The sequence below is a fragment of the Mustela lutreola genome, chromosome 12 (genome assembly GCF_030435805.1).
Source record: "Mustela lutreola isolate mMusLut2 chromosome 12, mMusLut2.pri, whole genome shotgun sequence".
Taxonomy (NCBI): Eukaryota; Metazoa; Chordata; class Mammalia; order Carnivora; family Mustelidae; genus Mustela; species Mustela lutreola.
Window position 1 is genome coordinate 22481177 of NC_081301.1, and position 60243 is coordinate 22541419.

The following is a 60243-nucleotide window of genomic DNA, read 5'->3' on the forward strand; positions in this document are numbered from 1 at the left end:
GGAATCCAGCCCTACTCAAGCGGCCCCTTCTCGAACGTGGGAGCGTTCCGTGAAGGCCGCTGGCCCCTTCCCAGGTGGCCCTGTGGCTCCGGGGATGGCCGTCTGCGTCCCCGCTTCCCCCTACCGCGCACAGTGCCCGCGTCCCATAGGCCGCGGGGCGGCCGACACACATCCCGACTCACAGGCGGGCGCGGGAGGGCGGGGCAGCGGGCTGGGAGCCTGGGACGCTCCCTAGAGCCCCGCCCAGCGTCCGCGCCAACCCCGCCCCCGGGGGCGACTCCGCCCCCAGCCGGCGCCTCGGTGGTTCCGGAAGGCGGGGCGGGGCCCGGGCGCCGGGGCGGGAGCGAAAGGCCCGAGCGGGCGCGCCCCCGGAACACGCACGCCGCGCGCGCCCGCCCGCCCGCCCCAGTGCTATAAAGGGAAGGCGGGCTGAGCGCTCCGCAAGCTCCGTCCGGCGTTTTGCATCCACTTTCATCGACTCGTACGGTCGCTTGTCAGACCCTCAGCCGCCAAAATGGTGAAGCAGATCGAGAGCAAGGTACACGCTCCCCGGAGAAGGCCCGGGCGCGACGCGCAGCCTCAGTGGCTGGGGAGGGCGAGGACGGGAGGTGGGCAGGCGCCCCTCCGCAGCCCGGGGGGAAGGGGGACGCGACACCTTGGCCGGGGACTGCGGGAAGCCGGGGCCTGGGCGCGCTGAGGCAGCGGAGCATGCACCGGAGCACTGGAGGAGACGGACGAGGGCGCCCTGGAGGGCGGGCTCTGGGTCCCCGGTGCTGCCCGTGTCCGGCGCGCCGGGCGTCCCCCCCACCCCCGCCAACGGCGCCTCCTGCACCCCGGTGCTCGGGAAACCCGCGTTGGCTGAGGGGATGGAGGCTGGAGTCTGCTTTTCTGGATACAGGCTGGGGAAGGAGATGGAGGGCCCCTCGATAGAGGCACGGGGTCGCGGGCCGCCACTCCCTCCCGGTGGGCGGTGTGATCGCCCACGCTGGGCGGCGTGAGTTTCCTTGGGAGCGTATCCGGGCCTGAGACCCCAGCTGCCTCCATCGGTGCCCGGCCCCAGAAATGGCGCGTGCTGGCCTCTGTGCAAGGGGGCGGCTCCGGGCTGCAGAACCCCTGGTCTGTCCGAGGCGGGCCCCGAGGCCCGAGCGGCCCAGGTGGCAGCGAGGGAAGTGAGGCCGGGGCCGCGCCCTCGGGATTCCTCCTCTAGCGGCGCAGGGCGTGTTTCCGGCAGCGCTGGCTTTGGAATGACTCAGTCCCCAAGACTGGGCCCAGGGGCCTCCTCTGCCCTGCCGGTCCGTGATTCACCCACGCTGGGTGGGTTTCGCTGCAGCCAGGAGTGCCCCCGAGGCGGCCGCGCCCGGCTGTGTGCTCGGCGGCCCTGGGGTACCAGGTGGTGGTTCTGCCCTGTTAGGAATGTCCAAGACCGTGTTCCATCTTCGAGAGTATATTGCAAGCCTCATACCCTCCTGCTCGGGGTAACTCCGAGCCCGACTTCGTGTCTGCTCTACTGCAGCCATTCAAGAGATGTTTGTTAGCTGCAGAGTCAGAAAAGCGAGGGGCAGAAATTGATGTTGCTGGAACAGTAGAAGACCCTTGGAAAGCGTTTACCGTGCGGTTACTTCCCATCCCAAGCCCTCGCCCGTCTTGAATGTCTGGACCTGAGAGATGCTGGGTGGCTTTGGGAATGAAAGTTTCTCTATAATGCTGCCTTATCTTTTGGTTCCTTTAAAAATCAGAAAGCATATATGGTCATTGTAGAAAATTGAGCAAGAGAGCGATCTTCTATTTCCTAGAAGCCACTGCAAAGTAGTTGGATTATTTTATGTATCCTGTTTTGTTCCTGAGCCCCCCCCTTTTGTAGTTTAGCCTGAACCCTTTTTGTGTAGTTAGAAGCTTTGTAATCATTTCGATATCTGAACACATTCCTGAACATTGACGCAGTTTTCAGTGCCTCAGTGCATCTATTTGTTCAGAACCCTTTGTACAGAGTTCAAGCTGTTTCCTCAGGTTAGGGCCCAGTGATTGGGTCAAGGGGTGCGAACCTTTTATTTAAGGTTTGTAAATCCCCAAGAAGCATGTGAGAGTGGTCTTTCACAGCACCCTCCTCCACACGGACATTCTCCCCCTAACTTTGGCCAAATCATTATTAGTAAGAAAAATTGTATCTCCTTTGATTATTAGGGACTCTGAACTCCCCCCACCATATGTTGATTGACTCATTGTAGCTATATGCTTGTCCTTAATCAATTTTTTACAAATGGCATGTCTTATTATTGTGTGAGCTTTTATTTTAAAATTAGCAACCCTGTCATTGGTTGGAGAGGTCATTAATACAGAATTTTGTTCCCCCTACTTTTTATTCAGTACCTATTCAGTGACAGGTGTCAGTCTGGGTGGGAGGTGTTGTCCGGAGTCTGACTCCATCATCAATATAACCTAACAGGTGAGAACCCATAAAGGAGGGAGAAGACTTTGAGTGGTTTATAGTTGTCCATAAAAAGATTCTTATAGTTGTCTCAGAATCCATACACTACAAACAGAATCTGTTGACTCCCGGAACACATCTTTCAGCTTTTCCCTATTTTAGTTGTCATAGTTTTGGCACCCTCCTCCCCTCATCAATGAGAAGATATAAAAGGGTGACCAGAAATTGGTTAGGATATAGGGCGCGAAGACCCTGATAATAGGTGATCTTCAAGATTATGACCCAGGGATATTAATCCAAAATTAAGCTCAGTTCAGTGTTACTTGTAGATGTTGAGTACATTTTAGATTTTCATTCTGCTGAACTAAACTTGTTGGCTAAGTCAGCTCTTTCTGAGGTGTCATGGGTCAGAGCCACTGGTATCTATTTTAGATAAAGTGGGATAATGGACTGTCAAGGTGATGAGGAAGAAACCAACACACGGTTGTATGTTATTTCTTAAGAATGGTAGCTGCCCTTATTAAACTCCGACCTTCTATACATGGGCACTCTTGTGCTTGTTAATTACTTTTGGAATGGGTGTGTTTAGGAAAAGAGATACTAGACTCTTGTTCTTATCTACCCCACATACATTGTTTTGTTTTCAGAATATTTAGGTCCATAATGGGGACCTTTATTGATCTTCCTTGTTAGTCTCTTAGTGTTAGACATTATGGATTGCTTCTTAGATAATCTTGAGTCCTTTTCAAAAGATACCTCTTTCAGACAAACTTAAGTGTCAGGAGAAGAGAATTTGTTGTGAAATTTACACATACCTGACTCTAATTCTTCAGTTAAGCCAAAAGTTACTGTTGAATGCTTCTCCCCCCCACCCCAAGATTTTTAGGTAGCTCTGCTTGAATTTGATTCAGAATTGTTTGGGAAACCGTTGAGCGTGTTTGTATAATACTTGATTTTGTAAGTAATCTCACCAGGTGTTTATGGAGGGCCAACCATGTTCACAAAACAGTGCATGCATCTGACATTATCATTCCTTGATTTTTTTTTTTTTTCTTGTCTAACCTGGTTCTTGAAGTAAAGTATGGCTGGTTTGACTTTTTTTTTTTTTTTTTTTTAAGATTTTATTTATTTATTTGTCAGAGAGAGGGCACACAAGCAAGGGTAACAGCAGGGAGACGGAGAAAAAGGTTCCCTGCTGAACAGGGAGCCTGATAAGGGGGACTGGATCCCAGGACTCTGGGATCGTGACCTGAGCTGAAGGCAGATGCTTAAACGAGTGAGCCACCCAGGCATCCCTAGTTTGACATTTTTTTAAAAATCACAGTAGAGAAAGACCTGAATTAAATTCATCTGGAGAAACTTGATGGTTTGGAAAAATAATTTCTATAATTCTGACTTGTTCTCGCTCTCCCTCCCCGTAGCGCCCTCACACACAAACATTTCCCCACACCCCAAGGTGGGATGGGAGCTTGCATCTGAGTAACTAGAAGGTTCCAGAAGTCAGGTCATGGGAATGCCACTTTTGAATTTTTTCTGCAAAACGCCTGAGGTAGAAATTAGAAGTCTAAAAAAGTAACTGTATTGCAGAAGAATTCACTACGCTTGTTTTGTTTTTAAATGATGTTTACTGAATAGGATCTGATATGATTCTTAGCTTTCCAAAATTAAACCATTGTGTGACCAGCATTTTCCCCTTGAGGGAAAACCCAGACTTCAGCTACAGATACTTGTGTTTTGGTTGCTCTCTGTTGCCCCCGTTTTGGTAGGTACTAACTGACTAAACTGTGGTTGAAAAGGAGTCCCTTTTAACTAGAAGGTTAGGTTCCTGGGGTTACGGTATCCAAACCATTGGTAAATTATTCAGGGAGATTGGTGGTAAGGGATTTCTTGAGCATGTCTCACTGGGGGAATTTTATTTGACATATTTGTAATGCAAAATAACACCTAAGGAGAATTCCCTGCTTGGGGAACTAAAGCTAACCTTTGTCTCCAGCAGGGGCAGAGTTTTGAGATAAAGGGCAAACAGCTCTCATCTCTGGAAACCCATTAAGGAGAGTGTGGGAATGCTTAATGTCCCGAGTGACCCTCTGAGTTTGAGGGTCTGGAGGAGGTTTATTTTCCTTGATATTTTCAAAGCTTTTGACTTGTTCCATTATAGACCATTTTAATCAAAGAAATGTGTTCACTTTTAAACTTGTTTTCAGTGCAAAACTCCCTGCCTTTGTGACTTATTTGATTGAAGTGACCCTCTTCATCATTGATAAGCGTTTAGGTGCTTGTTTGCCATAGACCTAAATTTGATGTGGAAACCTAATAGAAATGTCTTATCATTTGCTCGGTTTGAATACAAATTGGTGAAGACATGACTAATGATACACTATACACATCATGGTTGTTTCATCTTATTAAGTAACACTACACACTCTAGGACTTTTTTCAAATAGTTTATTTGGTTCATTTTAGTTTATTAAACTTCTAAAAAGCAGTAACTTTGAATCCTTCTTTGTGTCACATTGTCTCGCATTTGATCAGGACTTTGAGGTATTTAACCAGCTTTTCTTTTTTTCTTCTTAGATTGCTTTTCAGGAAGCCTTGGTTGGTGCAGGGGATAAACTTGTAGTAGTTGACTTCTCAGCCACGTGGTGTGGGCCTTGCAAAATGATCAAGCCTTTCTTTCATGTGAGTATGAAGCCAGTTGTGTTTTGTTGTTGTTGTTTTGTTAAGATTTTATTTATTTATTTGACAGAGATCACAAGTAGACAGAGACACAGGTGGGGCGGGGGGAGGCTCCCTGCTGAGCAGAGAGCCTGATGCGGGGCTCCATCCCAGGACCCTGAGATCATGACCTGAGCCGAAGGCAGAGGCCTAACCCACTGAGCCACTCAGGCGCCCAGCCAGTTGTGTTTTTATAAGAGTTTCTCTATTTCTTGGGTTGGTGGTAGCAAAGCTATGAAGGGACAGTGTGTGTGTGGTGGTGGTGGTGGTTATTTGGTCTGAAAGTAACAGTGTAACAACTTAAGGGACACCTGGCTGGCTCAGACTGTGTAGAACATGGGACTCTGGATATCTTGGGGTCTTGAGTTCAAGAGTGCTGGGTGTAGAGATTACTTAAAATCTTTTAATGTAAATGTAATATTGTAACAACCTAATTTAGTTTTGGCACGTGTGTAGTCCACTAAAGACAACTGTCAAAACTTAATTTGGTTGTCTTAAGTGGTTTTTCTTTTTCTTCATGTTGGAACGCGGGCCTTTTTTGAAATTCAGGCCTCAAAAGTGGATGTGCCGAATTCTTTTATGCCAGGAGGAATTTGTGTCGGAGAGACCATATGTCCTTTGTGGTTACCTGGTTCCTAGTCTGAATTTTTGGATCTTTAAGTAGTAGTTTCTACTTTTATTATTTCCTATTAAAGAAGCTTGAGTATCGTGACTTGCCATTACCCAGTTCTGAATTTTTCTGGATTTTTCATTTTAAATTTTGCAGTCCCTCTCTGAGAAGTATTCCAATGTGGTGTTCCTTGAAGTAGACGTGGATGACTGTCAGGTATGTGACTGGAAATCTGGAATACTACTAACCTTTTCACCTTGGCCTTTTTCTCTGAATTGCAAGTGCTTGTTTACATACATGTCAAGTAATATGACAACTACAGTCCCAGCCACAAAAGGTAATTGTGCTAATTAAGAGCTTATCTAACTACCAGGAGCTATGTATATCACATCCTAAAATAAGCATAAAAACAGATGGTTAAAGCTTCTGTACCTTAGCAGTCACCTTTCTAAAAACTAATACATTCATTTTGACACTGAGATGCTCAATAAATCGAAATTGAATTTGAATATGATAACTAAATCCATAGACTTAAAATTTGGGAGACCACTCTTAGGATTCTTTGTGAACTACTGACATGAGAGGGTGTAAACACAAGCTCACACATCTTGCTTGTTTTTAGTCAGTTAGAAAACCCAGTGTTTTAAAGAACAAATACCGAGGTGCCTGACAGCAGAGAGTAATTTGGAGGGAAATTTGAGGGTTGATTTAATTTTACAAGTGCTTCTTTACAACTCTGTGTACCCGGTACTCTTCCACATGCTTTATAAGTATTGATTCATTTAATCCTTGGGGCCATGCATCCCCCTTTTACAGATAAGATAGGTTGTCCATGGAGTCACAGTAAGTGGCAGAGTCAGGATTTAAAATGAGGGCCTCTGGCCTGGCCCTTGCTCTTCAGAGGAAGCTCTGGCACAGGGTGGGCGCAGATCCTGCTCCTGGCCCAAGACCTTCCCCTCCAGCCCACTGAACTAGGATAGCTTGTTCACATTCAAGAATAGCACCTAGAAGTTCTTTACAGGTATGTGGACATTTTTCCCTTATCCCTGGGAGGCAGGAGGGGTAAGGGTAAGAGGTGGCCCAAAGGGTGCCCACCCAGGTTCCAGGCCAGGCTCAGGGACTTCTACTTTAGGCTAACCTTAATACTTGCCTCATTAGCCTCCTAGGGTGGCCTTTTCATTAAGCAAAACTTAGAGTGTTTAATAAAGGTACAGAGTTTATAAAAACAGGTATATGGCAGTACTTTTAAACCTGTGAGGACCTACGATCACCAAATTATTTTGTCTTAGCACATTTTCTGATTCCATACTCATGCCTTTCCTGGTGGGGTCTTCTCGTCCTGGCACGTTTTCCTTTCATACCTTAGACACTAGCTGTAAGCTTCACATCTTCTCCAGAAACCTTTCTCTACCTAGACTAGGCTTTTCGTTCATCTGTGTCTCCGTGTTGTCCTCTGCCCCTGCCCCCTGCCCCCCACCCCCTGGCATATATGGTCGTAGAAAGGGAGGATCCCATACCTAGACTGCCTGCTTTACGTTCCATCTCAGCTGAGCCTCCGTAAAACAACAGTGTTGACCCGGCATCCCGAAGGAGTTGTCAGGATGACGTGAGAGGATCCTTACGAAGTGTCTAGAGTAGTGCCTGCCTGTGTTCAGAGAATCTTAACTAGCAGTAGTCTTTTTGTCTATCCTTTATCGTTAGTCTCTTTGAGTTTCTTGAGACCAGAAAGTCTGTCTTACTTACCTGGCTGGCATGCAGTAGGTATAGAGTGAGTTTATTTTATAAGGTAAAGTGAATGTCCCAGAGTTTTAAGAAAAGGAGGGTATAGAGCAGGTGCCTGTGAACATACTCTTGCTCCCCACCTAAACCTAACTTACAGGCATTTTTTCTCTGCGGTCACTTTAGCCAGGTAGATAGGGTACCTGGAAGGTACTAGAGAGATTTGGTGACTGGTCCTGGGACCCTGTCAGACAGTAAGTGAATCTCTTCAGTTTTTATTGGAAAGGAATAATAACCTGTTCTCAATGCTGGTTCTGTCCTTTGATCCTCAGGCGGCTGTGATAACCGCCTTGATTAACACACCCACAGAACAGCCGAGGGGCCTGCCGCACAGGAGGAGGGAGGGGTAGGTCAGGCTGAGCATGGGGACCGTGCACCTTGCCAAACCCTGGACAGGTGTTTTCAGGGCTGGAATCTGAAACCTTGAGGAAGAAGATATGCAGAGCAAGCAAGGCCTTTTGTGGGGCCAAACTCTTCCTTCATATCTGATTAGCGTATATACCCTCAAACTTTCTAGACCTCGGAGTGACCCTCTCACAAGTTGAGGACCTTTCACTTTGCCTCTGTATTCTAAAGACTGAGCAACACACAGTGTTTTACTTTGAATACCTTTAATGATACTATTACAACACCATCTGAATAGCCTCATCAACCTGTTGTAGAGTTAAAAATTGAACTAATTGCAGAATCCTTTGGTCACATACATGTAACAGTGTCTACCAGCTCCGACTCCCCAGGCCATTCGGAATTATTCTCTTAGCAAATTCTGTCAAAGCAGCTGATTGACAGGCAGTAGTTTTTCCTCATGGAATTTGCAGGTCTTGGTAAAGTCATCCCCTTATTTCGACTCTAAAATAGAGACAAAGGATAAAAAGTACTTCAGTCACATTTCTGAGAATTAGGTCATATCATTAATGGATGGAATTTTTAACAAATGGACTAGTCTTTAAACTTTTGTGCAGATAATTCCCTGCTGATGAATTTCAGACTTCCGTTACTTTGTAGTATCTTTGGCATAAGCAGTGTATCATTTTAATAGCAGGCTCTGTAAGCACTTGAGCATGAGGAAGTTACCTTTTAGGTTACCTTTTAGGTTACCTAACTTTTTAGGTTACCTTCCAGGCCCTGGAAAAATTAGGAGGTATGGGCATAATGTGATACACCAAGAAAATTTTGTATTTATAGAAAAGTAGGAGTACCAGTCCTTTTGAAAATGATAGACTTGACTCTAGTACCAATTCTGTAGAGGGTGGGAGACTTAACTTTGTAAATTAAAACAAGAAACAAAATAATTTAGACCTGATAATTGTGCAACCTTTTAGAACATTGTGTGTTTCTGTTTTGATTAGATGAGTTAATAGAAGTGACAAAAGCAAGTTTAAAGTTACTTTGGCCATATGGAGTTTTAAGCTAGAAATCAATGAAACTAAACTTAGTAAGGTAAAAAGTAGTCTTATTACACTTACTAATAAGTCAGATTGCACAAAACTATAGGGATGGGAAACAGGTGGGGGCAGAGGGCTGGGGAGGATTGGAGTCCGGAGGAGCTGCTGAGGAAATTTTAGGGGAGCGAGGGAACGGTCTGTCTTGATTTTAGTGTTATGTGACTGTGCACTTGTCAGAATTCACTGAACTTAAACACTCCCTAAAAAGTGAATTTCATTATATTCTTAAAATTCCAGATTGTTTATAAAACCAAGTTGGTGGCATCAGTAGGAGGGGGCTAGTTTTATTTTTAGGTGAAGAACGTGATAAAAATATCTTTACAGTTGTAGTTTAAGGACAAATGCCTTTAGAGTCACTATTAAGAATAGGCAAATTAAAAGTAGTAGTAGTAGAAAAGAAGAGGTTGAAAAGTCCATAAAAGATCTTAGGTAGGTGTACTGTGTTCCTGGATAGTGACTCGGCATTATTAAAACGTCAGTATTCCCCAAGTTTGTCTGATGCAATGTCAACCTGATATTTTGGGGCCATTGATTAACATTCTGAAATAAGACAGTCAGGAAAGTCCTGGAAAGTGTTTGTAAAAACCTTAACTGGGAGAGAAGTCGTGGGGGATAAGAAAGGTCAGGCCCCATAAAAATAGTGTATTAGCTGCATTTACTAACACAGGATGGTCTTATAACAGAGTACGCAGGTATACCCATGGAATAGACTGGAAAGTTTAGAAAAAAAAAAAAAATTTAAATGTGTATTAATCATTAACCATTTGGGGTTAATGGGCTGCTGCTCTGCCTCATTCTTTAGATGTCTTCTAGGTTTTACTTGGATATAAACAAAAATCCTAGAAAATATTGAACATACTTAGAGAAGTGATGGACATTGTTAAGCACGTTAACTACTCTGGTTCTTGTAGTCTCAGGTCCTTAACTGTTTTCCTCTCTTGCCACTGAGGAAATGGGCCTGGAAGAATCCTGTCACAGAAGGGAAGTCTGATGCGTAGGCTAAGCTTGTGTTTTTAAGAAATGGCGTAGAGAAGGGCTGGTGGCAAAAATCATGATCAATACTGACTAGTCGATACACTTTCAGATTCAGAGGTCATTTCAGTATGTATCTAGAGCTTTTAAAAGGAACATGTTTGGGGCGCCTGGGTGGCTCAGTGGGTTAAAGCCTCTGCCTTCGGCTCAGGTCGTGGTCCCAGGGTCCTGGGATTGAGCCCCGCATCGGGCTCTCTGCTCAGCAGGGAGCCTGCTTTCCTCCTCTCTCTCTGCCTGCCCCTTCGCCTACTTGTGATCTCTGCCTGTCAAATAAATAAATAAATTCATAAAAAGATTTAATTAATTAATTAATTGATTAATGAAAATAAAAGGAACATGTTCTTTTTCTTAGCAATTCTGCTTCTAGCGGGGGTGACCAGAGTGGATGCAGAGATGTTTGTATAGGCAGGTGCAAGTGTTCGCTTGAAGCAAAAATCAAAGCCTTTTACATATTGACCATGGATTAGTTCCTCTGAGGCCATGTTGATAGGACCATAAAAACTGTGTACTTTTTTGTGGGGAAAAGTCCACTGTAGGTATGTTATACTGTATGTGTAGCCTGCACACAGCATAGGTTTTATAAAGAAAAGCATTTAGATACAATAGTAACATGTTTATAGTAGCTAGTTGAGGAGGAATGGTTTCCCGCTTCCAGTTTTTCTGCAGTAAAGGTGGATTATACTTATGCAAGTAAAAATGATCTTCCTTAATAAGCTTAGCAGTATCACATTAAGGTTTTGTCCTAGGATATGTCAGAGAATTTATTCATAAGGATGATCATAAATTGCAAGTAACAAAGCCTCACTTTGGGGAATTAAGGTTTAGAATCCTAGATCCCTTTAAAAGAAACAAAACAGCAAACCCCTTTTATACCCAATGTAAGAAAACTCTTTAAAAATTTACCACGTAAAGATTTGACTGTAATTTTTAGAAGTATTTTAAAAGTCTTGTTCAGACTCTCTTCTCTCAAAGCATGGGCACCACTTCTGAGCATTCATCTTTTTTCCAGTTTTAGGATTTTGTTGTACATTAAGCAGTTGTGCCGATGTAGGAATGCTGGGCTTCTGGGTAGGTGAGGGGTAAGGCGTCTGGAATCTGAGAACATCGATTAGACTATCCCTTTCATTGACTGGGAGGAAACCTGTATCTTCTGCTGATAAAGCTTTTTCATCAGAAAGTTGTGATGACTGTCGAGGTTCTGTTTTACCTGGCTTTGTGTGTGACAGCAGCTCAGTCACGCCCCCGGGGGTTTCTGTTTGGAAGGGGGCAGAAGACGGCTCATCCTTCCAGGTGGCTGCCCTTGTTCTGTAAATGTAAAATGAAGGCCCAGCTCCTGTGAGGCTCTGCCAACGGCCTGCGTGAAAGGTGATTTCCAGCCAGTGGCTTCCGTGTGCACCAGAGAGGGAAGGGGCCGAGGCAAACAGCTGTTCTCCCCAGCGCTGTGAGGGGTGAGCCCGGTGTTCCCAAATATTCAAGTTCAAGAGGTAGCTTCTGTTGCAACCCGTGCAGAGATTTGCTTTAACCTCTTATGTGAGCCAGGCAGTGTATCTGGACCTGATTCAGCCCCCTTGACTACCAATTTTCAATCTTTGACCTAAGCCAGTCCCCCTCCCCCCTTCTAACTTGTCATCTCTGATTTCCTGAATCGATCTCATCCATAGTCCTTCCGGAACCTGGTCATGGGCAGTTCATAGTCTCCCTGTCAAGTGTTCACCCTGTTTTCAATCGTGGATGTTCTTGCCCAAGGGAATTACTAGAATTGTAGAATCTTCGTTGTGGTGGTAACTTCCCTAGGCATCCAGAACCCATTAGCCATTTTTATTCCAGTCATTACTGTCCTTGTGCCTCTCTGTCAGCCAGCGTTTAGAGGAAAAGTCAAGGTTATCTGGAAGGAATTCCTCTAACAGTGGTGCTCACTCTCCTTCTTGCCCAAGCTACCAGCAAAGCAAATTTATAAAGCTATAAAACTCCCTTTGTTTTTCCTCCCCAGTCTCGGTGGAGGAGATGAACTCAGGTTGGCATGCTGCCATTGCTTTTTACTCAGACGCCTGCCCCCGTCCCCTTTTTTTAAGTCCTGTGCCCTGCCGAATACTAAGCTAGAAATCACCACGACACCTTCCGTTCCTCAGTAGGTTCTTTGGTTCTTGCGATCTGGTTCTCAGAATTCAGCCTCCTTGGTTGCTGTCCTTCACTGCTTTGGGGTCTGCCGTTCTTTCACAAGCCTCTTGAGGACCAGGCAGACATCCCGAATGGATCTCTTGATCCAAACTCTTGTGCAAACCAAACCACTTTATGGGGTATTTCCCCCAGCCCTTGTATAAACAAAGTATTGAGGGGGCAAGGGGTGTTAGAAGTTCTCCTTTGGTATTCCAGTTACAGAATTAGGATATGCTTGATACTTCGGGGACCTTTGTTCATGATGTGCAGCCAGATATAAGAACCTACAAGTAAAGGTTTAGTTAAAAGCAGAAAGAAATGATGTAGAGCTTTGTCTTTGGGTTACTAGGCCTTTGTTCTAGAACAGTTCTTTGGTGAGTAAATTATTGGTCCTCTTGCTAAGGCTGTGTTTTAGTCTTCATGACCATCAGCTGTGGACTCCACTACCAGAAGAAGATTGGAAAAAACAAGGAGCAAAGAAGAACAGTACTAATTCCGAGGAATAGTTAAGATTCTAATCCTGAGTATCGTTACAGAAGGATCTGTTATTGCTCCTTTAAACTTGAAATAGCCAAGATATAATTGGGTTAAACAACTCACTGGGTCATTGTATCTGATGCAGTCTGCTTGGTGGTGGCCCCTCCAGAGGGGGGTGCCTATTAATCTGCATTGAGAATATGACCAGTTTGCCTCTTCTGCCGCCATTTCATTCAGTCCATCAGTTTTCATATGCTTAAAAAATACTCTAGTGCTGACTTTTGAGGTATATAACGGGGGAGAAATAGTCTGGTTAGAGATTACTTCTGTCAAAGCTCAACACTCAGTCTTAATTCTTGCCTCTCCCTCCACAGGACGTCGCTTCAGAGTGTGAAGTCAAATGCATGCCGACCTTCCAGTTTTTTAAAAAGGGACAGAAGGTAGGTACACGGACCTTCTACCCAGCTGGCCAATAGGAAAACATAGAATAAATTAAAAGCCTGTCCCCATTTTCTACTTTTAATAATATTTAAATAGGTCATAGTGCATGCTGTGACATCAATTGAAAATTGATCTTTGTTAGAACTAGTCACTAATCCCATGATTGATGCTTCGTATTTTTTTAAGTACATTGATTTTTGAGAGATAAATTTTATCTGTCTTAAACACAAACTGGGGGATAGTGGAGGAGAGCTTGTTTTTAACCTAAAATGTGTAGCTCTAGCTTATAACCAGTTCTTTCAAGGAAGATTACACTTCTCTCCCTCTCCCTTCCCTCTTATTTCCCTGTTCTATGATATCTCAGTCACAAAACTACAACTAACGACAATTCAATATTTTCTTAACAGGTGGGTGAATTTTCTGGAGCTAATAAGGAAAAACTTGAAGCCACCATAAATGAATTAATCTAATTATGTTTTATGAAAAACATAACCAGCCCTTGGCTGTTGAAAACTTGTAATTTTTTTTTTATTTACAAAAGTAAAGATCAAGTATGAAGACTCTATACCCAACTGCCGCCTGATTATAAGTGACAATAAAATATTAATTCTGCCCTTTTTAAAACTGTCTGGTGTCTTTGAATAGCTTTCAGAATAAATGAAATGTGGCCATTAAATGACATTTAATGTCTTAATTTCATATACTCTTAATTTCAATAACTCTTTAGTGACCTTATAGGCCACTGATTAAAAATCTTTTGGGGGGGGGGGGGCGCCTGGGTGGCTCAGTGGGTTGAGCCGCTGCCTTCGGCTCAGGTCATGATCTCAGAGTCCTGGGATCGAGTCCCGCATGGGGCTCTCTGCTCAGCGGGGAGCCTGCTTCTCTCTCTCTCTCTCTCTGCCTGCCTCTCCATCTACTTGTGATTTCTCTCTGTCAAATAAATAAATAAAATCTTTAAAAAAAAAAAAATCTTTTAGGGGGCAATGCAGACAGATAACAAGGTAGTATGTTATAATTGTTTGACTCCTCTGAGCAGAGAGAATCACGTTCTCTATTCTAGCAGGTAGATCTGCTGTCTGAATGATCCTCAGACCAAAGTTGAGGTCCGTCTGTGAAGGAATTTTCTCTGGTTTGAGATTCTAGTCTCAAAACGTCACAGCGAGCTGCTGTTTAGTCAGTGGAAACGGAGTCCAGTTCTGTCCATTAGCAGTTCTTCATGTTAGCTCACAAGGGAGTTCTGCAAACATTGCTATGGGAACTATCTGAAACTGATTCTGGAGGCCAGATAGACATACTAACTTAAGTGGTAAACGGTGTAGAAGTTGCTGGTCATTTCATTAAAGAAATCTGTCTTTAGGATTTCATAGATCAGTGTTACAGACTAGAGAGCCTAAAAATAAACCCACACGTGTGTTTGGTCTGTGATATCAGGGTCCTGAGTTCAATCCCCACATTGGGCAGAGTCCACTTAGAAAACAACAACAACAGGGGCACCTGGGTGGCTCAGTGGGTTAAAGCCTCTGCCTTCTGCTCAGGTCATGATCTCAGGGTCCTGGGATCAAGCCCCGCATCGGGCTCTCTGCTCAGCAGGGAGCCTGCTTCCCCCTCTCTCTGCCTGCCTCTCTGCCTACTTGTGATTGCTCTCTCTGTGTCAAATAAATAAATCTTTTAAAAAAACGAGGTCTTGCCATTTGCAACATGGATAGATGAGAGACTATTATGCAAAATGTAATAAAACAAAGACCATACCAGAGGACTTCCCTTATGTGTGGAATCGAAACAAAAATGAGCAAACAAGCAGGATCAGACCTGTAAATACAGAGAACTGGTGATTGCCGGGGGTCGGGGGGGGGTGGAGAGGTTGGGAGGTAGATGGGCAAAATGGGTGAAGGGGAGTGAGCCACAAGTCTCTGGAATGAGTAAGTCACAAGGATAAAAGGAACAGCACAGGGAATATCATCGGTGATCCCGTGATAGTGCCATATGATGACAGATGGTAACTACACTTGTGAGCATAGAATAATATAGATTGGTCACCATTGTACATTTGAAATTATTGGAACGTTGTGTGTCAACTATATTTGTTTTTAATTTTTTTTTCAATGGAAAATCAAACCCAGAGTGTAAAAAACAAAAAGGTGTTTTTTGTTCTAGACACAGCAAAGGGCTAGAGGCATAAGAAACACTTCTTAAATTTGTATAATGAAAATCCTAGAATTAATCATATGCCATGCACCATCCTTATGCTAATTTCTACAGCAATCCTAGGAGATAGGTACCATGATCCTTATTTTCCCAGTGAAGAAACAGGCAAAGAGACATTCTTTGGAGACATTCTCCAGTGTCATACCCATCAACACACAATTGGAGATTTGAACCAAGGGAGTCTGGAGCCCACATACATACTCTCCACCACTATACTGCCTCTCAGTTGAAAATCTTAACAACTTGTGAAACAATGAGCCCTTACCTAGGTTTCTTTCCTCATCTAAAATTGGGATGCTGAACTTAGAAGATCTCTCAAAGTAAGTGTCTATGCTGTGCTAGATAGGACAACAGCTGTGAATAAGACTCCCTTCCCATAAGAGGTTATATTCTAGAAAGGAAGGAAAACTAGTGAATAGTAGCCTAGTATATCCTAGGAGGCGAAAACAAATGGGCACAGTAATGAGAAGAGGGGAACTTGCTTTGGATGGAGTGGTTGAGGCGACTAAGCTGTGAGACCTGATGAGTGAAAAGGACTCCAACATACAAAGAGCCAAGGAACCCACCACAGCAGAGAGAGTGGCACAAAGGCCCTGAGTCAAGAAAAAGCTTGGTGTAGCAGAGCCATCAATAACTAAAGCTGGTTAGGGTGGCAGGACCTAGTAATCTAAGGCTTTCCTTATAGGTACAAAAGGAAGCCATTGTAGGGTAAGTCAGAGATAATGTGCTCTGATAAGAGTCTATTTTGGCACTGTATACAAAAGTGGGTTGAGGAAGGAGACTGAAGAACTGGAAAACCAGTTAGTTTTCGCATTTACGTGCGCCAGAAATAATGATGGTGGTGATTAGGGGATGATGGGAAAGTGTAAGGATGGGACCGATGTGTATGGGCTCAGTAACATTTGGGGAGAGAATCCAAGGACTCGTGGAAGTAGGATTTTAGAGCAATTCCCCAAATTTTTGGCTTGATCAACTGAGGGGCTGGGGTACCATGTAAAGAGAGAAGGATAGGCAGAAGTAGGTCAGGTTCTTCATAGACATGTTAAGAGAGGCTTCAGTGGTGTGAATTCAAATATAGATGCCCTACAGCCTGTGGGATATTAGTGTAGAACTCAAAGGACAGGTCTGGCCTGGCATAGGAATTTGAAAGACATGGCCATGCCTCACTGACCTGTGTGTCTGGCTGGCTCTTCAGAACAGGAATCTAGGAGATCACCCAGGAAGGTAATGAAGAGGGCTCAAGACAGCCTGAAAAACTCCCAATATTTAGAGACCAAGTAGAACAGGAACCAAGAAGACATACTTAATGGTTTTTCTCCTTCTTGCCTGGCCACCCACAAGAGGGTTTTATCCCAAAAGCAAAGAGTAGAACATAAAAAAAAAAAAAATTAAAAAAAAAAAAAAAAAAGCTGACAAGCTAAGAAATAGCAGAGGAAAACAAAATGGAGGTGGTAATTGTGACAAAATAAATAAATCCTATGGAAAGTTAGGGATGGAAGCCAGACTGGTGAGAAATGAAGCATTATCAGAAATAACACTATTCAGTGTAAAGAATGTCCAAGGATGATTGTTATAGGATTGTTTATAGCAACGCAAAACAGGATCTGTCAATAGCAGAATGGTTAAAATCAATTAGATAAATCCTCTCAAAGTAACAAAATAAGGAGCTATGGATACTGAAACAGGAAAAAATACAAAGTCACAGAGGAAAAAAAAAAAGTTGGAGAACAATATTAATACAGAACAGGATTCCATCTGTATAAAACAGGAGACACGCTGCCCATCTCTGCCTATTTCTACAGGTAAACCTGCATGTAAATTAACAGGCATAGATCTTCGAGTAAATATTTTTTTCTCTTAAGATTTTATTTATTTGATAGAGAGAGAGGGAGAGGACAAGCAGGGCGAGCAGCAGAGGGAGACGGAGAAGCAGGCTCTCCACCTAGCAGGGAGCCCAACGTGGGGCTTTATCCAAGAACTCTTGGATCATGACCTGAGCCAAAGGCAGATTTAATTGACTGAGCCACCCTCAGGTGCCCCTGAGGAAATATTTCCAACTGATTACTGCAGTGACTTCTGGAGAAGGAGAACAGGTAGAGGTTGATGGTTTTTTTAGTTTTATCTACAAATGTTTGGATGGGTCATAACAAGAATGTGTTATGCATTACTTTAAAAAAAAATTAAGTGAATGGGGCTTCTGGGTGGTGCTATTGAGCTTCCAACCTTTGATTTCATCTCAAGTTATAATCTCAGGGTCATGATATTGAGCCCCAGGTCGGCTCCAGGTTTATGTAGAGGCTGCTGAGGACTCCTCTCTTCCTTTTCCTCTGCTCCTACCCTCTGCACTCTCCTGCTCTCTCAAATACATCAATCTAAAAAAAAAAAAAAAAAAAAAAAATTAAGTGAATAGGATATAAGGAAAAGGAAGCAGAATTTGTAGAACTTCTGAGAAATCTTGTCCTAAAGTAGAGCTGAGAGGTGGGATTAATAAAGACTTTGTGTTTTTAAGAGAGCAGGTTTGCTAGCATGCAAATGGAAATTGCAGAGGTAGAGACTGATTTTGTAGGAAAAAGGGATATATGAAAAAAGGAATTCCTTATGCAGTCAAGAAAGAAGGGAATTTGGAGTATGACGGAAGAGACCAGTCTTGGATTGGAGGAAAGTCATTTCCTCCACCAGAATCAGCAGAATAAAGATGGGTACATGAGCACTAGATATGTAAATCAAATTTTAACAGACCTAAAGAGGAATAGAGAGCCATAAAATAGTAGGGGACCTCAATTACCTACTTATATCAGTGCATAAAACATCCAGACTAAAAAAAAGAAAAAATACCGAAGGAAACATTGGCCTCAAACACCACATTAGACCAGATGGCTGTAACAGATGATATAGCCCATTTCACCCAAAAGCAACAAAATAAACATTCTTCTCAAGCACACATGGAACATTCTCCAGAATAGAACAGGTTAGGTCACAAAACAAGTCTTAAATTTGAGAAGATTGAAATCCTATCAAGCACTGTCTTCCAAATACATTTGTATGAAGCTAGAATCAACTATGAGAAGAAAACTCTAAAATTCACAAATATGTAGCTATTAAACACCATGCTATTGAACTGATGGAAGTCAGTCAATGAAGCCAGAATACATTGAGACAAATTAAAATGGATTACAAACCAAAACTCATGGGACACAGCAAAAGCAATTCTAAGAGGAAAGTTCATAGTGCTAAATGTTACTTCAAGAAACAAAATCTCCATTTAAATTTACAACCTCAAGGAACTAGAAGAATGAAGCCCAATACCTAGGACTAAATTTAATCAAGGAGGTAAAAGACCTGTACTCTGAAAACTATAAAAAATTATGAAAAAAATTGAAGATTATACAAACAAAATGGAAAGATATTCCATGCTCATAGGTTGGAAGCACTAATATTGTTAAAATGTCCATACTACCCCAAAGCTATCTAGATCCAATGCAATCCATATCAAAAAACCAGTTGCAATTTTTTACAGAACCAGAAAAAAATACTAAAATTTGAATGGAACCATAAAAGATGCTGATTAGCCAAAACACTCTGAAGAAAAACAAAGCGGTTAGTAGTACAATTACAGATCTCAACATATCCTACAAAACTCTAATAAAACAGTATGGAGCCCACACGAAAATCAACTCATAGATCAATGCAACAGAATAGAGAGCCTAGAAATAAACCCACACTTACATGGTCAATTAACCCACAACAAAGGGGGGCAAGAATATACAAGGAGGAAGAGACAGTCTCTTCATAAATGGTGCTAGGAAAACTGGACAGCTACACACAAAAGAAACTAACCCACCTTTTACACCATGCACAAAAATCAAAATGAGACCTGAAAACATGAAACTAGACCATTGGTGGTAATTTGATATTGGCCATCACAACATTTTTCTAGATAGTCATTCTCAGTCAAAGGAAACAAAAGCAAAAATGAACTTTTAGGATTATACCAAACCATTGGGATTACACAGCAAAGAAAACCAACAAAATGGAAGGGCAACCTACTACATAGAAGATACTTTCAAATGATCTGATAAGGGGTTAATATCCAAAATATAAAGTATTTATACAACACTGAAAAAATCTGATTTAAACAATGGGCAGAGAAGGACACCTGGGTGGCTCAGTTGAGCATCCAACTCTTGATTTCAGCTCAGGTCAGGATCTCAGCGTTCTGAGATCAAGCCCCATGTTGGACTCTGTGCTCAGTATGGAGTCTGTTGGAGATTCTCCCTCTGCCTCTGCCCATCACCCTGCTCTCTAAAATAAAATCTTTTTTCCCCCAGCATTGTTCCAGCTGGGGGAATGTTCCAGCATTCATTGTATTTAAAAAAAAGGGGGGGGGCAGGGTATCTGAATAGACATTTTGCCAAAGAAGATATATAGATAGCCAAGAGACACATGAAAAGATACTCATTATTCATCATCAGGGAAATGCAAATCAAAACAACAATGAGATATATCATGTTAAACCTGTCACAATGGCTATAATACCAAAGACAAGAGATAGCAAGTATTGGTGAGGCGATGGAGAAGAGGGAACCTTTATGCACTGTTGGTGAAAGTGTAAATTGGTATTGTCACTGTGGAAAACAGTATGGAATCTCCTCAAAAAGATAAAAAATATAAATAGCATACAACCCAATAATTTCACTACTGGATATTTACCCCAAAAAACTAATTTGAAAAGATAGAAGCTCCTCATGTTTTTTGAATAATTACAACAGCCAAGATGGGGAGACAACCCAAGTGTCCATCAATAGATGAATGGATAAAGAAAACAAGATCGTGTGTGTGTGTGTGTGTGTGTGTGTGTGTGTGTGTGTGTAATGGTTATACAACATGTGGCTCACCATGAATACATGTGATATATATACATATACATACATGTATACATACACAAAATAGCTTACTCAGCCATAAAAAAAAAAAAAAAAGGAGCAGTCTTGCCATTTGCAACATGGACCAACCTAGAGGGTATTATGCTAAGTGAAATAGGTGAGAGAAAGACAAATACTGTATCATTTCACTTTTATGTAGAATCTGGAAAAATGAGAAGCCAAAAAGCAGAAACAGAGCCATAAATACTAAACAAATCAGTGATTGCCAGAGGTGAGGGAGTTGGGGGTGGGGGAAGGATGCACAAAAGTGGGTGAAGAGGGAGATACAGGCCTCCAGTTATAAACATGAATAAATCCTGGGAATAAAAGATACAGCATGGGGATAGAGTCGATGGTACTGTAATAATGCTGTACGGTGACACACGGTAGCTCTACTTGTGGTGAGCTCAACATAACGTATAGGTGTCGAGCTATATATGATGCTGTACATTTGAAATTAATGTAACTGTGTGTCATCTACACTTCAACAAACAAATGATTCAATGAAGTGGGGGAAAGGAAAAAAAAAAAAAAAAGAAGAAGAAGCCTAAAACTTAGAAGGAGTAACAAATATCAGAGCCCAAACAAATGAAACAGGGACTACAAAGACAATAGAACAGATCAATGAAACCAAGAACTGGTTCTTTGAAAAGGTAAACAAGATAGACAAACCTTTAGATGAACTCAAGGACAAAAAAAGAGAGGAGACTTGAAAAAGAAATGAAAGATGTTACAAGTGATAACACAGAAATACAAAAGATCTTAAGCAGCTATTGTTAACATATGCCAACAAGTTGGACAATGTAGAAGAAATGGGTAAGTTCGTAGAAACATACAACCTTCCAAAACTAAGTCATGAAGAAATAGAAAATCTGAACAGACTGATTGCTAGTAAGGAGTAATTGCAAATCTCTCAACAACAAATAAAATGCTACATGCCCCGAGAGCTTCACCAATGAATTCTGTCAAATATTTGAATACTTATCCTTCTAAAACTCTTCAGGAAAAAAAAAAAGAAAGAAAAAGAAAATACTTCCAAACTTCTTTTTTAAGGGTAGCATTACCCTGATGCTAAAACCAAGACAAGGACATTGCCAAAAAAAAAAAAAAAAAGAGAGAGAGAGAGAGAGAGAGAGTAAATAATAGGCCAATATCCCTCATGAACACAGATGCAAAAACCTTAAGTATTAGTAAACTGATTTCAAAAATACAATTAAAGGATCATATACCACAAATCAAAGGATCACAGGGCACCTGGGTGACTCAATCATTAAGTGTCTGCCTTCAGCTCAGGTCACGATCCCAGGGTCCTGGGATCAAGCCCCACCTCAGGCTCCCTGCTCAGCAGGAAGCCTTTTTCTCCCTCTCCCACTTCCTCTGCTGTGTGCCTTCTCTTGCTGTGTCTCTCACTGTCAAATAAATAAAATATTAAAACAAAAAAAAATTAAAGGATCATATACCATGATCAAGTGGGATTTATTCCAGGGATAAATCCCAGGTTCAGAGTCCAGAAAGATCAATTAACGTTGTACACTACATTAATAAAATGAAGGAGAAACATTACATGATTATACCAATAGATGTCAGAAAGCATGACAAAATTTAACATCCACTTATAAAAACTCTCAGAGTAGGTATAAAAGGAACATACCTCAACATAATAAAGGCCATATATGATAAGCTTGTGCCTGACATTATACTCAATGAGGAAAAGTTGAAAGCTTTTAGTCCAAGATCAGAAACAAGACAGGATTGCCCACTCTCGCCGTTTTTATTCAACATAGTATTGACTGTCCTAGTCAAAGAAATTAGGCAAGAAATAGAAATAAGAAGCATACAAATTTGAAAGGAACTAAAACTGCCACTATGTGTGTGTGTATACTCTAAAGATTTCACACAAAAAAACCCAAAACATTAGAATAAATGAATTAAGCTATAAGACACAAAAATTGGTATATAGAAATCTTTGTTTCTATGCAAGTGAACTGTCAGGTTATAGAAAGCAAAATTAAAAACAAAAAAGTCTCATTTACAATTGCATTGAAAAGAACAAACTACTTAGCAATAATTTAACCAAGGAAGTGAAAGATACATATGCTGAAGACTCTAAGACCTTTATGAAAAAAAAAAAAAAAAAAAAAAAGGAAGATGACACAAATAAGTGAAAAGATATTCTGTGCTCATGGATTGGAAGAAGATTCTTAAAATGTTGAAACATCCAAGCAATCTACAGACTCATTGCAATCCTCATCAAAATTCCAATGTCCTTTTTCACAGAAATAGAAAAATCCTAAAACTTTTATGGACCCACAGAAGAGCCAAAACAATTTTGAGAAAGAAAACCAAACATGGAGGCATCACACTTCCTGATTTCAAACTATTTCTATTCTATAGTGAATAAAACAGTAGGATATTGGCATAAAAAACAGATACATAGATCAATGGAATGGAATAGAGAGCCCAGAGGTAAATCCATGAGTAAAAATGCGTGCAAATATAAACAGAATTGTGGGTTTGGGATAAAAAGATAGGAAAAAAAAAAAAAAAACATCAGATGACCATTCCAAGATGAAAGTAGGAGGAAAGCAAGCAGGCAACTTTAAAGGAGAAAGTATGAAACAGTAATCGTCAAAATGGGGAAGTAAACCATGGTTTCTAGGCAGGGTTGAGTGTCCATGAGAAGTTTGTTAGGATTTCAAAACCCTGTTCTGTGTTTCTCCAGCCATTCAGCTGCTTCTGAGCAGTTGGAGGAGAGGTGGAGCAGCAGGTGGAGAGTCAAAATGCAAGCGGCACAGGGTTGTAGGAGGTGAGTCCAATAGAGGGAGGACGCAAATGAGTAGACTATATTTTCAGAGTATTGACTACACTGACGCAGTGTTTTTATAAAAGGAAATAATCATGATTGGATAAATGGAAAAGCAAAGCTAGGAGAAGCCTGGTGGAGACGAACAAAGTGAGGGAGTCTGGAGATCAGAGGTCTTAACAAGGTAAAAAAAAAAAAAAAAAAAAAAAAAAAAAGTGGCAGTAGGAGTGATTGAGCACATAAAGGAACAGATGGGAGATGGGGAGCAGGGCAGGATTTTAGAGGTAATACAGATTCCAGAGAAGATAAGGAGTAAGTGACCATGAATGCGTAGAGAGGTGGCATAGAGGAAAACGGTTGGAACTCAGCAGGTCAATGATCAGAGACCAGGTGATTTCATAGCTGCTGAGAAAGAAAATGAGAACAGGGATAAGAAACGTAGGAGGTGAACTATCTTCACTGAATGAGGGGGTTGGTAGACAGCAGAAGGCAGAAATAAAAAGGGTAAGAAGTTGGTCTCATGAAGTGAATGAGTTCCCGAAGTGTGGGAAATTTTGCAGAAAGTGGTTTATGAAGGGCACTGGAGGGCAAGCACAAAATCCAATCACCCCCTGACTCAGGGTATGTGGAATATAAAAGATTAGGGAAGAAGAACCCTTACAAAATTTTAGTTAAAGAAGGAGAAATGTTCTAAGAATACGTTGAGGATACAGGGAGGGCTCTTGATCGAGATTCCAGCAGATCCTTTGAAAGGGATTGGGAGGAAACGAGGGTAGGGCAGATTTGACCAGATTAAGGGCAATGCTCCTAATCCTGCCAGTTCATTGGAAGGTTCTGGAGGAGCTTTAAGCAGCCAGTTATATACAAGGGAATCCCTATATGGATAACAGGTAATTTTTCAGCAGAAACTTTGTAGACCTGAAGAAAGTGGAAGAAAAACATTCTGGAAGAAAAACCTATGGCCAAGAATACTCTATCCAACAAGGTTATCATTAACTTGATAATTAGGAGGAGGAGAGATTAACTTGTTTGGGAACTCTTTAAGGAATTCATGACCACCACGAAACCAGCCTTACAAGAAGTGTTAAAAGGGATTCTTTAATGGGAAAAGCAAGACCATAAGTTGGAGGAAGAAAAGTAAGAAGCAGAGAAGCATTAAAAATAAATATACCGGGGTGCCTGGGTGGCTCAGTGGTTAAGCCGCTGCCTTCGGCTCAGGTCATGATCTCGGGGTCCTGGGATCGAGTCCCACATCGGGCTCTCTGCTCAGCAGAGAGCCTGCTTCCTCCTCTCTCTCTCTCTCTCTGCCTGCCTCTCTGCCTACTTGTGATTTCTCTCTGTCAAATAAATAAATAAAATCTTAAGAAAAAAATAAATAAAAAATAAATATACCAAAAAAAAAAAATTAGTCAAGGGATTGGCAAAAGCAAAGGATATAAATTATTACATCATATACCTAAAAATGTGGGAAGGAGGAAAGGAGTCAAGCATGATTTCAAACGTCAGCAAATATCAACTTAATAAAGACTTCTATACACATAAGATGTTATATACAAACCTAATGGTTATTACAAATCAAAAGCCAGTAGATAAATACCCAAAAAAATAAACAGAAAGGAATCAAGTATATCACTAAAGAAAGCCAGTAAATCATGAAAAGAGAGAAAGGAACAAAAAAGAATTACAAGAACAACTATAAAGCAAAAAGCAAAATAGTAATAATTACATACTATGAATAATTACTTTGAACATAAATGGAGTAAATGCTCCAATCAAAAGAGCCATCTACTTGCTGCTTGCAAGAGTTCTAAAGACACGTGCAGACAAAGTAAAGGGATGGAAAATCATTTATCATGCAAATGGAGGTGAAAAGAGAAACAGGATAGCAAGACTTACATTGGACAAAATAAACTTTAAAATAAAAAAGAACACTATAAAATCATAAAGGGAATGATCCAACAAGAAAATATAAATATTTATAAAAATGTAAACATTTATGCATCTAACATGGGAACACTCAGATGTGTAAAAGCAGCCTAATAACATAAAGGAAGTAAATTAATAGTTATACAGTAATGATAGGGGACTTTAATACCTCACTTACATCAATGGATAGGTCACATCCAAACAGAAAGTCAACAAGAGGCAGTGGCTCTGAATGATACATTGGACCAGAGGGAGCAAACCAATTCAGAACATTCCTTCCCAAAATGTCAGAATATACATGCTTGTCAAGTGCACATGGAATATTCACCAGAGTAGAACACATATTAGGCAACAAAGAAAGTCTCAACAAATTTTCAAAGATCAACTTCTAACCACAATGCTATGAAACCAGAAATTAATAAGAAAAAATCTGAGAAATACACAAATACATGAAAACTAAATAACATGCTACTAAACAATGAATGGACCAAGAAATCAAAGGGGGAAATAAATATATGGAGACAAAGGAAAATGAGAACACAATGGTCTAAAATCTTTGGGATGCCACAAAAGCAGTTCTAAGAGGGATGTTTATAACAATACAGGCCTACATCAAGAAGAAAAATCTCAAATAACCTAACCCTATGTCTAAAAGGACCTAGAAAAAGAAGAACAAACAAAACCCAAAACTAGTAGAAGGAAGGAAATAAGAAAGATTAGAACAGAAATAAAGGAGATTCATATATATGAATCAATGAAGTCAGGAACTGTTTCTTTGAAACAGTTAAATTGAATGAAAAAAAAATTGATGAACCTTTAGACACATACATTAAAAAAAAAAAAAAAGGAAGAAAACAGACTCAAAAATCAACCATGAAAGAGAAGAACCACCAATACCACACAAATACAAAGGATTATGAAAGGGTATTATGAAAAACTATATGCCAAGAAATTGGACAGCCTAGGAGAAATGGATAAATTCCTAGATGCATGTAACCTCCCAAAACTTAATCAGGAAGAAATAGAATACCAGGAGAAACCAATTACCAGCAATGAATCAGTAATCAAAAAATTACCAAAAAACAAAAAAAGTCTAGGACCAGATGGCTCACAGGTAAATTCTACCTAAAATTTATTTATTTATGAAGATTTTGTTTATGTATTTGACAGACAGAGATCACAACTAGCCACAGAGGCAGGCAGAGAGGGAGAGTGGGGAAGCAGGCTCCCTGTGGAGCAGAGAGCCCGATGTGGGGCTCAATCCCAAAACCTTGAGATCATGACCTGAGCCAAAGGCAAAGGCTTAACCACTGAGCCACCCAGGTGCCCCTCTACCTAACATTTAAAGGAGAGGTAATACCTATTCTTCTCAAACAATTCCAAAAAACAGGAAAGGAAGGAAAACTTCCAAATCCATTCAATGAGGCCAGTATTACCCTGATAAAGATATACACACTCCAAAACCAGATATACACAAACTCCAAAACCAGAGTTTTAGGCCAATATCTCTGATGAACATAGATACAAATATTCTTAATAAAATATTAACCAAAAAGTCCAAAACATTAAAAAAAATCACTCAATATGGTCAGGTGAGATTTACTTCTGGAATGCAAGTGTAGTTCAATATTAGCAAATTAGCCACCATGGTATATCACATCAATAAGGATAAAACTCATGAGTTCAATAGATGCAGAAAAGGCATTTGACAATTTCAATATCTACTCATGATATAAACTTTCAATAAAATACATTTAGATGGAACATATTTCAATATAATGAAGGCCTTATATGAAAAACCCACAGTGAACATCATTGTGAACCCACAGTGAACATCCATGGTGAAAACTTGAGCTTTCCCTTAAAGTCAGGAACAGGACAAGGATGTATATTTCACCACTTTTATTCAACAGAGTACTGGAAATCTTAACCACAGCCATTAGACAAGAAATACAAAATAAAATAGTAAGGAAAAAGTTAAACTTTACTATTTGCAGATGACATGATACTATATATCAAAAACCCTAGAGACTCCACCAAAAGAGGATTGGAACCAATAAACTAATTCAGTAAGGTCGTAGGATAGCCCCCCACAAAAAATCAATATACAGAAATCAGTTTCATTTCTGTACATTAGTAATGAGTTAGAAGAAAACAATCCCATTTATAATTGCACCCAAAGAATTAAATACCTAGGAACAGGCCCCCAAAAGGAGGTAAAAGATCTGTACTCTGAAAACTATAAAACACTGAACGGAAGATGATACAAACAAATGGAAAGATATTCCACGCTCAGGAATGGACAGTATTGTCAAAATATCCACACTCTTCAAAAAATACATTCCTTATCAAAATACCAATAGTATTTTTCACAGAACTGGAAAAAATAATCCTGGAATTTGTAGGGAACCACAAAAAGACCCCAAATAATCAAAGCAATCTTAAAGAACTGGAGGTATCATATTCCCAGATTTCATGATATACTATGAAGCTATAATAATCACAACAGTACTGGCACAAAAATCAATGTGACACATAAATCAATGTGACAGAAAAGAGAGCCCAGTAGTGAACCCATGATTATATGGTCAGTCTTTGACTGAAAAGGCAAGAATATGCAATGAGGAAAAGGCCGTTTTTTAAAACAAATTATATTAGGAAAACTGAACAGTTACACACAAAAGAATGGGATTGGACCACTTATACTGTATGCATAAATAAACTCTAAATGGATTAAAGACCTAAATGTGAGTCCTGAAACCATAAAACTCCTAAAAGAGAGCACAGATGGTAATATCTCCGGCATCAGCCATAACCTTTTTTTTTTGGAGATAGGTCTTCTGAGGCAAGGAGAGCAGAAGCAAAACTAAACTATTGGGACTACATCAAAATAAAAATACACATATATTTTTTCTACACAGTAAAACAAAACAACAAGAAGACAACATAGTGAATGGGAGAAGATATTTGCAAATGACCTATCTGATAAAGGGTTAGTATCCAAAGTATATAAAGAACTGAGACAACTAAACACCAAAAAAAAAAAAAAAGAAAGAAAGAAAAAATCCATTTAAGGAGTGGGCAGCAGACATGGGCATTTTTTCCAAAGACATACAGATGGCCAACAGACACATGAAAAGATGCTCAACATCACTCATCATCAGGGATATGTAAGTCAAAACCACAATGAGGTATCACTTCACACCTGTCAGAATGGCTAAGAATCAAAAAACACAAGAAGCAGCAAGTGTTAGTGAGGTCCTCAAAAAATTAAATTACTCTATGAACCAGCAATCCCACTAGCAAGTACTGGGTATTTCTCCAAAGAATACAAAAATAATTTGAAAAGATACATGCACCCCTATGTTCATAGCAGCATTATTTGTAACAGCCAAAATATAAAAGCAACTGAGGTATCCATTGGTAAATGATAAACACGTGGCACGTGCACACACACACACAAATACTACTCAGTGATACAGAATGAAATCTTACCATTTCCAATAACACGGATGGATCTAGGTAGTATAATGCTATACAAGTTAGGGAAAGACAAATACCATATGATTTCACTGCTGTGGAATTTAAGAAACAAAACAAATGAACAAAGAAAAAAAATAGATTTTTTAACTATAGAAAACAGATGGTTACCAGAAGGGAGGTGCAGGCTGGGGGGGACGGGGGTTGGGGAGGTGATGGACGCAATAGGTGAAGGGGATTAAAAGTGCACATATGATGAGCACAAAGTAATGTATAGCACTGTTGACTCAGTATATTGTACACCTGAAACTAATAAAATGCTGTATATTTACTATTTTTTTTTAAAACCAGTAAAATTAGATGTTTAAAAGTTAGTTAAGGGGACTCACAAAAAAGATGTAAAATATGGCAACATATGCACAAGATGGGGGGGAGTAAAAATGAAGTTCTTTTAGAACGTGTTTCAACTTCAGTGACCAACTTTATATAGACTGTCAATTACTTAAGAATGTTATATATGAACTTCATGGTAACTGCAAACCTGAACCCTGTAATAGATACACAAATAATAAAGAAAGGAAAGCCAACCATAACATTAAAGAAAGTCATCATTCACAAGGAAAAGGGAGCAAGAAGAACTACAAAAACCACCATAAAACAATTAACGAAATGGAATTATATACCTGTCACTAGTTAACTGTGAATGGTCTAAATGCTCTAGTCAAAAGACATAGATAGGATAAATTAAAAAAACAAAAGATCCATCTGTATGTTGCCTTAAAAAAATTCATTTCAGAATTAAAGACACAGATTGAAAGGAGAGATGGAAAAAGATACTCCATGAAAAGGAAAGGAAAAAAAAAAACAGGGTAGCAATACTTACATCAGAAAAAAAGACTTTAAAACAGAGACTGTAAAAAAATAATAATAATAAAAAAGATTAAACAGACTGTAACAAGAGACAAAGGGCATTACATGATAAAGGCATCAATCCAACAGGAGGATAATGTTTTAAGTATCAATGTACTCAACACTGCAACACCTAAATACATAAAGCAAACATTAATAGACAAAAGGAGAGAGACCAACAGTAATACAGTAATAAGGGACTTTAACATCCCACTCATATCAGTGGATGGATATGTCATCCAGGCAGGGCGGGGGACAGGGCAGAGAATCAATAGGGAAACAGTGTCTTTGAAGGACACATTAGACCAGATGGACTTAACAGATGTATAATAGGACATTTTATCCCATAAAATGGCATACACATGTTTTTCAAGAGCACATTGAACACTCTCTGGGATAGATCACATGTTAGGCCACAAACCAAGTCTCAAAAATTTAACAAGACTGAAATATCACCAAGCTTTTTTTCTGTTCACAATGGTATGGAACTAGAAATCAATTACAAGAAAAAAAAGAAAAAAAAAAAAACAACGGAAAAGAAACCCCAAACATATGGAGGCCAAACGAAATGCTCCAAAGAATACAAAAATAATTTGAAAAGATACATGCACCCCTATGTTCATAGCAGCATTATTTGTAACAGCCAAAATATAAAAGCAACTGAGGTATCCATTGGTAAATGATAAACACGTGGCACGTGCACACACACACACAAATACTACTCAGTGATACAGAATGAAATCTTACCATTTCATACCTTGAAGCAAATAAAAGTGAGTCCAAAATTTTGGTCGGGGGGCACGGTGCAAGTTCTAAGAGGGAAATTTATAGTGATACAGGCCTATCTCAGAAAAAGATTAAAGCCTCAAGTTAGAAGGAAATAAAGATCAGCATAAAAATAAATGGAAACAAACAAAAAAGAAAATAGAAAGGTCAACAAAACCAAGAGCCTGTTCTTTGAAAAGATAAAGAAAATTGATAAAGCCTTTATCAAGAAAAATAATTCAAAATCAGAAATGGAGAAATAACTGATCCCATAGAAACAAAAGATTTATAAGAGACTTATGAAAAATATTCCAAATTAGACAACCCAGAAAAAATGGACAAATTCTTAAAAACAGCCTTTTCAAGCACTACCAGGAAGAAATAGAAAATCTGAACAGACTGATGAGTAGTAACAAAATTGTAATCCAAACAAATTGTAATCAAAACCTCTCGACTGATCAAAGTCCAGGACCAAATGGATTCACTGGTCAATTCTACCAAACATTTACAAAAGAATTAATAGTTTGGGAAGAGTAAGTATTGAGAAAACACACACAAACACACACACACACACACACACACACACAAGGAAGAACTTCCAAATATATTCTACAATGCCAGCGTTACTCTCGTTACAAAAACAAAGACCATACCAAAAGGAAACAAAAACAAAACTACAGACCAACCAATATCCCTGACGGACATGCATGCAAAAATTCTCAACAAAATATTATCAAGCCACATTCAACAATACATTAAAAGAATCCTTCACCATTATCAAGTGACATTTATTCCAGGGATTCAAAGATGGCTCTGCAAATCAGTGTGATATACCACATTAATGATAGGAGGATAAAATTCCTAGGATGAACCCTAGGACGCTCAACCCACTCTGGCCACAGCTCCAGCGAACGTCATCAGACACACACAGTCTACGCAGGGGATGGCCATACACTTCTTCAAGGATAGGAGAAGTAGCTGTTCTGCCTAATTCATAAAAACAAACACAGAAAGTCAAGCAAAATGAGGAGATAGAGAAATAAGCTCCAGAAGAAAGAACAAAGCAAAACCTCAGAAAAAGAACTAAATGAAACAGAGATAAGCAATATACCTGAGAAAGAGCTTAAAGGAATGATCCTAGAAACTTTTGCTAGACTGAACAGTGGAGGAATTCCATGAGAATTTCAACAAAAATTTTTAAAAAGTATTTAAAAAGAACCAATCAGCACTGAAGAATACAATAACTGAACTGAAAAATACATTAGAGGGAAACAACACGTTAGTGGATGTAGAGAAACAAATCAGTGTTCTAGAAGGCAGGGAAATGGAAAGTCCCCAAGTTAAACAGCAGAAAGAAAAAAGAATTAGAAATCCTACAATCATTTCTATAGAGGTTAAATTTTATCAAAGGCTTTTTCTACATTTATTTATGATAAAAACTCTCAGCAAAGTGGGTTCAGAGGGAACATACCTGAACATAATAAAGGCCTTATATGATAAGCTCACAGTTAACAGCATACTCGATGGTGAAAAATTAAGAATGTCTAGTCTTACCACTTTTACTTGATATAGTACTGGAAGCCCTAGCCATAGCAATCAGACCAAAAACAAAACAAAACAAAACAAAACAAAAATCCAAATTGGTAAGGAAGTAATAAAACGGTCCTGATTTGCATATGACAAGACATTATACTAGAAAATCCTAAATACTCTACAAAACAGAAACAAAACCAGAACTACTAAAATAAAAGCATTTGGGAAAACTGCAGAATACAAAATACAGAAATCCATTTCCATACACTAATAGCAAAGTAGAAGAGGAATTAAGAAAACGATTTCCATTTATAATTGCACCCAGGCACCCCTACAATTTGCATCCAGGTATCTCTACAATTTATAATGGAGCACACAGCTCTAGAGTTCTAGGGCTACACTGTAATTTCTTTGTTCATTCCACGGTCAGTGGACTAGGATTAGTCTCAGTTTTTGTTTACAGACAATGCTGTCATGAACAAGGTTCTTTAAGTGGGAGGCTTGGAGTGAAATTACTGAGTCACAGACCTATGCTTCTTAAACATTATTGTGTACATGAATTCACCTGCAGAGCGCGTTATGATGCTGATTCCGGTTTGGTGGGTCTGTGATTCCGCAGTTCTAACAAGCTCTCAATGTTCATGTTCATGTTATTGAACATGAACAGGTCTGGTCCCTGGACCCTGCCTTGAGTCAAGTATGAATTTGCTGAAGTTTATTAAATGCTAGTTTTACTAGGTACGACAGGAATAAGTTCGTTACTCCACATACTCCCCAATTTACTACACTCAGACCTCTACATTCAAATTAAATCCAACTTAGTGGCGGTGTAACCATATTTTGATTTTATTTTGCATTTTGGGTTAATGATGCTGAGCACTTTCACCATGCTTATTGGTTACTCAGATTTTCTCTTGTGAAGCACCTATTCCAGTCTTTTCCTCTATTTTTCTGTTGGTTGTTCAGTCTTACTGATTTTTTCAGCATTCTTTGTCCATTTTGGATGCTAGCCTTTTATTGATTTTATGTCCCAAGTATTTTTTCAGCTGGTGACTTGTTCTTTCACCCGCTTTGTGGATTTTTAAAGTAGTATTATCACTTAACATAAAAAAAAAATTTCATGTCAAGAATTGAGAAATACTAGAAATACTAGAACACTAGAATTGCCTGGCTCCATTTCCTCTTTCTCCCATGATGACCATCCTCCCTGACCTCTGGTAACAGACGCAACGCCACAGAGCTCATTGTGCCCGGAAACCACTTCCAGTCCATGTCTGGCGCTCAGGAACAGGAAGCTTCTGGAATGATGATTGGCTGTGGAGGACCAAGCTAGTGGGATCAGGCTTAGTGGCCCCTAGTTTCACTTCAAGCGAGCAGTCTCTCTCAACGAGCACTTTTCATGAAATCTTACAACACGACCCAGTGAGTGGACCAGCAAGTTGCTTTGGGTAAACAGAAATTCCCAATTTCGATATTGTTGAAACCCCGAAGTCAGGTATATAACTGCTTTTACACATTTGGGAGTGTTCTTATTTGGGCAGGTTATACTACACACAATTCCTGGTCAAGCTTTTGCAAGGTTTCTGCTATTTTAGCTAGTAACCATCTATGTAAAACAACAACAACACACTTGCATCACACAAGGTGATAAACACAAAACAATTTAACAACCACCATCTGAAATGATGTTTAAGAGAAAAAACAGTTCTTTTTTTTCATAGCCCAACACAGCGTTAACACTCACAGCAATAATGCCAACAGATTTCAAATCCAGGTTCATGTTTTTAGATCAAATCCTTCCCAGTGATAATGCAAGTAGTTTTTAGAACACGTGTGCACTAGTGGGGGAGTCACCCCATAACCATATGGAGAACACACCAGTGACCATCGGTTAAAGAACCGAATACGTGTGAAGACAGAAATCTGGGGGGCTGCTGGTGCAGATGGGCCTTCCACCAACCCCAGCTCACATGACACCCCTTCCCCAAGCAGCCCTACCTTGGGGTTGAGCTTTCTGGTCCACCTGGCCCTGTTTTCCTTCTGCGTGCAATGGGGTCCCCATCTACAGTGGGCAGCAGAGACCACACGGTCTTGGAGAAGAAAGCAAACGTAGCTCAACTCAAGCTCGAGTCTAGGGAGCTCTGGGAGAAGCTACTTACAGCGTGAGCCCAGGAGCAGCCGGATTACTGGTAGGTCGATGTTTTGTGCCACACCTGTAGCCTGTTTGCTTCCCCGGGATACCAGCCAGGAGGCTCTGCTCCAGGACAGAAGGAACCTTAGAATACTTTAAGGCAGGGGAAGAAAGATCAAGGCAGGCAGTGGATGATGGGAACAGTCATTTTTGACTCTGGCTGCGCAGATCTTTCTACTGGGTTTGCTTTGATCTATACTGGTAGCTGGGGTGCCAGTCCCACAGAGTAGGATTTCATTGCTAGGAGCGAGAAGCACGGGCATCAGGAATTTTTTTAAAAGTTCTCCAGGTGGGGCGCCTGGGTGGCTCAGTGGATTAAGCCGCTGCCTCCGGCTCAGGTCATGATCTCAGGGTCCTGGGATCAAGTCCCACATCGGGCTCTCTGCTCGGCGGGGAGCCTGCTTCCCTCTCTCTCTCTCTGGCTGCCTCTCTACTTGTGATTTCTCTCTGTCAAATGAATAAATCTTAAAAAAAAAAAAAAAAAAAAAAAAAAAGTTCTCCAGGTGATTGAAATGCGCAGCTGGTAAAGAGAATCCCTACATTGGTGTCCCTCCTGGGGCCATTGTGTCAGTCAGGAGTCCACGCTGGGAGAAAATGGTAGGGGGCGGGGATCTGAATTGTTACTACAGAGTTAAAGAGGAGGTGCTGCTGTAGATGGGTAGATATCAGTGGTTCTTAGAGAGTGGTCTGGAAACTTCCAGCAAATGCAGATTCTATATAAGCAGGATTTCTGGGGTGGGACCCAGGAATCTGCATTTTAAATAAGCTCTTTCTAAGTGATTCTTAGAACATGAAACTTCGAGAAGCAATATTTGGGGGGTAGAAGCTACAGAATTCTATCATTATCTGGAGGCATTAATATCAAGATGAAAAAACTGTAGGGTTGAATTCACTGCAGTGTTAAATGGCCCCGAGGCCATCTGTGCATACATTTGCCAACAGACATGCTTTAGAACAAACCTTAGTGAAAGAGCGCATGTGACCACCGTCAGAGAATCAACACATTTCTCTCCGTCCAAGCCTCGGTTTTGAGTTTGTGTCATAGCAACCAGTAACTAGGTCAGCCAAGACCTATTGGGGCTGTCATAGATGTGGGAGACAGGTGCTAACTGTAGAGTGAGAGAGGAATGGAGTAGAAGAAGAAATGATCCATTCTTCATGGTCAACTCTTAGCCTGGAGGGGGCTGATTCTTGTAATACAAAGTGTCATTGACCTGTCATGGTAGAGAAATCTTTATCTTGCTTCTCTTGGTATTTCAAGTCTCAGTTGCCGAGGTTCTTACAAAGTAGGGCAGAGTTTGCAACAGTTGCACTGCACAACCCAGGAACGTTTTGCAATAGTACAGAATTCATATCATTCTTGAATTTGTATATAAACCTATAGGCCTGGATGTAATACATGAAAATGTGATACTAATTATGTTTCTTTATATATTTCTTTATATTCTGGATGTAATACATGAAAATGTGATACTAATTATGTTTCTTTATATATTTCTTTATATTCTGAATGTAATACATGAAAATGTGATACTAATTATGTTTCTTTATATTGGGATACTAATTATGTTTCTTTATATATTCAGATGGACACTGAATACTGGAGTGGCTTTATATTTTTTTTTATAAAAATAACTATTTGTTTTCACAAATTAAGTAAAGATGTTGGCCTTTTTGACTAATGTCTTTATATTTGTTCCTTAATTTTTGAGGCAATTTTGAATATTTATTTTTAAAGATTTATTTATTTGAGAGAGAGATCAGTGCAGGTGTGCCTACATGCATGGAGGCAGAGCGGCAGAGGGAGAGGGAGAGAGTCTTTTTTTTTTTTTTTCCTAAAGACTATTTATTTATTTGACAGACAGAAATCACAAGCTGGCAGAGAAGCAGGCAGAGAGAAAGGAAGGGAAACGGGCTCCTTGCTGAGCAGAGAGCCCGATGCAGGGCTCGATCCCAGGATCTTGAGATCATGACCTAAGCCAAAGGCAGAGGATTTAACCCACTGAGCCACCCAGGCACCCTGGGAGAGAAAGTCTTAGGCAGACTTCTCCCTGAGCGTGGAGCCCAACGTGGGGCTCTATCTCATGACCCTCAGATTATGACCTGAGCTGAAACCATGAGTCAGGTGCTTACCCGACTGAGCCACCCAGGTGCCCTGGCAATTCTAAATATTTAGGGAAAACTAATTTTTGGAGACATGAGAATTTTCTAATTTTTCTACTTTTTAACTCTTAATTTATGTTTTTAGATTAAAATATATTCAAAATCTGAATATTTGAAAACAACCCCACATTACTTTTTAATCTTTAAGATCACTGAAATGAGTTCAAGTCAAGGTCATAGTAAAAATCACGACAGGATGTTAGGAGAGAGAAAAAGCTGAAAGGGAAAAAGAAAATTTCCAAGCCAGAAGCCTGTAGAAATTTTAAAAACTAGCAGCAATAAAAATTTCAGACTTTATTGAGTATAACCCATATACATTCAGAAATAGGGCACTATAGGTTATTTATTAGTGAAGATTTAATTATTTATGGACGTTAATAAGAATATGATTCTGCTCAAATCCACAGCTTAAACTGCAAGTCTGACTAAATCCTTACAACTTAATATTATTTGGTAAATGATTCTTTAGCTACTAATTAAAACACTGAGATGGAAAAGAGAATTCCTCATGTCAAATGCATAATTCAGAAGTAACAAATGTAACTCTGGGTTGCACCTTGTGAGATAAAATTATAGACACAAAACCAGCAGATTGATCAAAAAAGACAAAATCCCTGGTGTGTTACTGTGTTTGTTGGCTAATCATACTGGAAAATGATTCTAACCCTTTTAACAGCATGAGATTTTTTTCTAACAAAACACACTGTGCTTCAAATTCATGGTAATGATTTTCCACTGGATAAACATGGTAGAAAATACAGCCTTTCATTTAACATCAGGTCTTTCAAACACAGTGCATTAAGCGTATCTTTTGATTGTGATGTTTCAACATGTGGGATCTTAGTGACCCTGATAGGACTGCTTAGCCGAGAGCCAGCCAATTCCTAGTGCTAGGAAAGGACTGACCTATGAGTGTGATTGTCATATGGAAACCAAGCCTGAGCCTGTCCACCTCACCACTTCTCCATCAGGCTCTTACACTCAGAGCCACAATTCACCTGTTCTTACCACCCCACAGCCAAAGAAAAGATCATGTTCAAAATCCATGGTGTGTTTATTAATAGATGAATGGCTAAAGAAGATTTGGTACACACACACACACACACACATATACATACAGACATAACATAATTATATTCAGCCATAAAAAAAGAATGAAATCCACTCATCTGTTGAAGGGCATCTTGGCTCTTTCCACAGTTTGGCGATTGTGACCATTGCTGCTATGAACATTGGGGTACAGATGGTCCTTCTTTTCAGTACCTCTGTCTCTCTGAGGTAAATACCAGTAGTGCAATGGTGGGTATGGAGGAGGGCACGTATTGTAGGAAACACCAGGTATGGTGCATAAACAATGAATCTTGGAACATTGAAAAAGACAATAAAATAAACTTAGGATGTGAAAATAAATTAAAATAAAACTATTTGGAAAATTTAAAAAAAAGAATGAAATCTTGCCATTTGCAACAAGATGGATGGAACTGGGCAGTATAATGCTAAGCGAAATAAGTCAGAGAAAGACAAATACACGATTTCACTCATGTGGAATTTAAGAAACAAATGAGTAGAGGAAAAAAAGGAGAGAGACACACAAACCAAGCAAATGACTCTTAACTGTCGAGAACAAACTGAGGGTTACCAGCGGGGAGGTGGTTGGGGGGCGAGGTAAAGTAAGTGATGGATTCATGAGTCCCTTGTCAGGATGAACACTGGGCGATGTCTGGAGGTGTTGAATCACTCTACTGTACACTGGAAACATAATATAACACTGTATGTTAACTACACTGGAATCAAAATTTTAAAAAACTTTAAAATCCATCATGTGAATTTCCACCGTGTGTCACAAGGACGGAAGCCAACTATCTCCCACCAGCCAGCATTTGCTCCTCGGAGCTGAAAACCAAACATAGTTGTGTTTTTAAAAGTTGGGATGAAGGGCCCTCACTGCTCAGGTGAGCTGAACCCACCACAGCTCAGATTTTGAAACGCCAAACCCGAGGCCTGACATCACCACTAAGGGGAAGCCAGGTCCAAGGCATTAGGGACACGTTCTGGGCTGCAGAGCCCATCATCAGTATTTGAACTCGCTGACCTTCAGCCTGTTTGCCCTGCCTCTCCTGCTCCTTCCTGTGGAACCCACAATAAAGACACTTGCCTTGGTTTCCCTCATCCCTTCCTGCCCTTCTTCATGAGAACTGTGAGTATGAGCTGGCTTTCCAGGGGCAGACATCTCCTGCTCCATTGGCCTCATCATATCTGAATAATCAAACCAATATTTTAAAACACAGAAAGAAGCTGGGGAACACTGGCTTGTACATTCCCAGTCCAAAGAACAGTATTTTATTACTCCCATGCCATGGTGTACACCTGGTCTTTGGAATTCTCTTTGGCCAATGTTGGTATGTATGACTGTCAACTAGATTCTCCACGAAATCAATATGAAACATCACTTGCCCATGGAAAGATGCACATAGGGAACTGTCGGAACTGGGAGAGGAGAAGGTAGTGAGCAATGGATGATACTGAACAGACAGGTCAATGCTGGCATAGAGAACTGGCTCGAAGCTCTTGAACACCACACCAGCACTACGCCAAGCATTGTGTGTCCCAGGGAAGTAATCTTTGCTTAGCTGACTGCATAATCCCTACAGAGAACAATGGAAAGTAGCAGAAATGATTTGGAAACTGGGTGCTAGAATAAAACAATGAGATGAAGGATTAATATCCAGGAAGAAAAATTTTTTTAATGGAATCTGTAGATAGAAGAAATTATCATAATGGGTTCCAATGAGAAATTCATATTCAGTTCAATTTGATGATGGCAGGAACAAGTGTCCATTCAACTAACAGTCATTAGATATAGTATTGAGCTACCCGAAGAAACCAGGAAAATTGTGAATATTTCATTCCTTTTAAATCTATTATCAAAAGCCCTGTTATTGACTTCAGGGTTGTGGAAATTAAACATCTTTCTATATGCTTATTGACTTATTTTTTTTTGAAGTACCTGTCTTTTTTCTATGTCTGTATTAATGTCTATGTTTTCTCAATGGTTTGTAGTTCTTTATATATTTTAGATAGGAATCTACTGACTGGTATTTCTATGTCCATTCTGTGCCTTGCATTTTTACTCTTAATGTCTTCAATAAGAAACAAATAAGGATTTCTTCATTTTAATGCATTCCATTTTATCAATAATATGCTCCCTGATTAGTGGTTTTCCTGTCTTGTTTAAATTACCTTTGCCTTCCCCCAAAACTTATTCTATTATTTCTTCTAGAAGACTTACTGTCTTTTAAAATTTGGACCTACAGGGCGCCTGGGTGGCTCAGTGGGTTAAGCCACTGCCTTCGGCTCAGGTCATGATCTCAGGGTCCTGGGATCGAGTCCCGCATCGGGCTCTCTGCTCAGCAGGGAGCCTGCTTCCCTCTCTCTCTCTCTGCCTGCCTCTCCATCTACTTGTGATTTCTCTCTGTCAAATAAATAAATAAAATCTTTAAAAAAAATTAAATCTAAAATAAATAAATAAATAAATAAATAAAATTTGGACCTACAATCCAATTGGAATTGGGTTTTGTGTATGATGGGAGACAGAGGTCAAGATTAATCTTTCCCCACAGAGCTCTCCATTGGACTAAACACTGTTTATGGAACACTGCTTACTGCCTCTCCCTCCACCCCCTGGCTCTCTAGTGCCACCTTCATCACAAGCATATTAAGCTGTTTAAGCTGTTTTATTTCAAGGGAGTTTTCTGTATTGATGTATTTACGTATGGCTTGAAATTTCTTTAATTTAGATTCACTGTCCACTTGGGTCCCTAAGTGAGGTCAACTTTCTTGGGATGTAATTATTGCCAATAAACAGCCCAGGAGTGATATGTCAATTAGACTTCAAGCAAAATACAAATTCCAGTTTCTGGGTGGACCCAAATCTTTCTCCATCTGACTCCATGCCTCCTCACGTCTACAGACTATAGGCATGAAGAAGTCAAGACAGTTAGATACTTAGTTATCTGTCCTCATATTCACAAACTGCCTGAAGACCCACATTGTTTATATTTGTAATCACATTTTCATTACTGCTTTCTTTTCTAAAGATTTATTTTTATTATGTTATGTTAGTCACCATACAGTACATCATTAGTTTTTGATGTAGTGTTCCATGATTCAATGTTTGTGTATGACACCCAGGGCTCCATGCAATATGTGCCCTTCTTCATACCCATCACTGGGCTAGAGAGAGAGAGAGCATGAGTTGGGGGAAGGGGGAAGGTGATAGAATCTCAAGCAGACTCTGTGCTGAGCTGGAAGCCTGATGCGTGGCTCGATCGCATGACGCATGAGATCATGACCACGAGATCATGACCTGAGCCGAAACCAAGAGTCGGAAGCTTAACCAACTGAGCCCTCACGTGTCCCTTAGTGGCTTCTCCTTTGACTATTCAAAGGAATGGCCCCTCTCCCAGATGGGCTGGGCTAAAGTTGGGGGCACAGAAACTAGAGACTCCAAAAAGGCTTTTTCTTTAGTGATTCACCATTGAGGAAGTGGGGAGGCCACCCAGGCCTGTCTCCACCCAGAAATTCTGAGAAAGAACTAAGCAGCCCAGGAGGTACGGAAAGAGAAATTCCAGGAGATGGAAGTTTCTAGCAAATGTTTAACCTGGCTCTGGGTCTCAAAAGCCTCTGTGTTCTTGGGCTTATCACCTCTCCAAATCCACCCAAACACAAAAACAGCCTATTAAAACACATATCAGAAATAAATAAAATAAATATAATGTCACAAAGAGTCGAATCTCAACACTTGACAGGGAAGTGATGTCAAATTGAGCAACTCTCACCTGACTAGTACATGTGATTTCTGGAAGCCCAGGGGTCATCAGCTAAACCTGTTGGGATCCAAAAGTCATCTTCCAGAAGCCAGAGATGTAGCTGAAATCTTCAGTAGAAACAAAAGCAGAGATGAGTAGGTTTTTCCGTAAATATCCTTGCCGTTCTGTGCACACATCTGGATCTGTGCACAAATTTCACACGCTAGGAAGAGGGACCCAGTGTTGTTTGGGAACAGCAGAGCAGAGACACGGAGCTTGGAAAACACAGTCTAAGGAAAAACTCATAGCTTGGGTTACATGATAGGGCGACATTAACAGGTCAGCCCCTGTAGGGAGTCTCTGAAATTAGGCTCGCTCTTCTTCCGCAAATCTTTGCAACGGGTCTCAAGTTCATAGGCTGTAGCAGAGAGGACACACCTATGTTGAGATCGGACAGAGGGCTCAGAGCAGGGAAATTGAGACCTGAAGCCAATCCCTTCTTCCACATCCCCACCCCACTCTCCAATATAAATGCATCTCTGCAAACAGATCTGCCAGGACTGTGAACAGGAAAAGGTTTCTCCAAAGCTAGGTAGCTTGATAAGTCACTATGGAAATAGCTCCGTGGTTCTTGGCTTTAATGGCATGCCGGCAAGTATCACAGTAGCGAAGCCTCGCCCCTTCCTTCTGTGATTTGGATCCAGTGGGTATGGGATGAAGCCCTGGCGTCAGAAACTATAAGAAGTTACTCAAGTGATTCTTACTGTGCAGTCAGAATCGAGAGCCCCCAAATTAAGCTTAAACACCTTCGGACTGCAGCCATCACACTATATAACAGAAAACCCAAGAATGTGGGCCCAAAAGGCTGGGAAGACTTTTCAGTCAAGGATCAGGTTCAGGATGAGTTGATTAAAGGAAAATTTACAGATTTTGGAACAAGGAATCAAATTGTTCCTGGATGTTAACTTACTATTATTATTATTTCAATTTTTTATTTTAAGGAGGCTCCACGCCCAACATGGGGTTGGAACTCACAGCCCTGAGATGGAGTCACAGTATTCTACCAGGTGCTCCCATGGATGTTATCTTATTTTTAAAGCTCACACAGAACATTATCTGAGAAACTGATTAAAGTTTTTTAAACTAGGTTTTTTAAAAGAGCATTTTGCTAATAATAAATAGTGGAGGAGTATCTAATCTCAGACCCCCGTTTCAGACGTCAGACTCAGGTTTCAGTATCATGGGATACACTTTTTTAAAAAAAGATTTTATTTATTTGACAGACAGAGATCACAAGTAGGCAGAGCACCAGGCAGAGAGAAAGGGAGAAGCAGGGTCCCCACTGAGCGGAGAGCCCCATGCAGGACTCGATCCTTGGGCCCTGGGATCATGACCTGAGCCGAAGGCAGAGGCTTTAACCCACTGAGCCACCCAGGCGCCCCGCATGGGACATACTTTATGAGAAGGAACTCCAGCTCCGAAAGCAGAATGAAGTGGGTGCAAATTCTGTCCTTCCAGTTATCAAGCTGTGGCACCCTGCATAGGTTACACAACCTCTCTGAGCCCCTGTAATGGGGGTAATAATACCTGTTTCCCAGGAAGCTGGTCGGGATGAAATGGGACAGCATATCCAAAGAGCCTTTGGTCAGGCTCTTTGACACTGGAACCACGTGGATTAACTCAGGGTTATGGTAAAGATATTCGGGGAAGGTAAGAACAAGGCAATAGTCACAAAACCCACTTGGACTTGCTCGGAGCTGCTGCTGAAATATTTTGGGAATGAGAGGCACCCCTGCCTGGTCAGTAGCAGGCATTCTTTGTCCCGATGGTCTCCCACCAATGGGGTTCAAATACTTCCCATCCGATTCCTTTGACTGTGGATTCAGTGGCTCTGTCTTGCTCTATGTGAAGCCTGATTACTTGGGCCTGCCACCTCCGGAAGGGTTAGGCCTATTCAGTAGAACTTCTACCTCAGGCCACTTCATAGGCACTGACTAGTCATAGATGGGCCCAGGGAGGGTGGTGAGGTCACTTGGCACTGAGCCTGTGTAAAGAAGCCCGCTGGAGAAATTTATAGGTTTATGGGGCCTGATAGCTGAACCAGCCAGAGCTCATTAAATAGCAGTAGAAACACCAAAACCCCTCAATCTTTCCAAGTTGTTTGTGTGGCTATGACTTAAGGTCCTCACTAGAGGGCAGGCAACTTTAAATGATGGATTTTTTTTTTATGGTGAATAAACTGAATAAATGATAATCATTATTGGAATAATAATCATAGGTAACATTTATTACATACATTCTAAAAGTTAGGAACTCCACTAAATGCCATATATTTAATTAATTTAATTTAATTTATTAAATATATTTAATTTAATTTACTATATATTTAATTTAATTTAAATTGCCATATATTTAATTTAAATTTATATTTATGTATATAAATATTTAATTTATATTTAATTTAATTTAAATTAACATATATTTAATTTAATTTAAATTACTTCTTGTACTCTCTTCACCTCGTTCTTACCATAAATGATAACAGTTCTTTCCCCACAACTGCATTGGACGTTTCATGAGGATAATGTCTATTTGCTATTCTTCACTGATCGATTACTGAGTCTGGAACATCACAGTAGCTGAGTAAGTACTTGTTGAATGAAATACATATTGAATGAATTGAATCTTAAGTTCAAAGCCAAAACATGGAGGCTGTTATTATTCTAGTACATTGTGTTTATCATTAGTAAAATTCCTTTCAAATTTTGAAATATCTCTTTTTAGGTATTTGAAATTAAGTATTAAGTAGTTGTCCCAGAGGATTCCTTCGATAACTTTTATATGCTTTATTTTGGAGGGTGTTGGGAAATATTTTTTTAACAGAGAGTGATAGACATTGTCAAAACTAAAATCAATAAGATCCTCCTTGAGAAGAACTTGCACTATTAACTTATAATCGTAATTTAAGGTATGTAATTACCTGAACCGATCTGTCAGTTTATCTCCAACAAGTTCTTATAGCACTGACCTCACACCACCACTGTTCTAAGGACTTCATACCCTCATAAAGGTACTATTATTAACCCCATTTTACAGATGGTAAATAGTTACGCATAACTATTATTGGCCCATTTTACAGATGGGGAAACTGGGACGATTAAGAAAACAGATTTCACAACCAGTAAGTGGCACAGCCAGGATGAAAACCCAGGTGTTCTGGCGGGAGACTCCGGAACCTGGTCACCACAGTGCCTACTCACCTCACTTAATAAGATTGCACAGTCATCATATAAAGTTCTAATTGCACAGGTAATGATTCCGGTAGGCCACCGCAAAACAAATTTGGGAAAACTTTTGCACATTTTTATCCTGGACTTTTCATTCATTTGACATAATAGTGCTAGAAAAAGAAGGTCAGACAGTTCCTGGTTTAGACAGGGAGTTATTTTGTCACGGCATGATGAGGAATTATAAATGGTGATCCCCTTTCCAAAACACCAAACACACCAACTTGCAAAGGCTGGCCTGCTCTAGGGCAGAGTTCTTGGCGTATCAACTGAAAAACCAAAGCAGACAATGCAAACATTTTTTAAATATCCTCAGAATGCAATATACTTACAGCCAAGGGAGTTTTGCAATGAAAACAACAGGCAACAACTGTATGACTCAGCAATTCTGCTCCTGGGAAGAGTCACCAGAAGAACTGCAGACAAGTACTCAAAGAAAAACCTATACGTGAATATTCAGAGCACGAGCCAACTTTTCTGAGAGCCAACTACATCATTTTCACCAAAGACAACATTTGCACGTCTCCGCCAAGCTGCTGAGCCCCTCCTGAGGATCCAAAACCACAGGCATCCCTAACACAACAACTGAAACACACCCCTTCTCCTCTCCCACACCCTAGTCTGCTCCTTTCCTGGGCCCAGCTCTGTGACCAGAACTACCATTCATCTACCTGATATGGGTTAAATTGTGTCCCCCCGCCCCCAAATTCATACGTTGAAGTTCTAGCCCCAGGACATTTGAATGTGACCGTATTTTGGAAATAGGGTCATTGCAGATATAATTAGTTAAGATGAGGTCATTAGAGTGGGCCCTAATCCAACATGACTGTTGTCCTCATGAAAGGGGAAATCTGGACATGGAGACAGGCACACAGGGAGACCGCGGACTCCTAGCCTCCAGAATTCTAAGACAATACATTTCTGTCCTTTATGTTCCCAGTCTGTGGCACTCCATTAGAGCAGCCCTCGAAAACACACTGCCCAGTGGAGACTTCCTGTCCATCTCTCACTCCCACTCCTGGTAACTAGACCCCATGCATTTCGGCTCCAGAACGGCTCTAGAATTCAGCTGCTACCCTTTCCACAGCCTCCGTAGGTGTGTTGGGAAATTTGGTTCTCTGCAAGCCTCATGTTAGGACAAGATAGACAGGGACTTCGCTGACCGAAAGGCACAAGGATGGATCCAAGCTGGCGCAGGGGAGAGAGAGTCTAGGATTCCAAGGGGATATAGAATTGGTGGGGCTGGACAGCAGGGGTGAGGGTGCGCCTCGCTGCGGGTAAGAGAAACACCAGCTCCCTGCTTGGCTGGAGAAAGCTGAGTTGGAGCAGGCTGGTGCAAATGTCAGAGAGCTGCGGCTGGCCAGAGGACAGGGCTCCCCTGCCTCTGTCCCCAGGGCAAGGTTTGGGGCCGGGCTTCCTCCTGGGATGTGTGTGCTGGGTGAGTGGAGATGGGGGGGGGGCACCTTTGCTGCTGGGGTTCTCAGGGGCATGGCTGAAGCGCACTGTGAGGCACAGCTTTGTGAGGCTGCAGAGGGTGCTCCTTTTCCATCGAAACCAAACGAACAGGTTTGCCCATGAGATTCCAGGTCTCAGTCCAAGAGGTGTGAGCTGAGCAGGCGCCTGGCCCAGCCCAGCATCAGCTCCCCGCTCAGGGGGGACGCGGGACACTGCGCAGGAACTCTGGGCTTTAGACTCTGAACACTGGGATCCAGCAGTGAAGGACCTGGAGCACGGGGCCTCCCTGGGCACCCAGAAGGGCTCAGAGCAGCTGTGCGTGCCTTGCTCTTTCTCCCCTCTTCCTCCCTCACCCCACGCCCCTCCATCTCGCTCTAGGTCCCTCCTCCCCGCTGCCCTGCCGGCACCTGCCCCCATCTTTCCCTCCTCTCTCATCCCGTTAGCCCCCTTGGCCCTACCAGCTTCCTCCTCTGTTCCTTCCTTTCCTCGTGGGGACCCCTTTTTTCCCCTCTCCCCTCTTCCCTCTGACTCCTTCTTTTCCTCCCCGCTTCCCCTCTCCTGCTCCCTCCCTCCCCCGCCATGGCTCCCCACCTCCTCCTCCCCTCAGCTCCACTCCTTTCCCGCCTTCCACTTCCCCTGCCCTCCTCTCCCCTCCATCTCCCTTCACCTCCCTTACCTTTTCCTCCCCCCTCCTCTTCCCCTCCCCCCCCTTTCCACCTGCCCTCCTCACCCCCCCCACCGCTCCTTCTCCCCGCCCCCCACCGCTTCTCTCCCCCCCCCCCCGCCCCCCACCGCTCCTTCTCTCCCCCTCCCTCGCCCCTCCCATCACTGTTTGTTTTTCTCCCGGATCCAGATGAAGGGGTGGCCCAGTTTCTGCCCTGCCCTGCCGCATTTCTGGCAGCTGGAGTCTTGCTTCATGGCGGAGGGCTCGGGCCCTCAGGCCCCGGGGAAAGAGCCCCCACTCAGCATCCAGGTCCTGCGAGCCCAGTACGAAGGCTTGCGAAGGCAGCAGAGGGCGCGGGCCTACCTGGTGGTGCTCCCGACAGGTAGGGCTGGGCAGGTGCTGGGACAAAAGCCAAAAGCGGAGGGAGGAGGGCCTGGCTATGGGCACGATGGGTGGTGGGCTGCGGCCAGGGCCGGTGGGGGCTCTGTGGGTCCTCCTGGTGGGAAAGAGCAGGCAAGCCAGCAGAGCCCAGCAGGAGGCCAGTTCTGGGCAGCTCTGCTTGGCTCAGTTCCCCTGCAGGGGCCTCAGCCAGGCATTAGCCAGCCGCCTGCTGTATCCGGCCTCCATTCTTAGGTTCTCACCTTGCCAGACTGTTCTGCCTGGTGGAGGTGGCTCGGCCCCCTGCTGGGCCAGGTGGGGGGGGGGGGTGATGGGAGCACTTCCTGGCTGGGTCTCCCCTCCTGCAAAGCAGAGAAACTGGCCCTGGAGAGAGCAGACATGGTGCTCCCAACAGTCCGCCATGGGCCAGAGGACATGTGGCGCTCAGGGACCCAGACTCATGGAGCTTACTTATCATGGTCTCAAACAACTTCTAAGGAGGCATGAGATACAGAAGACTCAAGGAGAGAATGCCTCTTCCCTCTGGGAACTCAGATTTTGTTCCTGGATAAGTTAGGAGCATAAGGCTCCACCCCAGCCCTTCTCTCTAACAGAGGAATGAATGGGTGGAGGGAGGTGGGAAGAGCAATGCTGTGCCTGAGGGTTTCTTCAGGACTCCCTGAGCGGCCCACCCAATGCTAGGCCAGCTGGGAAGGAATCAGGGGCCAGAGGGACATCACCATCTGGAAGGAAGTGTGCTGCCCTGTGGAGATAACAGTGGTCCCACGGAGCAGAGGGTGCCCAGCTCCCATTCCTGGGGCTGTTCTGTGTGAACTGAACTGGCACAGCCAGACACTCCCCATCACTGCAGGGTGGACACCAAAAGGTTCCTAAAGGTCTAGTCCATCCCCGAACATGTTTATTAATTCAGTCATTCAGCAAACAAGAAATTAAACCACTCATCAAAGCAAGAGAGTACCAGGCTCAGCAGACTCAGAATTCGGACGCACATTGCAAAGACAGGCCAACTCGACATGCCCCTGCTCCAACCCAACCCTCTGGGTCTTTCTCCCACACTCTGTAACTCAGTGTGCTCCCCCCCCCCCACCCCCGGCCCAGCTATCCTCACTGATCAGTTTGGCCAGGTTAATGCCAGAAGGCTGGTCGGACCAGACTCTGATTTGTCAGGGAAGACTTCTGACTCCCAGATGAAGTCAGCCACTCAGCAGGATCTGTTTGGGGTCGGGGTCCAGGTGTACCCTCCACTTGGTCTTTTTCCTTGTCCTCTGTGGCCCCCGAACTGGGACTGACAAGGAAGGAGGCTCCTTTCTGCAACCAAGTCCTGCCCATCTGCCCGGACATAATGGAGAGGATACTAGTTCCAAGGTTCTCCTATCACATGCCCTCTTCCCCTCTTCCCAAATAAGTACATAGCATTCTGGACTTTTAGTCAGGGCGTCTATGTCCAGAAAAATCAGGTAGTCCTGAAGTGGGAACACATTTTCAGTCCCTCTGCGGTTTGCAGAGATGGCCCCACCAGTCCTGTTTCCTTCAGACTCCCAGATCCGGAGCTCTAGGGGCTTCCTTCTGCCTTCATACCTCAGCACCGTCTCTCCCCTCCTGCGCGCACCTGTCCCATCCAGGGCCTCCAGCAGGGACAAGTGCCACGAGGCTCAAGGGAGCCCCACTCACGATCCAGAGGCAATAGACCAACTCTCTTTGGAATCCCTTTCAGTCACTGCCACCAAGGGTTGATGATAAACTGTCGTGTGCCACAAGGTGGTAAAAACAGGTGCCCGAGAATAAGAGACACCAGTCTGGACCATCATCCCTGCAGCCAGTTCAGAGAAGCGGGAGCTGCTGTAACTGTGTTCCCAGATCAGTGTCTGAGGGGTGGGAGAAGGCGAGGCTCCAGACCTCCAAAAGGAGCTGCTTTGAAATACCGCTCCTCCCTCCTGCACCTTGGGCTGTAAACCCATTATGGGAATCCCAGAACAGAAAACCCTGTAGGTGAAGAGTAATCTTTTCCACTGGCCAGTGCCTGTGACTCTGTTCCATTCTTCCAATCTGAACACTCGTTCCCTAGCTCTGCCCTGGGGTCACCCCCTCACTGCAGTTAGGAACTGGAGTCGATTATTAAACTCTGTTCTGCTTCAGATTTTTGTCATAGCATCGGTTCCCCCCTGCAATTTTCTTGTAACACATTCCTTTGCTTAGTGTTTTCCTAGCCCACTAGAACCTATCCGTGAAGATGTGGATTTTGTCTCGTTTGCTGCCGTATTCCCTGAACCTAGAATGAATGATGCTTGGCATGTAATAAGTGCTCAATAAATACTTGTTGAATGAATGAGTACATGTGCATAAGTGTGTGTATGTGTTAGAGAGGGTTTGTGTGGGTGTGGGTGTGAGTGTGTGGGCAGGGAAGGGAGGGGACAGGTGGGAGCAGGTACAGTGGGATCGCGTGTGACTCACGTCTATGTGTAAATACATATTTGGGATAATATTCCCATGGCTCGAGACCTCTGAGACCGCCAGAATGAGCGCTGCCATGTACCTACCAGTGGTGACCCTGCTTGTGCCTTGCTTTGCCAGGAGGACACACGCCTGCTCCGGCTGAGTCCATGGTCAGTCCTGTTTGGATTAACAAGGAGAGAAGACATTCAGTGTCCCTAGAAGAGGCAGATCTAGAGGCTGAGGGGATGCTGGAGGAGGCCAACGGAGGCTGTCTTCGGGGCCCTGAATCTCCATGGCACGCACACCTGGAGATGTACCGCTGCGTTCAAACCTTCCACCAGGAAATCAGTCTTCCAGTAAAACACAAGAACAAGCTCATGGGGTCCAAACAAAGACTCCCTCAGGAAGGAGACCCAGGTCTGTTTGAAAACAATCCGATGACCCAGCAAGGGTCCACCAACCTACCAACAGCCCAGTGTGAATGTCCGGTGAGCAATGCCCAGACAAAGGCAGAGGGATCTGGCTTGAAATTGGACGTTTGGCACCCTCTTTCCAAGAAGAACCCACACAGGTCTGGAAAGCCAGCTCACTATCCATTTCCCCAGAGGAAAACGCCCAGGATCTCTCAAACCGCCAGGAACCTGGGCTTGTATGGCCCAGCCTAAAGCTTCCTACTCATCCAAATGTCTCAACGTTGAAACTATGGATGGCCTCATCCAAGAACCCAGGAGGCAGAGCCATGAGTCGGGCCTCTAGCTAGGAGCAAGAACCAGACTAACTCAGTGGTAGGGATTTTGAACTTCATGGTGGCATGGTCTTGTCCTTCAGAAAAGAAGAGATTGCCTAGGCCAGATCTCACACAGTCTAGGATGAAAGAGTGTATCTGATCAGGGTGGCCCCACTGTGCTTGTATATGAAGACATGACTGGAGCCCTAGATGCCGATTCCTTGGGAAGGCCCCATAGGCATCTTCTCTGTCCCTAGAAATGGGAATTTGGGAATGTGATACTGGCACCCTAGCCATAGGAATGCCTTAGCAGGAGCACAGGAGTCAACGAGTGTGAGCAGCCTTGTTTTCAAAATGTTCTGATGATTTCTTACATGATCTGGAGATGAGCTCTGAGAATTGCCTTTTTCTGCTTACTGTGTCTGGAGGCCAGATCACTGAGAAGTCCTTGGTAGTGACCATACCATTTCAGCGGAGGCTCCCTAAGTATGGTCACTGTGGGTTGAAAGAAAAACTCTACTGTTTTGTGTGTTTAAGACATGTTCAGGAAGGTTGGCCATCTCTCCCCTCTCACTGAGACTACACGTTCCAATGTCATCACAGGTATATTTCCTTCCTTCCTCCCCTCTGCTCTTGCCTTCCTACCTACCTGCCTGCCTGCCTTCCTTCTATCCATCCGTCCATCTCACTTATCTGTTATCTCACCTTCCCTCCCTTTCTCTCGCTCTCTCTCTGTCTGTCTCACTTTCTCTCTCCTAATTAAGTTATTAAACACTGCCAGGCCAGTCACTGAAGATATGTGGTAAGAGGAGCCTGAGCAGGAGACAAGGAAATGCTCCTGCTTGGAAAATACATATGCCCCACAAACTCCTTCCTTTTCAGCTGAATTTGAAGCCCTCAGATCCTTCCTGGGATATGTTAAACTTAAAACAAAGGGAAGCAGGTGTTACTGCTTGGGTTATGGGAAGAAAGTAGGTCTCTCCTGGTTAATGTTTAACTTTAGTAATGATACTTAAACACACCAAAGGTGCCTTTCCCTCATATCAGATAATCTCTCTGTAAAGTTTCACTTGTATTTTCCTCTTTTTGCCCCAACAGTGATCCAGTCTTGTCTATCTACACCCAGAGCTGTTAACTAGGTGTGTCATTACTTGGCAAAAATCCATGTGTGCCTGCTTCTTGGATCACCCAGAAATCCACTCCAATTTGGGGATTGGATTTCTGGGAATAATCAATAGAGCCATTGTTCATTTATTTTATTATTATTTTTTTTTTTTAGTCTAATGAAAACCAGGACATTTTCTGAAAAACCTTTGTCCTTTGCTTTGTTTTGAAGAGGACCGCCACATGCAACCTCTCTTTCTACAATGCGTTAGTCAGGATAGACTGTGTTTTGCTGCAGAAACAAACCCTCCAATCTCACAACATGAGATTGTTGTGACTCACAAAAAGTCAACGAGTATTTGGGCGAACTTCCCAAATCCCTACAATATCAACACTGGTTTCCCTAATCGCTGTAGCAGGAGGAGAGAGTGTGCTCACTAATGGTCAGGTTCCAGCTTTCAAATCACTTCTACTTACATTTCATTGCCCAAAGCAAGTCTCACAGTCCTATCTTCACTTCAGGGACATGAAATCATCCCATTTTCCTGGAAGGAGGGAAAAATTGGAAGACACGGGTGAGCAGTACTAATGGCTAGCACGGCAGATGGGGGTCAGACAGATTTCATTCTGAATACAAGGAGTAGCCATGAAGAGAGTTACATATGAGACTACAATGATTTAATTTGTAGTTTAACCAGATTACTCTGATCATTCAGAGAGAATGAGTTGAGGGTCACATTAAGAGGCAACACCAGGGGAAAAATGGCCAAGGCAAGTTCAGTGGGAAAGATGCTGTTATTTCAAGCACGAGTAGGAGCCGAAGAGATGGGGGAAAAGTGGGTACATTGCATATGTATTTTGGAGCTAGAGTCATTAGGATTTACTGAAGGAAGAGTAGAGGTTCCATTTGAAGGATCCTGAGTTTGAGATGTTCGTGAGACACACAGATGCAGATATCAAATGGGCCAGTGGACACCTGAGACCAAAGTTCTGGGCTGAATATGAATTACATATGGTGGTGTGAGCATGTGGAGGTCCTGAAAAGGACGAGGCAAGGCCAGTAGACCTCTACCCAGTGTGGAGAGAAGACAGGGTCCAGAATGAATCCTGAAAATGCATAATTCACTTAATTGAAAAGTCTCTAAGGATTTTTCCAATCGGACACTGAAGAGCAGGACCCTGACTAAGAAGAAAAGGAGAGCCCGGGTGCTGGGAAGTTACAGACCTTGAGAGGCAAGACATGGCACGGGTCACTCCCCTAACTGTAAGCCTTCCACAAAGCCCTTTTCTAGATCCACATTCCTCTGTCTGAAGTTGCTTTTTCTTGAGCCAGGGTTTAAAAGGCCAGAGGCCAGGGCACCTGCGTGGCTCAGTCATTTAAGTGGCTGCCTCTTGATTTCAGCTCAGGTTGTGGTCTCAGGGTCGTGAGAGGAGCCCTGCGTCAGACTCCACACTCACAGGGGAGTCTGCTCAAGATTCTCTCCCTCTCCCTTTGCCCCTCCTCTGTACCCTCTCAAAAAAAATGAATGAATGAATGAATGAATGGCCAGAGTTCAAGAGGCAATCCCTGAGTGGTAGAACTTTTTAGCCAAGAACACAAGTCAGTGTCACCAAGTTCAGGTCAGAGCCAACTGCCTGCCTGCCGTCGCGGCTGACCGGACAGGGAGGCACCTTTGCCCCAGAGGCCTGGCCTTCCCTGGACTGAGTTGTTCTCATACTCAGGACCGGGCAGGGGCAGTGGGGGGGGTGGTGGTGGTGGTGGTGGTGGTTGAGGATCAAGTGTTCTCCTCAGAGAGTTTGAAGGGAGAGAGGGCAAGAGCCGTGCTGGTTTGGAGTCCTTCCTCTTCCCACAAGGCTGCTTCTGCCACAGCACTGGACCAGAACCACGCCCCCGTTGCTCAACCATACTCGCACTTCTACCAACCCATGGGCTGGCACATGTGCTCGGGCAAAGGGCTCAGCTTACTCTGGGCTGTCATACCACCCACAGCTCTGATTTCCTCTCTCCTGCGCTGGGCGGGACTGGAGCTCACCTCTTCCCACACCCTCCACGGTGCTAGCAGAGGAAGGTTCTTGGCCACTAGAGACCAACCCACATCGGGCCTCCCAGCCTTCTGACCACAGCGAGGACCCCCCGACGTGCTGCTGCTGATCGGCTTCAGTCTTCCGGGCTCCAGTCTCAGCATTGCCTTTGGGAGACATGACCTTGGCTGAGTTAGAACATGAGGTGATGATAGCTCCTGGGGGCAGGAGCAAGGACAGGAGGGTCCTTGGCATTAGCTGGCAATTCCATGTGTCCCCACTAGGGGGCAGTCTCCCCTCATGCCACCTCAGCCTGATTCCCTAACTTTTCATCCCTATGCTTCTCAGGCTCCTGGAGATGACAGACTCCCTCTGGTAGCTCCAGCCCACCCACCCCCTACCCATCAGAGTTCCACCTCTCTTTCCTGGGTGCCCCGGTCTCATCTCCTCTCTGCTGGCCCGGCCAGGGCCTGGGCACACAGGCAGAAGCTGTCTCTGCACCCATGACCCACCACCACTTTCGCAAGAGAAGCAGACCCAATCCAACGATGATGTCTCTGGGTTACAAAATTGAAATCCAAGGACAACCAGTCGCACACAACCAACCAGGCACTGGGTTATCATCAATCAATAATTTCCTCACATTGCTTCCCTATCTACTGTATGAAAGTCTGTCCCTGAGCTCCTGTTGGTGGGGCACCCCTAAGCACTTTTAGTCCGCAGCTAGCGGATCTGAATAGATTTTTGCTCAAATAAACTCTTTAAATGTTTACTATGTCTCAGTTTCTCTTTCAACACTACTATGCTACACTGCTTCCTTCTGATTCCTTCCCTTCCTTTACTTCTACACCATCATAGCTAGGAAATCCTCTTGAAATATTCTGACTTGAAAACTGTGGTGAAATTGGTGCCTCTATCTGGAGGCCAGAGAGAACCCTAAGACTTTTTCGAAATACTCTGCTTCTTTTTTCTTTCTTTCTTTCTTTTTTTTTTTTTTTTTTAAAGATTGTATTTATTTATTTGACAGACAGAGATTACAAGTAGGCAGAGAGGCAGGCAGAGAGAGAGATGGGGAAGCAGGCTCCTCGCTGAGCAGAGAGCCCAATGCAGGACTCGATCCCAGGACTTTAACCCACTGAGCCACCCAGGTGCCCCGAAATACTCTGCTTCTTAATGCCTAACCCCGTTCCAGCCATCCAGGCATTGGTTATCCCTACTTTGCACGAACATTCCTTTAGGTCTCCTCCTTACTGTTGAGAAAGACCTAACTGACTCCACATCCACATTTTCCATCTGCACATAAATTCCTGAAGTTGATTTTTTTTTTTTTTCTGACTGCTGTGATGACGTGTCTTCCCCAGCGCATGAGCAAGACGCTTCCTAGAAACCGTATTCAAGGGAATGGACATTGCATTTCAATTTTATTCCTTGGCTCTGGGTTTGGGCGGTTGCATTGAGATTTCCCATTCACTTCTGTCTGGGAAGACAATACACTCACTATGTATTTTTAATCCTTTTATCTCCCCTTTGTCTGTTCCTTGATGAATCTACCACCTGGCTGTTTTAATCCACCCCCTGAATTCCTCAAGTCCAGGATCATAACCAAGGCCGGGCAGCACGCCAGCCTCTCAGCCTTGGCCAAGAAATGGAGGAAGGAAGAGAAAAGTTGCTGGCGGCACCTTCTGCGGACCCACACTTCAAGTGTTTTTAAGCCCGAGCTTTCCCTCCGAATCCATGTGAGATCTGATTAGCATATTTTTTCCCAATGCAGGCGCCGCTCTCCTTCACAAGAAGTGTGGTGCTCTCTTGGTTAGAGGGTTCTGAGAGAGCCCATCTCCGCTCCTGCCCCAGCCGTGGACACCCGCCCTGCCAGGCTGAGGTTCCACTTGCCAGATCCTCCCCCATTACCAGACCCTTGCTAGCTCCTTTTAAGGTTCTGGCCACTGCGCATGTGGCCACACTTGCAATCTGAGGGCTAGGGGAGACTTTCCCCCAGATCCCAGGTTCCTCTCTGCTGAGCTCTTCTACCCTGTGCCAGCAAAATTGTTGGGAAGACCCCCGACCACCCAAAATTGTTGGGAAGACCCCCGACCACCCAAGGATCACCACCAGTCCCCAAAGGGTGTGTGCATGCAAAGGAGACTTAAAACAAGTGCTCGCTGTGGCAAACCCTGGTGAGTTGGCCCACATGCGAGCAGGGGGGCCCCCCTTTGGCCCCTCCAGCCTACGGCATGTACCTGGGTGGGCCCTGTTCTTGAAGACAGTGCTTCCCATCCCCGACTGCACGAGAGAATCATCGGGGGCTTGAAGACTATCCAATTAAATTACAGTCTCCAGACTAGGGCCAGAGCATTGATATTCTATAGTTTACTTTTTAATCAAAGCATAAAACATGTAGAATGTGGGAAGTGCACTAATCTTTCGTGTATATCTTAGCGATATACACCATTTTCATAGCTAGATACACACACACACAGCATAGATCAAGATAAACATGTCCAACATTCTAGAAAATTCCCTTCAGCCTCTTCCAGGTAACCCCAACCATATTTTCCCATTGTCCTGTTTCCATTTTTTTTTTCCCATCATGAATAAAGTCAATATTGTTTGCTGTACATGTCCTTTGGTGGCCTTTGCTTTCATTTCTCTCTGTTAAATTCTCACCTCCCTCCTTTTTTTTTTTTTTTTAACAGACGCCTGTCTAGACCAGCTGGTGTGGAACACGGGCACTTTTTGAAAACTCCCCCTGGTGATTCTAACGTGTGGTCAGCGTTCAGACCCACTACCTTAGGACCACATGGATTACAAACCAGAGGCTCAAAGTTTCTCACAGAACAGAGGCTTCTCTGTAGGACCAAGCACAGCGCTCAAATCTTCATGTCCCTTCTCCTTTGGGTCTCAGCCTTGTACTTGACTTCCTAAGGAGGGGCAGCAGGGAGGGGGCTGTTCTATAGCCCATGCTTATTGTATCACACCAGTTGTGTGGGTGAGAACATTCACCCCTGCATCTGGAGCTGTCTAAAAAAGAAAGTTGAGCAGAAGGACCATTGATCCTCTAACCAATACACAGGCCCGACTGTGTTCTGTGCCGGGGAGAGTTACGTGGGGACTCTGGACTGCCTCGAGAACCCATCTGTGTGTTCTCCGTACATGGAACCAGAAACATATTGGTCGCTGGGGGCTGCACAGTTCTGTAATTTCAGGATTCTTCTTGAGATGAGCTAGAAGCCATCCACAGACGAAAGCGAACTCAATGATCACAATGAAAAAATACTTCCGGGCAAGAGTCTGGGGCAGTTCGGGCAAAATGCTCCTGAGAGCACTTTCTGTGGTATTTCTCTAGGGAGGAGGAGTGTGGGCAAAGAGTTATGTTCAGAGTGTTTTAAAACACTTTAACAATTTCAGAGTGATTAACTTTGGAGCGATTGGGGTCACCGCTGGTGCCCCCGCTGAGCACCAAGCGCCATGGCCCACAGGCCAGCAGCACCAGCTTCACTGGGCACAGGTCGGAGATGGGATCCAGCCCTACCCGGACCTGCCGACCCGGACACTCTGGGGGTGAGGCCACACAGTGTGTCCGAGCAAGTCCTCCATGTGACTCGGATGCCATCTCATGGGTCATGACACAGACTGTCCCCTGCATGCATCCCGTGTGCTAGATTTCTTCTTCTAGATTTAAGCAAAAAAAGATCCCCGGTCAGTGTTCCAAGCACTGGTATAGAGACGCTGGAGAACTGCTTACTGGTTTGGGAGAGACTGTGCCACCATGACAAGCTTGCTTACCCACTTTTGGTCCCCTTTTCCTACTCTGGGCTAAAGAGGGGCAGGGAAGAAAAGTGTCCCTTGGAAGCCACCTCGGAAGGGAGCAGAGCCCCCTCCCCTTTTTTTCTAATTGGCTCCTTGCGGAGTCAAGCCAGCCAGTGAAGCTTGGGAGAGGCCACCGTAGTGGGTTACGTGGCAGGTTACCACATGAGGAGTCTGCAGACGGACAGAGAACACACCGTTTCCAGGGACCGAGCAGTTTCTGCATACCAGGCTCTGTGCTACGACAAGAGCCAGGGACGTAGGAATGTCAGACGCTTTGTTCTTCAGGAGGGTAAGTAAAGCTCCAACACATTGCACAGGCACACCTTGTGGGCTATAGTCATACATCTGAATCATAAACCACAAACAGTGGTGCACACAGAAACGGGGTCAGAGAAAGAGGGGCAGTCTAAGCCAGAAATTCACTTTCTAAGCAACACTCAACTCAGCGAACCTGAGAAATTTTGGCTCTCCCGATGCTTAACACCACACCCTTCTCCAGGTGTGACCAGAAACCCGAAGAATTAAAATGCCAACACCAAATCTTACCGAACCGCTCCGGTCTGTACTGTTTGTTCTCGTTTTAATATATTATTTAGTTTTATTAAAAACAAAATCCAAGGGTGCCTGGGTGGCTCAGGGGTTCAAGCCTCTGCCTTCAGCTCAGATCATGATCTCAGGGTCCTGGAATTGGGACCCACATCGGGCTCTCTACATAGCAGGGAGCCTGCTTCCTCCTCTCTCTCTGCCTGCCTCTCTGCCTACTTGTGATCTCTCTCTCTGACAAATAAATAAAAACAAACAAAAAACCCCCACAAAATCAAACAAACTAACAAATCCATGGTCATGGATGAAATTCACAGCTGGGCTTGTAGCATTTCTGATCACTCACAGAAATAGGAAGCACTCCAGCCACGAAGTCACAAAACACCTTTTCGGTTGAGAACTTATTACATTCTGTCCAGTGTCATTTAAAAAAGAAAAGATTTCTGCTTTCATTCAAAGGGAAAACTTCTTCCTCTGTAGCTCTGTCCGCAGGGAGAAGGTGGGAAGCTTAGCTAGGGCTGGGCTAGGGCTCACCTACCTGGAGCTTCTCCTTCTCATCCTGAGTTCCTTGGAGAGGTTTCTGTCTTCTTCAGGGCGGGGAGTAGGCGGTGGCTGGGAGGGAGGGAGGTGAGGTAAGACCTTACTTGACTAACACCACCCGGAAATGGGCAGGGAAGGAGGAAGGAGCGAGAGCCAACGCTTTCCCTTTCTTGGTTTTGGAGATCCACCTTCTCCTCGCTGGGATGTTCCTTTGACAGGGGAGGGAGGATGTACCCCGCTCCAAATGGCTGCTGGTCTGCACACAGGGTGAAGCTCCAGCTTCTCTCTGCTGTTGCTCAGCCCCTCTCTGGGCAGCTCTACACGCAGGATCTAAGGAAACCTCGCACCTCTTGAGTGAGCAACCCACCTCTGCTCCACAGCATGGCTGCACCACGCTTCGTGCCCATGGATTCTAGGGAGGAGCTCTAATGCCCACAGCCAGCTCTCTTTCCTACGTTGTTAGGAAGCTGACCACTTCCCCATTTCCTTGATCTTCAGAGAACACACAACAAGCTCCTTGAGGGTCCCTAAAATCCCTTTCCCTCAGCTAGTGGAGAGGCAGACCCCCCGGCCCCCTCTGTGGTGGTGGGGCTCTGAACTCACTCAACTTTCTCTCCAACAACCCTCTGCTAATCCCAGACTCCTGACACGGAAGCGGTTGAAAGTTATGGATGGGATTAAACCAGATTTTCAAGAGTTTCCTCAAACCCACTCCTAGGTATGTGCCCCAAAGAACCGAAACCGGGGACTCACGTAAGTACATGACTATGTCTGTTCACAGCAGCACTCCTCAAAGGAGCAGAAAGCTGGGAAGAGCTCCAGTGGCCACCAGTGGATGGACGGATAGAGAGACAGAATGTGGTCTGTCCACATAGTGGAAATACCACTCAGGCTTAAGACAGCAAGAAGCTCTAACACCTGCTATAAACGGGACAAACCTAGAAACCATTACGTTAAGTGAAAGAAGCCAGATCCAAAGGGTCACATACTGTATGATTTTATCTACACAAAATGTCCATAACTGGCCAATTCACAGAGATAGCAATTAGATGTGTGGTTGCGAGGAGCTGGGGGAGGGATACTGAGGAGTGACTGTTCACGGATGAGGGGACTTCTGCTGGGGAGGATGGAAACGCTTTGGAACTAATAGAGACGATGAAATGGTTCAACACTGGGAATGGACTAAGCATCCTGACTTGTTCACTTTAAAAATGATTAATTGTAAGTTATGCGAATTTCACCTCAGGTAATTATAATCTCTTTAAAGTCATGTACGCTTCCCCAGCAAACCCTCTGGTTCCATCTTGGCCATTTCTGAGCCCATCCCTCTGGTCTCACCCACGTGGCTCTGTTCTGGTGCTCGTCTCTTTTCACACCTGCCTTCCTCCTGGGAGAGCTGCTCTACGGTGTCCCCTCTCTCTTCCCTGCAGGTGACAGATTCCCTGCAGCATACCCTTTGTGCTGCCTCACACACAGGTTGGGCAGAGCCCTTGAATTCTCTTTCGTCATATTTATGGAACCCAGGGAGGTACAACCGAGAGCCCTCATTAGGCCCCCGTGTCATGAGCTTTTCCCTTTCCAGGTCCCCAGGCTGATTGTCAAGGACCAAGTGCCCTGAGCAAGCAGACGGTTTAGGTGACATTAAGAATAGATGATGAGGATGCATCGAAAAGATAAGGTGTGTTAATTACATGTTCATTACTTCAAATGTTCTGTGGCTGCGAGGACTCAAGTTTTGAACATTTTATGCTCAGGCAGCCTTGTCCCAGGGAGAGTGCAATGCGGGAGAGAGACACACATCAGAGGGGTCTGACATTCTTAGGGACAGTCTTCTTGGTCTACCCTTTGCTGCGTCTCCCAGGTCCCACCTCACCACTAGTGCACACGCAAAGAGCCTGAGCACTAGGAGCCCCGTCTACTTGCAGTGGACATCTCTTAGAGTGAGCTGGTCCTTAGGCACAACACAGTTACGTGGTCAACCTTAAAGGGTCAAAACACCCCGTGCTCCACAGTCGTATCTCTGTGAGCATTATTCTTTGTGTTAAAAGACAAGGGAGATTCTGATGAGTCCAGAGGACTTTCTAGTTCTCTGTTCCTCTCATCTGTCCTTGTCACTATTTGTCACCCCAAAGGTTGTGCTGTCATAACTCTGGAAAAAGCTATGCTACACATAGACCATGGACTGGGAGAGGCTACACCACCCTAATCACGTTTTTAATAGCTTATTCCTTTAGGCTGCCTTTGGGTTGTTCCCTTAACAGCTTCTGTGGCGGCAGTGGAAATTCTAGAAATAGTTAGTCCTCATCTCTAGAAGCCAGTCTACAGTCTGTCTCAATGCCACGGAGAAGCCAGGGAATGGCCACACCCATGTTTTCAGCAAGTGGCTTGGCTGCATCTCACTATTTCCTAAAGCTGGACCATACCTATGACCGCAGGTCCTGGGGGTGATGGAGGAACAGGATGAGAAAGAAACCAA

The 60243-nt window shown here is 43.2% G+C and overlaps 2 protein-coding genes and 1 long non-coding RNA gene across 4 annotated transcripts; 2 read left to right on the top strand and 1 right to left on the bottom strand.

Moving 5' to 3' along the window:
* Nucleotides 1–376: 376 nt before the first annotated feature.
* TXN (thioredoxin) lies at nt 377–13762 on the top strand. The gene is made up of 5 exons (XM_059141711.1): nt 377–538; nt 5000–5104; nt 5907–5966; nt 13015–13080; nt 13489–13762. The coding sequence occupies exons 1-5, from the start codon at nt 515–517 to the stop codon at nt 13549–13551; spliced, it is 318 nt and encodes a 105-aa protein (XP_058997694.1). The 5' UTR covers nt 377–514; the 3' UTR covers nt 13552–13762.
* On the bottom strand, nt 8124–49202 carry LOC131812346 (uncharacterized). 2 transcript variants are annotated; one of them, XR_009346307.1, is made up of 3 exons: nt 49129–49202; nt 40817–40914; nt 8124–8378 (listed from the first exon to the last, which is right to left on the bottom strand). It is a non-coding gene; the product is annotated as an uncharacterized LOC131812346 (long non-coding RNA). The 2 variants fall into 2 exon arrangements; XR_009346306.1 differs by lacking the exon at nt 49129–49202 and adding an exon at nt 46556–46973.
* On the top strand, nt 45690–53649 carry C12H9orf152 (chromosome 12 C9orf152 homolog). Its single transcript, XM_059141710.1, has 4 exons — nt 45690–45843; nt 46382–46574; nt 49163–53082; nt 53226–53649. The coding sequence occupies exons 2-3, from the start codon at nt 46382–46384 to the stop codon at nt 49687–49689; spliced, it is 720 nt and encodes a 239-aa protein (XP_058997693.1). The 5' UTR covers nt 45690–45843; the 3' UTR covers nt 49690–53082; nt 53226–53649.
* The last annotated feature ends 6594 nt before the right edge of the window (nt 53650–60243 follow it).

Excerpts from the sequence above, each read along its gene's own strand:
- C12H9orf152 (XM_059141710.1), top strand. The coding sequence starts at position 46,382 with ATGAAGGGGTGGCCCAGTTTCTGCCCTGCCCTGCCGCATTTCTGGCAG. Across the intron at positions 46,575-49,162 it reads CCTGGTGGTGCTCCCGACAG|GAGGACACACGCCTGCTCCG; the intron begins GTAGGGCTGGGC and ends TTGCTTTGCCAG.
- TXN (XM_059141711.1), top strand. The coding sequence starts at position 515 with ATGGTGAAGCAGATCGAGAGCAAG. Across the intron at positions 539-4,999 it reads TGAAGCAGATCGAGAGCAAG|ATTGCTTTTCAGGAAGCCTT; the intron begins GTACACGCTCCC and ends TTTTCTTCTTAG. Across the intron at positions 13,081-13,488 it reads TTTTTAAAAAGGGACAGAAG|GTGGGTGAATTTTCTGGAGC; the intron begins GTAGGTACACGG and ends TTTTCTTAACAG.